Genomic DNA, 72,089 nt, shown 5'->3' with positions numbered 1-72,089 from the left:
ATTGTGGTTGGAGATTGTTTATTTATTTTTGATAAGTTGTATTCATCGTGAATGAGAGCGTGTGAGAAATAAATTGGGCTTAGCCCACATTCCTTCCCGTGGATGTAGGCAGTCATTGCCGAACCACTTAAATCCTCTTTGTGTTTGCGTGTGTGTTTTAACACTTGGTCCATTAATAATGCATGGACATGGTTTTGCATAAGCAAAAGTTCATATTCATGACAGTCTTAGATCCAAGGTGATCCAAAATCCTAAGATCACAAATCCTATGTCTTTTGCATCAAATGCAATGTTTTGAAGAGAGAATAGAGAGCTTAAAGTGGGGAATCATGAATCTCATATTCATATATTTCTAGACCAGCTTCCCATCCTCTCCTTCCTTAGAACAGAAATATGTCCCCTTTTATTATGTTTTCCTATGTTCACAAAATTTAGGGATTGATTATCTGCCTAACTTCTTCTTCTTTTCATTTACACAGAGAAACCACCCCAGGACCAGAGACTGCCAAGTCAGCACTTTTTTTACGGTCGTTGTCCTAGTAGTGTAAAACTATGTGAGCTTACCCTTGTCCCAAGGGAGTCGCCATGCTTCCCCTTGCGCAAGGGGTGACACCCATATCCAAAAAGAGATGAAGAGATTGGGTGTGAGTTTTGTGCTAAATCAATTCCTCAAATCTACGATGGCAAGTATTCAAATGCCCCTAGTCATCATAATATCATGAATTGAGTGTTCTAGGTGTGTATCATTGGCTTTACATTGTGATTGTACACATTGTCTTCATCATAGCTCTTGATCATAGTTACTAGAGTAAGAAACACATGCAAGAACCAAGGCATGAATCAAGAAGCATTTATTTAGAAAAAAAATGCTTGGATACCTGAAGCGTAAAGAGTTTGGTAAGTGTAAGAAGAAGCGAGTAGAAAATAACAACAGAAAATGGTTAGAAAATTATATAAAATCTGTGTTTGTTGAGGGTGTGCACCATCTCAAATTTTCATTTTTATGATAATTATTTTGGAATTTGACCTTATAGATGTGATCTACATGGTTTCCTTAGTAAGTGTTGGAACTTTTGCTCAAAACTACTTTATTTTTCTCAAGTATGTGGGTGTACGGTTTCTACAAAAGTTTAGTCTCATATATTGAAAGTGATAGAAACTTTTTTTATCCTTATATAAGAGGGTACTACCTTAGAGGGCATGGCCCTCATGGGTATTAGATTTTGGGTTTGAATAAACCTTGGATCTTGGATCACAAACAATTTATATTTATATTTAGTTTTGGGTTTGCGGACTACGGACCCGACTTGGTTTAGTTTTTATTTTTAGTACTTGGGTTGGTTTTAATTCACAAGTATGTTTTCAACCTTTGACCAACCATTAAATTAATTTTGACTTTGCATTTAAACAAATTTAACCTTGGATCTTGGATCACAAATAATATATATTTATATTTGGATTTGGGTCTATGGATTAGAGACTCGGCTTGGTTTGGTCTTTCTTTTTAGTACTTGGGTCGGTTTTAATCCTTAAGTATGTTTTTGACTTTTGATCAACCATTAAATCAGTTTTGACTTTGCATTAAAATCAATTTGGATGTTTCTGGATTTGACCCAAAACCGTTTGGACCTTGCCTTAACGTTTTGTATGGGGTTTTAGTAATCTAAACGGTCCATAGCCATTCAACCTTGTTGACCATTGACTTTTGACTTTGTCAAGATCGATTTTGGACTTTTCAAGATCATTTCTATCTAGTTTTGATGTCCTTCTTGGGTTAGCCATTTGGCAAAACATGGCCCATATTGGCTAGACGTTTTAGCCTATTACAAAAACATTTTGGCTTTAATGAGTGGCCTGGGGTTGGGGCCTATATAAACCCAGCCTCTCTTTCTTCTCTCAGTACTATCTCAAACTCTACTCTCTTCTCCCCCTCTTGAGTTGAGAATTTTTTTTTCTCTCTTTCTCTCTCTAATTTTGTTTTTCCTAAGTTATACTCAAATTCAGGTAGAGATTCAAATCTGGTTTAGCCCAGATTCAGTCGAAGTCGAGATCCAAAGCTAGTTGCAATTCAGATCTAGATTTGATTTTAAATTCAATTCTAAGATCCAGATCCATTAGAATTTGTATTTCTATTCAAGATCTGGTTATAGTTTGAATCTTTATTTAGAATCCAGACCCATTATAGTTTGGGTCTCTATCTATGATCCAAACTTAATTGTTGATCAAACCCATATTTAGTTATAGTTTGAATCTTGGCCCAATTACTGTTAGAATCTAGATTCAAACCCAAGATTCATATCCGATTCAACCCTAGTCAAAGAGACCGTTCAAGGTGGTATGTGTTGAGGTTGTTGAGTTCATCTAGTGCAAGGCGTAGTTCGATCATTTGCGATAAGGCAAAAGCTCGATTGTATCTTAAGAACATAGTTGCACGGATACTTATTGCACCGAGGGCTTGATTCTAAGTGGGGCAACTATCGTTTGAAAGACTGGTTCTATCTCAGTTGCCTCACCCACTAAGGTAAAATTTCCAATAGTACGAATTAGCTTTTGAATAATCCAATTACAACATTGAATAATCCAGTTACAGACATGTGAGCAGATTTTTATAAGGATTCGAAAATGAGTGGCTTACAAGTTTGTTAAATTTTAAAGCCCATAAAATCTTTTATTTTTTCATCAAAAAAACCCAGATTCAACTGTCGATTCCTGAAAAATGTGTCATGTGGAACACATGTTTATCAAACATAGTCTGAAACAATGAAAATTAGTGGATCAGTGAAAGATGCATCCTAATGTCTAATTTTTCAAAAAAAAATCACAAACTTGCATCAGGAGATCTTGTCACTGATTGGGGCCCCTGTTTCATGAAAACTCATTCAGGTTCAGGGCCTTTCATGGATGAGATTTGATCAGGTAAAATGTTTTATGTAAAACATCTAACAAAAAAAAAAGGGACACCTGTCCTGTGTTGTGTGACCCGCAACTGCTATGAATGCCATGGACATGTGTTACATCTTGCGTTAACATTATAACCCACAGTTTACCTTATCCGTTGTCAGTTAGGAACCCATCATATGACATATGATGCGAACCATCGTATATACGAATGGAAATGGATCGAGTTCGGATGAGCTAAATACATAGGAAAGGCAGATTCGGATTGGGTTACGAACAGCTAAAAATCATAAAATGTCCATACTGGATCATGTCCGTTTGCATCCCTAATCCTGTGTAGCATTATCTTTGGTTGGATCCATCCTGTCTCACTCAGAATGTGGACTGATCTTAGACATCCACATGCACCAGTTGGATGGCTAGGATCTGCATAAGATCCTGCTTATCACGTGATTAAAAAAAAAAGCAGCTGCTGATAGGCAATGTCCTCACCAATTTTCCTGACGTCAACAAGTTTGGGAACGAATGGGAATGGGATAGATCTCTGGTGTTGGGATCAGGTGTAATCACATTGCACAAATGCAATGTGCCGCTGCATCATGATCACCCTCCATCTTCTGTTGTACGTCAGAGTGGGCCCAACAGCAGATGGATGGTGATCAGTTGCAGCAGCACATTGCATTTGTGCAATGTGATTGCACCTGATGCTGCCTCCAGATCTCTGGACTTTGCCACCAGAACCATGTCAAGTGTAGTCATGTCATGGAATATCTTTAAAACCCTAGTCCATGCGTCGGACGGAAATATATTACCTTGTGGGCATGTTGGAAAATGAGAGACTACTAGGTCCATTTGGATTCATCTTTATTGTTTGTGTTTTTTTTAATTATTTAGTTGAATATTAGTCTTTGAATCATATTTTGGATATTAATTGATATCGGATCTACCTCGAATCCATATTAGGATTAGAGTTTCTAGGGTTTCTTTATGGTTTGCTATATATTCATTGTTGAGAATAACATAAGGGAACTTGAAGAATGATTGTGAGTGATTTTTAGATATTTTTTGATCAATTGCTGTTATTTTTCATTAATTTTTTATTTCGTATATAATTAGGGTTTGATCTAAGGTATAGATTTTGCTGTGTTGAGGAGTGATCCTCCTGGTCATTGCATCATGCTCTAAATCACAAGTAACATTAGTGTCCATCGACAACTATTGGCTAGTTACACTCAGTAGCACCATACTACACTCTAGCAAAACCCACCTTTTTTAGATACTCAAACAACCTGTTTTTATGGGGAAATGTTGGTTATTGGAGTGTACAGTACCCACTAGTAGAAACCACTTGTTCTTTCACAATTTCTTATTTTTTTTGTGAATCAAGACTTATGAAAATGATCTGTATGGTTTGCTTAGTCAAAAACATGTTTTATACCATCTGATCGAATTTAGAATCATATTTTCTAAGGGCCACAAAATAAACGATCTACAATGCCTCAAAATTTCAATGTAAAAAAATCATATTTTTATGTCGAAACAAACTAATTCAAAGTCTGTTCTAGTAAATAGGCTATGTTGAAGGTATTTGTGGGGTCAAATTAGCCAAATCAAGGTGACACCTATGAGTAGGGGTGTCAACAGGTCGGGTTTGGTTCGGACCCATGTGAAACCAGACTTAGACCAGATCCGGGTATGATATCGGGTCTGAACACGAGTTTAATTGGGTCTACTATAAGATAAATCATACCCATATGTACCCGGACCTAGGGATGGCAGACTGGGGGAAAATGGGGCGTGCAGGGATGGAGGCGGGGATGGACTTGCACTTTCCCCCACCCCGCCTCGTCCCCATCCCGATCCCTGCCTTGCCCTGCCCCGCCTTTCCCCACCCCGCCCCATCCCCAATCCTTCTAGGGGATGACAATTGACCGAGGGGAAACGTGGCCTGGCCCGCCCTGCCCTCATTTAGACTGGGGATGGAGGCGGGGGTGGAGGTTAAAATCCATCCCCGTAAGGTGATGGAGATTTTGGTTTTGAGACGCGGTGGAGACCTTGTCCCCCGCCCCAGTCCATTGCCATCACTACCCTGACCATACCTGGTAAAATAATATTTTTTATTATTTTTACATTGAAATTTTGCGGGTCTTAACTGGAATTAGAGTCTGGCCTGGGTCTGGTATAAAATTTTACAAACTATACCTGCATCCATGTATTAATTGGACCTTCAGGTCCAGACCTGGGTCTTAATCGGGTCTTCTTATTTGTCACCACACCCAAACCCTATAGGGTTTGTTCAGGTTTTGTCCGGGTAAACCCGACCCGTTGACACCCCTACTTATGAGATTCAGCTAGTGAGCACCATACTCTCTGGAGTGTATCCAATATTTTCCTGTTTTTAATTATTTAATTAATTGTACTTTTTGTATTGGTGCTTTACATGTATGATATATGTATATAGTATATAGTTTGTTCAATAAAAAAACATGTTTTGGATCAACCAGTACGTCAATTGTTTTGTATACGATAAACAGGTGTTCAAAAGTTCCAATTAAAAAAATCATATTTTTATGCTGATCAGACTGCTCAGTATAATTGATGGAGGATCAGGTAAGAGTGGAAATCAGGCCTCTAGCCAACCCTGATAAAAGTCAGGCCGAGTCCAGCCTGATAAGGTAATTAGGCCTGACCGATGTGAAAAATACGTAGGCCCGGCCAAGCCTGATTATAACTGAGTCGGTCCAGGTTCGGACCTGGATATGAGTCAGACTTGTAAGGGGGGGGGGGGGGGGGTGTTGGTCGAACCTGTTCATTTTTTTGATAGGCAAGCTGGGGTTAGGCAAACCCACCAGTTACATAACAAGACATTGGGTTTTGAACTTGCGATGTCCCAACACGTGGTGATGTGCACTAACAGTGCCTACCAAACAAGGACCCATGTTGGTTAGTGGAAAAGCTGTTCATGCATGTGACATTGCCATCAGGTAGGGACGGCAGTGGACCGGGGTGGGGGACAAGGTCTCTACCCCTGCCCCATCTCAAAATCCTACCCTCCATCCCTGCCTCCATTTTTGTTTCATATTGTTCATCCTCGATCCAAACGGGGCGAGTCTTGGGAAAGCGTAAGTTTATCCCCGCTTCCATCCCACACGGGTTTTGATTTTAACCTCCATCCTCGTCTCATGTCCTCCATCCCTGGTTCAAACGGGCGGGGCGGAGCAGGGCCCCATTTCAACCAGGTACACTGCCCATCCCTACCATCAGGGGTTCGGCCGATGCCCTGTTCATGTGATGAACGGCATGCAACCACTACAATTTTAGCTCTTTTTCTCAGCCGTCCATTCTTTATTCTCTAGATGCCATTCATCTTGACCACGAACGGCTCTGAAAGATTTTGTGGCCCACCCGGGTCTGTGACTTAAGCTGCTCAATTATGGTGGTTAGATCCGTTCATCACATGAATGAACGGCATCCAGTAATAATACCCCCAAGGCTACCTGTGCCTGCGTAATAGACAAGCTGAGCACAGATGAACCAAAAGGACGGTTTGAGTTGCTAAATCTTGGAGCATAAACATCATAAATCTGTGTGCGTGTGAAGAAAGGCAGCTAGGATAGCGATAGGTGTCTGTGCCAGGCTGAACTCTCTCAGATGTGAGATGTCCTTTGTGGCCATTTTTACAGCCATGCAACAGGCACTGGATGGGCGTTGCTTTTGGCTTTATATACAAGTTCCCCTAGTCCCTCTGCCATCATCAATAATGACATACATCAATCATAGAGCTCATGATATAACAGTATCCTTATTAATGATTTTCCTACCTCTCTTCTCTCCACCTCCTCCATTGACAGACCTGCAGCCGCTGCATAGACAGTTAAGCTTCTTACATATCAGGTGCACCTATCAACCATAGATAAGGTGCACATGATCGTCCCTATATATACATATAGAGAGAGAGAGAGAGAGAGAGAAAGAGATGAACCAACCATTCACATGAAATGAATGTTTTACAGCAAATTAACAATGGCAAAATAATTACACTCCTGTATACACAAACAAACTTCTTGTATGACACTTGATAATGCAGGGGGATGTTGCTAAACCTATAAACATGATGACCATGCTTGAAGCTTTGGCAACCGAGCCAGGACTTGGGAGCTAGTTCACCAATTTAGCCTATTTAAGTGGATGGTACTCGAACCTGTTGCCTGGTTCATTGGCAATTAATTTAAATCCGAGTAAATCGAGGCATGTTGGTTTTCAGGTTCCCAATGGGCATAACCTTGAGTCAAACAGATTCATCAGGTACTGCCCCACAGCTCACTTCTCAAAAAATGGCAAGTCCCTTGTAATCACTAGCAATGAAGCCGGCCCTAGCCCAAAAATTCAGTAGGTGGTCTCCGAGTTTTACGCTGCTTGGCAAGACTTTTTAGCACAGTAGGTCTCCCAACCTGATGTCAGTTTTCCCGTGTAATAAACAAAACAAGAACTGATAAGAAACTCACCAAGTTGGCCGAGTGCATTATCAAGTCATACCACCAGTGCTCGAGGCCGCAAAGGTCGAGAATCCTTAGCTGTAGAGCTTGATGATGAAGGTGATGGTCCTGGTACTCCTGATAGATATACTGATTGATGATGGTGGTGGTGGTGATAGTGATGTCGAAGATGATCATTTACCTATTCGAGATTGGGTTCGGACCGCTCGGAACTTCATGATCGCTTGCATTATATTGGCTAGGAGCCGATGATGGTGAGACATAGTGGTGCAGTTGCATGGACTGAGGATCTGAAGAGCCTGGCTTATTCATGGGCATGGAAGCCATGGAGCAACACTTTAGATGGTCTGAAGGATGAGCCAGGAGAAGCAACAAGATGAGCCCAACAAGAGAAATTGCCATGCAGAAGTGAGGCTCTAGGCAATGAATCCACCACCCAAGTGACAAAGAGGGATCAATATCCATGAACTGCAGGAGACCCCTCCCAAGGTTATGAAGGAAAAGCGCAGGAAATCTCCAAAGAGTTCAAGTCTGAGAAAAAGTTGCTTAAGGGGGACAACCAAATTATAACACTCCTACGGTCGACAAAAAAAAGAGGAAAGGAGAAAGCCCCACAGAACTTCCCCTTAAACTCATATAAATTACTAAAATGATATTGTTTAGATTAAAAGAAAAGAAAATACAACCCTTTTTTGGTGTTGTAAGATAAACAGTGAAATGGATTATTAATGAAGGAATTGTGATACGTGAATGAACATAATGCCCAAAACTAAGTATTGAGACCAAGTTTGCTACCGTTAACCCTCCTCTTAATTTTAGCAAGACCCAACTTGTCAATAAACAAACTGTGTGCAAAACTCATCCCCACTGTCGCCATTAAGTACAACTGCAAAAAGGCAAAGGAAAAGGTGAAGCATCAAGACCAAGTTCATGGACTTGGTACAAATCAGAGTTCATGATCTTGGTCACATTTATCGACAACTTAATTGTGCATCCCAGCAACCATAGAAAAGGGTTATGGATACCCTAGTAATTCTCTAAAGAGAGAGAATCTTGAAAGATAAAGGCAGCCGCAGGGTTGGCATTTTCTTTCTTGGGAGGTTTCCAAGAGTGATCTTTGTTGACTTGGAAGAAACCGAGTAGAGAAAACGAAGAGGGGGGGATTTTTTTTTTTTGTTGCTTTTTTTTCTTTTGAAATCACGGAAAGCAAAGCATCCTATTCTTTGGCCCTGACCTTGGCTTGTGAAAGGGCAGGGCTTGTCTCCCTAATGTGGTGCACATTTTTGTCCCCCACCGGTGTCTGTTTTTCACCATCCATCTCATAAGGTCACGTTTGATGGCGCATATTCTGCCGGACGAAAATCATAAAAAAATGTTAATTTTAACAAACGGTGGATGCTGCGGACGTCCGAAACCCCATCCACCGCATCCATAATAACATGAACTTTTCGTTCACTCCCTGTTACGAGGAGAACGGTGATGGAGGAACAAATAAAAAAAAAAAATAGGTGGACAGGGGTTTGATCCTCTCTCTCTCTCCTATGCAGCGGCCAAAAGACGGTGGGTGGCAAGCTCTCTCTCCCTTTTCTTCTTTCTTCCCCCCCTTTTCTTTGTTCCTCTCTCTCCCCCCTTTTTTTTTCTTCTTTTTCTTGATTAAGTATTTTTTTCATTGATTAGATTAGATCTTTTAAATAATTAGGGTTTTTTATTGATTAGAGTTTTTTTCCTTATTTTTGTTGATTAGGTTAGATTTTTTTTTCTTTGGTTGGGAATTTGAATCAATTTTTTTAATTAGGGTTTTTTATACTTAATTTGATTAGGGATTTTCTTGTATTTGATTAGAGTTATTTTTCTTTGATCTTCTTTCAGTAGGATTTTAATTAGGATTTTTTGTATTTAATTTTATGATTTATTTTTCTTGTCATTAAGGGGTTTTTGGTTTATTTATGATTTTTTTTTTGCATTTTAGAGTTTATGATTTATTTATGATTTTTGCATTTGTATATAAAAAAATTATAAATTTTTATTTTTTTCTCAAATTAACCAAAATTTAAACATTTTTTTCATACTTGAATCGAGTTTGATATCTATATTTAGAGCTTCAATCCATAAATTTTTGATAAACTTTCATAATTAGATCTAATATGACACCAATTAAAGCATTTATATATAAAAAAATTATCAATTTTTATTTTTTAAAATTACTCAAATTTTAAACATTTTTTGTTTTAAAATCCAATCCAATATCTATATCCGAAGTTAAAGTCCATAATAAACATGGTGGATCATGTTATATAATCCAAAACTAAATAATCTGACCCATTATCCATGATTGTCCAAGTTGTTTGCACATCGTAATCAAACAACATCTGAGTATGGTCTAAACAAATGTTGGACTTGTTACTGTTGTTATAGGACGAACAAAACCATTATTTTTTTGTTCATTTCGTCCAATCCTTCACAAGCCCTCAAACGTACCCTAAATGTCTTCACAGGCCCCTCTTTGAAGTTCTTGTTTAAAACAAAATTACATTACGGGGTTTTGACCTCTTAAGCCATAAAAAAGATTCACTCGCATAGATCATGTCTTCTCAAGAAAGATTAGGTTTTGTTTATGGAATATGTTATCTATCATACATGTCAAACATATCGAACTATCATATACTAGCAAAGTTTAACAGCCCGTTCATATGGCCAAGCTCTAGATAAGTCGTGTATATTAGATTTTTTGTTAGACAAAAATGAGTGAAGGCACTAAATAAACCAAATCAGATATACATTAATTGCAATAGTAACTCTCCAAACATGACCCGAGAGAGAGAGTGAGTTTAAAATTTACAAATGTGCTATGTAAGTTAATACTTTATATTTTTAAATACACGTGCCCATATAATTTTATACTACGATCATTAAACACTAAAAAAATGTGATTTAGAAAAGTTATAAAATATCAATAAATAATTATGACTTGCAGGTAGGGGTGGCAATCGGGTTGGGTTGGCGGGTCAACATACCTCAACCCGAACCCGATCCGTTTATTAAACGGGTAACCCGACACGACCTGCCAACCCACTTATAAAACTGGTTGGGTCGGGTAAACGGGTTGGCAGGTTGGCGGTCGGGTTGGCGGGTTGACCCGCCCGCCTAACCCGTTTATTAAACGGGTCAGCCGGGTTGGCGGGTTGGCATACCCCTAACATGAACCCGACCCATTTAATAAATGGGTTAGGCGGGTCGACCCGTTTATTAAATGGGTTCATTTTTGCCCAACCCGAACCCGCTTAAGAGGCCGGTTGGCGGGTCGTGTCAGGTTTTGCCACCCCTACTTCCAGGTGCATGTCGCCTGAATAACTGATACGAGTCTCAAGATCAGAGGCTAATCAAGGAACCATTATCTTGTGATATGGAATAGACAGACAGAAGATCAGGTGCAATCACATTGCACACTTTAGTGTGCCCCTACACGTGATCCTCTCTCTATCTTCTGACAGGCTGTATCCCAGAGATGGAGGGTAGTCAGCGCAGAAGCGGCACATTCAAGAGTATGCAATGTGATTGCACCTGATCCACCCTCAAATATATAGAAGTTCAAAGTCATTGTGTTTAAACCATAGTGACAAATATCGCGAGATTTATGAAAAACTCACCATAATATGGTGAGAAATTGCCTAAAAGTTTAAAATGGCAATTTCTCCTAAGACAAAGATTGCAGGTTCGAATCTTGTCCCCGCCTAAGAAAGAAGCAAAGCTACAAATCGAGATCGCTGCTTCAAAATCAGTTAGAATGATGGATTTCTTCATTTCCATGCTTCGAGTAAAGATACAAAGCCACTTGAAGGAAGATGCCAGCAACAAGGCAAAAAGATTTATGAAAATAATATAAATACCATGATTTAAACACGATATTTACATTTCAAACAGTTATTTATCATGAAAAAACCATGTATTTTAAAATTTAAAAAAAAAATTATTAATATTTTCTTATAAAAAGTAATTTATATATGTTTTAATTTATTTTTTTATTGGCAAGATTTTACGGAAAAGATGCAAGATTTATGAAAAAATTTCAATTTCTCAAGAGTTATTTATTTTGAAGAAAAAAAGTTTGTCACTATGGTTTAAACTGAACCTGCATGTATTGATATTCTTCTATCAATGCTAAGGAGCAAAATACAAAAAAAGACTGACGTTTGGTTACATTATTCAACCACCTCCCCTTTTGCATGTATGTTTCAAAGACAGCTCCAAAAATCATTGGGATGACCACTAAACAAAATGATTAGGATGCGATATAGGGGGAATTATTTTATCAATAAAAAATATAAATGTCATTTTATACCCCAACAGGCATTTGAAATTGATTAGGAAACGAAATAACTAAAAACTTGGGTGGCTTTTTATAGATAAGGATTTGAGTTGGGTCGTTTTTGTAATTACTCTTCAAGTATAAGTGACCAATTGATTGGGAACTATACGGTCGAATAGCTTATTATTGGCATTAAAATACAATTTATTGAAAACACTATTTTTTTTAGAGTGAATTTAATGAGAACACTATTTTCGAGCGACGACACCAAACTACCAAAAAGTTCCATCTAATTTAATAGCATATTTAAATGGACTTCCATCTTTTTGGCCTTCCTCCATTAATGTTATTATGTAAGCTCGATATTAATCAACTGAAAATTATACGACCTTGTGAATTTGATACCAAGAAAGAAATTCAAAATAACTATAGTTGGGGAATCTCTATGCGTGTTAATTTACATTGAATGAGTTTGCTGCAACCTGCAACGTGGCAGTCATTCCAACCATGCTTGTATTAATGCATTTTAGAGATAAATGTCAAACAAAAATTTATTACGAGTCAATTTTTTTTTATTACGCAGTAGGTTTCATATTCAATGCCCCGACTCTTTTTTTCTCTTTCTCTCTCTCTCTCTCATGTCTTAATTCAAAGCCCCCGGGTAGTTAGTAGGGATAGCAGTGGATCGGGAAAAGGGGGGCCCATTCCGTCTTGCCATGTTTAGATCGGAGACAGAGAACATGAAACGGGCATCAAAGTTAAAATCAAAACCTGTACAGGGATGAAGAACGTGAAACGGGGATGAGATTAAAATCAAAACCCGTACCACTAAAAAAAAAATCTATTTAGCGATGACAATTTATGATGAATTTTTTTAGTCACAAATTTGCGACGGATTAGTTAAAAAAATTTATTTGTTGCTAACATTTGAATTATTTGTGGAATTAGCGACGGACCAAATTCTGTCTCGCATCTCTCGCATATCCATCGCGACGAATTCGCGATGAAAATATTCCATCTCAAACTTCATCGCAACTTCATAACGAATCATCAGCATAAATTTTTTGTCGCTACTTCGTTGCAAATTTGCAATGAATGCGGGACGAAATTTTGCTGTCGCTAAATTTCTCGTAAATTCCTAATGCGAGCCCATTTTCTTTTCTTGTTTCATTTGTCGCCCGTTGACCTCCTGTCGCCCTCCCGACCACCGCCCGTCGACCTCCCGTCACTCGCCCGACCACATCCCGTCGCCCGCCGGACCACCGCCCGTCGCTCATCACCCGCCTACCTCTTGTCGCCCGCCCGACCACCGCCCATCGACCTCTCATCGCCCATCGCCTACCTGCCTCCAGTCACCCGCCCGCCCATCGACCTCTCGTCACCCGCCTGTTGCCCGTCTACCTCCCGTCCCCTGCCCGCCCGCCACACGTCGCACACCCGACCACCGACTGACGACCTCCTCTATTTATGGCCTCTCGTTCCCTCTCCCGTTGTCGAAGGGCCGATGACCCCAACCCGTCGACAGGTAACCCTCCCCCTTTCCCCTATGCTAGAGCCCCCCCCCCCCCCCCCCCCGCCCCCCCCCCCCCCCCCCCCCCCCGCCCCCCCCCGCCCTCTTCCCCTATGGTTGTCAGAGGGCTAGCAGAGGCCCGACAACCTCTATCGGTCCCTCTCCACCCGTCTGTAGTCGGCGGAGGCTGGCAGAGGCCTTGATCGCCTCTATCAGGCCCTCCCCTTGCTCCGATCTCTGGCAGGACAGGGGGCGTCGCCCCTGTCCTTTCGAATGCCGACAGGGGGGCTATCCTCTTGACTTCTCCTACAGTGGGGCTCCGCCCCACTGTCAGAGAATGATCGGCAGGGGGAGAAGCCCCTTGACCTTTTGTTTTCCTGGCAGGGGGTGGCTTCGCCCCCCTGTTCTCGATAATTTTGACAAGGGGCAAAGCACCAAAGCCCCTTGTCTGTTTTTCAGGCAGGGGGTGGATTCTCCTGTCAAAAAATTTTGCCTCAACAGGGAGCCAGCGCCCCTGCCTGTCTCGCTTTCAGCAAAGGGTTGTGTCTCCTTATCCAGGCCCGTTTTCGACAGGAGGCGTCACCCTCCTTGTCATCCGATAAATAACAATCATTTTAACACAGTGTCTTCTGCAGATTCCGCAACGGATTTCCCTTGTGTCCAACGACCAGTGGCAAGTAAGTGACAAAAGCAATACAAATTTGGTAAATACCCGTGGTGAGTAAGTAATGCATGTACATCACAGGTTATTTAATTTTTTGGATGCAACACTTTTATGTTCACACACTCACTTAGTTGTGGATATCTAGAACTACTTTGATGGAATTCGGAGATCATGCTAAGCATGATTTTAATGTATGAAAATAGAAGTATTCTTATTTTTTAAGTTCGGATTTTATGCCAGTCGTGGTATTAGTTAGCAGGATATTGAAGTGTGCTTGTTGCAGGTATATGTTTGACATTGTTTTGATATGAATGATTTAAATGTATTACAATGTTTGATGTGATTGTATTCATGCTTGCATGAAGTTACTTTTAATTTGATTGTGACTTCTATATGAAATTGTATTATGAAAACATGCTTCAAATGAATGTATCGCGTTATGAATGATTTTGCACATGAAAATGAATGATAAGTTATCAATGCTTCAAACATGCTTCAAATGAATGGTTTTGCACATAAAAATATTAAGTTGTCAATGCATGCATCATTGTTCTTGTGATTGAATAATATCATATATGTATGTATAGATATATATGTGTGTGTGTGTGTGATATATCAAATCATTACATCTACCACGAATGCATGATAAATTTGATATTTTCTTCATCATAGCATTCTGATGATTCTCTTTTAACCGGTTAAGATAATATATGTAACATCATACGACAAAATGACTGCAAATCGTGAATGGATGTATTGTAGGATAGTTGACAATGAGGTATCGCTTAAATATATGGATGGTGTTGACAGTTTTATTGAATTTGCAACGGCAAGTGTCAGTACAGTAGATCCCACAGGTTGGATTAGGTGCCTCTGCACGATATGTAAGAATAATCGATTTGTAAAACCTCATGGCGTTAGGCATCGCCTATACAAGAAGGGTTTTGTGAGTGATTATCAGAATTAGATGTTTCATGGTGAAGACTTTATGAATAATTTTGATACACGGATGGATGTGGTGCACGATAATCCATATATGGATTTGATATTTGATGTCACAGGACTAGAACTGGGTTATGCTATGGGTCTTAATGATGTACCAACTGGAGTAGAGGAAAAAGCATCAAACGATGCAGCTAGTAGATTTTATGATTTACTTAGAGATGCTGATGAGCCACTTTAGAATGGCTGTGAGAGTCATACTATCTTGTCTGCAGTTCTTCAACTACTGAATTTAAAGTCCAAGTATAATTTGAGTCAATCATGTTTTGATCGTCTATGCTCTATTGTGAAGAGTATGTTGTCCAAAGATAAGAAATTGCCACAAAATCTCTACCATGTGAAGGTTATGATCAATGCTCTAGGTATATGGTATCAAAAGATAGATGCTTGTCCAAATCACTGCATGTTGTATTTCAAAGATCAAGAAAACAGCAGATCATGTCTGTTATAATACTTATATAGGGGTATTATCCGAGTTGAGTAGATTTTTTAGAACATTGTGCGCATCGGAAGTCGTAGTATCTGAGATAAAAAATCAAGAAGAATTTGTCGTCACTACTATTTGTCAGCTATAAAAGATATTTCTGCCAGCATTTTTTGATGTTATGAAATATATGATCATATATTTGCCATATGAATCAAGGGTTGGTGGTCCTGTGTAATATCGGTGGATGTACCCATTTGAAAGGTATATATTTTTTTATATTTTTTTCTTCAATGTTATTGAAAATTTTATTATAATCCGAGATGTATATTGTTGACAGATGCATATTTGACCTCAAAAAAAAGGTTCAGAATAAAGCAAGAGTAGAGGGCTTTATTTGTGAGGCATACACTTTAGAAGAAATTTCAAATTTCTCATCTAGGAGGAGGAGGAGGAAGAAGAAAAATATGAAAGTCAAACAAGTGATGAGGAAGAATTCTTGAGCTAGTGAAATACATATTCTAATATATATCTTTATTTGATGTGAATGATTTGAATGTATTGAAATGACTTGAATGATTTGAATGTATTACAATGTTTGAATGTATTGCATGAAGCTATTTTCAATTTGATTATGTATCTTTGATAAGTATAGAGTTATGATTTGAATATATTGAAATGCATTGCAATGACTTGAATGATTTAAATGTATTACAATGTTTGAATATATTGCATGAAGTTATTTTTCATTTGATTATGTATCTTCGATAGGTATAGAGTTATGATTTAAATGTATTGAAATGAATTGAATAATCTGAATGTATTGCAATGTTTGAATGTATTGTATGAAGTTATTTTTTATTTGATTATGTATCTTCGATAGGTATAAAGTTATGATTTGAATGTATTGCAATGATTTGAATGATTTGAATGTATTGCAATATTTGAATATCTTGCATGAGGTTATTTTTTATTTGATTATGTATGCATGAAGATATAGAGTTGTATAACCGATCCAATTGTATTACAAGTTAAGGATAAGTTATCCATGATTAGCAAGTGATGTCATATTTTATGTTTTAATGTATTGCAATATTTGATGTGAATTATTTGAATATATTGAAATGTATTACAATGATTTGAATGATTTGAAGGTATTGCAATTTTTGAATGTATTTCATGACGTTTTTATTTGTTAGAATATGGTTCATGGAGGTTACAGTGGTCGAGCATCCAATGGTAGTCAGTCTCAGCCTTCATCTTCATAGGCTGCTTTGATAGGTATATCATTTAACTGATTGTATACTTGATTAGTTTAAATGCGTATTGTATGAATTTTTAACTCATTTTTCTATAGATGATGTTTCGTCTGCACATTACCCACCTACACCAGTTGTTCATACAAGTCATGAGACAACGCTGGATGCAGGGTCTTCTCAGTCTGATACACGATGACTCATTCAAATAGTGTATATCGATAATCGACCGTAAGTATTTCATTTTCACTTATCCTATACTTATCTTATAAATATTATATATTGGTAGTTAATGTGTACCAATTCATATACAGTGCGAGGTTCGAGCCATGAGAAGTAATACAAGAGATTAGGCATTCACTAGTTCAACATCTACCAGGATCGGTCACTCATTGGAAAGAGTATTCGAATAAGGTGTTTGACAAATTATGGTTCTCATTCATGGTATATAATCGTTTCTCATAGATATTGTGTTTCATATTTAATTTTTTGTTATAATCATGTCTACTAACTTTCTGAAATTATTTATAGGCTTCGAATCGCTTCACGACTACGATAGAGGAGTAGGACGCGAGGAAGGTGTGGCAGAAGGTGGCTGTCAATCGATTTGCAGACATGCTGCACAATATAAAGATTGCAGCAAGAAAAGCATCTGGCGGGATAGATGATCCACTACAGTCGAAGGGTCATGGCCCTCCTACTATCAAGTCAGATGTTTGGGATGCAATGTGCGACAAGTGAGCGGGGCATGAATTTCAAAATCGCTCCGCGAAGGCTACACATAACTGAGCAAAGATGCTTGATGCCCATCTACACACAGGTGGATCTAGAACTTTTGGGAGCCACCTGAAGAAAATGCTAACTCATCAATATATATTGTTAAATTTATAAGTATTGTTGCATACCTGTTAAATAATTTTTTTATCATTTAACTTCGCAGGAAGCAGAAAAAAGAGGCATTGTGTCATATAAGGATATATTTGTTGAAACACATAAACGTAAGACCACGAAAGAGTTTGTATCAGAGAAAGCAAGAACGACAACGGTATGTATTTATTGTATTAATAAATATTATAATATATAAGTTATCATAAACATTGCAATTCTTAATTATTAATCTATATTATAATCATTACTTTGTAGGAGTCATATGAGCAACATATGGTAGAGCGATATGGCGATGACTCTACTTAGCATTCGCTTTTTTATCCAGCAGCATGGGTGATTGCAATAGGTGAACCAAAAAAGGGTCATGTGTTCAGGTTTGGGAGTAATATGAACACCTCACTAGTCGTTGCCTCCTCCAGTCACGGCTCACAGAGTTCTCCCGCCAGCATCAGTTCTAAGCATCCGACTGACCCGCCTAATTCTTGGGATGGTGTCTGCCAGCTTGTTAAGAACACAATGCATGACTATTTATGTAAGATCTACGATTCTAATTTTGATGTATATTGTGTAATTATATGGAATCGATGAATTTTTATGTTTTGACAATTTTCTAATGATTTGCTTAGTTGAGAATCGGGTAAATCGCGTAATTTTATTGCAAATAGCGATTTCGGGGAATCTAAAATGAATCTACCTCCGAAACTTTTAGGGTGAGTTTGGAATAGGGTTGTGGTGATACACCCTGAAAATGAGACCCGAGTAACGAAAAAACCTTGTCAGTGCATGCGAATCACGAGTCTTGACCTAATTTTAGACCCAAAACTTAGAACGCTCAATTTTAGCAAACAAGAGGTGATTTCCTTAGGGGACATTGACCATTCTACGTTAATTGCGGTTATGGAGAGAACAGAATGAATTGTTGGAATTAAATTAGCATTTTAATGTGTTGAATAAGCATTCTTTAAAGAAGTACACTATATGCGATTTTGGATTTGGATCCGGGACTACTAGGAGATCCAAAACCCTGGGACGACCCTACAGTGGACGTCCATGTCCTTGGTTGACCAGCTGGTCAAGGGCTGACCCGCTGGATGGTATTTTTTTGAAATAATCTTGCATGGCTTTAAAGAATAGGCCTTCATTGGCCATGTGTCTTTCCAACACCCTCATGATGAAGCCTAGGCTCCATCATGAGGGGCGCCATTTTCAAAAGAGAGCCATGGGGTGGCGCCCCATGGCAGATTCGTGATTATTTTCAAAGACATTTGAATCCTTTCAATCCATTGGGCACGATGGGTGGCAGCCAGGGGCGCCCTTTTGTAAAATTTCAAACTTTTAAGGGCATTTAATTATGGCATTTTCGAGATTTTTGCAAAGCCTTTTGGAAGGCTTGACATGCATTGGTTGTTGGAGGGCGTGGAGCTCCCCAACCCTTCATCTTGGAGGGATTTAATCCCAGCCGTTCACCTCTAAGCCTACCTCTATAAAACCTTTACAAAAAAAAATGGGTCCCTCTTATTTTGGGGCGATTTTCCTTTTTTTTCTCTCTCTCTTTCTCTCTCTCCTCTCAAGCTTCCTCACTCCAGCCGTGTGCTTCCTCTTGGAGTGAAGAGCTGCAGCACCTTCCTCATTAGCTAAGGTGAAGATTCACCTCACTTGTTATGGTTTCATTATGAAGAGGAAACCGTTGGAAACTTTGCACCTTGGCATGCAAAAATCCAAACGGTGGATTAGGTGATATAGCTATTGTTCCGATCTTAAATCACCATGGATTAGCAGGATTTCTTGCCGCACGTATTTGAAAGCTTTTCCCTTTTTGTTTTCGTTCAATCACTGTTTTATTTGAAATCATTTCCTTGCTTGTTGTTGTTTACCATATTAGTTTAACACTGTCTTAGTTGTTATGTGATTCTTCTATGCTGAAGTTCATGGCTTTCTCCACCTTCTTCTTTCTATTTTCTATTTTTTTTCTTTTTGGTATGGTGGGCCGAGCTTGGCTCGTCCAGCACACACCCAGGCCGGTTAGCTGTCCCTCATATTCGGGAACACTAGGCGGCGTGTTCCAGACATCAGCATTTATATTTTTTTTTATGGCTATTGTTATTCTTGTTCTGTGTTTTTCTCTTGCGGTGCTGGGCTTAGACCAGTCCCAAAATGCTGGGACTGGGGGCTGCAGCCATGTTGTCGAGCGTTGGTCACGGTATGACCAGCTCATTTTGGGCGTAGGAAGGTCAGGCTGTTGTGTTAGCCTCTTGCATGTCTTTTCCTTTTTCTTTGTTCGGTCTTCTTTGGAACTAGGACTGGAGCAGCTGGGCCGGTTTTGGTGTGCCCAGCACACCCTCCTTGTTGCTGTGAACCGAGCCCTTGAGCTTTGGTTCACGCTGACAAGGGTGGCTCGGTCTGGTCCAGCGGACCAGACCCCCATTGTCTATCCTTTTGCTCCAGGAATGGATCTGGCGCCACTTGGGTGGCCCGTGCATGCAAGTAGGGATTTGACCTCTAGCTTCTTCTTCCCTCCGCGTTATCGTTCCGCCTAAACCCTTCGATTCAGGTCTGAACCAAGGTTTAGACCTGATGGTTTGTCAGCCTGGGCGTGGCACAAGGTGCCAGCCGTCCAACCCCTTTCGTGGGAGCCGGATGGAGCCTAGTGGTGCCGAGCACCCAGGCCCTTTTCATTCGGCCATTTTGGGTTACATGTAGGTCCGAACCGAATGGTTCAGACCTGTGCACGTATGGGGAACCAGGCCGGCACCGGGTGCCAGCCATGGTTCTGTTTTAGGACAGGTCGAGTGTCAGTCGCATGGTGCTGGGCACCCGGGTCCCTCGAGCTGATCCCCTTCGGGTCCGGGTCTGAACCAGAGAGAGAAGGGTTCAGACCCACTGCTGGCCAACCACAGCCCAGTCTCATAGACCAGACCGACTGGGCCCAGTTTTTTTTTTTTGGGCTCAACCCGCAGGCTTAGCCACGGTTGTCTTTGCCGGGGCTGGAAACAGCCCAACCAAAACCCTTGACAGGTAGGGTCCGGTTCCTGAGTCGGTCCAGACCTCGATGGTAGGTCCCACAGTCTGGTCCGTAGGACCAGACCACCCTTAGCTAGAGCTTGTTGGCACAAGTGCGGGTGGACTTTCGTTTCGCCACACTCGCGGCCCCGCTACACCATCATTTATGACTGATAGCAGGTTACCCTATCAACACTAGCTCGCACCTACTTCGAGTCGAACCCGATTAGGTTCAAACCAGCCTTTGTATTGCCCTGCACCCTCCTCGCACTTCGGTTAGGTTCGGCATGAGTGCATGCCTTGGGATGCACCGGGTTCGAGTAAGCTTTTCATATATATATATATATATATATATATATATATATATATATATATATATATATATATATATATATATATATATATATATATATATATGTAAATGGGATTGTATATATATATGTATATACGTATACATATAGGTATGTGCCTCGCCGAGTATGTTTGAAAGGATTGATATATATATATATATATATATATATATATATATATATATATATATATATATATATATATATATATATATATATATATATATATATATATATATATATATATGTACACATGAATATATGTAAGGGTATTAAAACTTATGACTCTCGTGTCCCGTTCAAGCATTTTCTCAGATGATTCCATACTCCGAGCTCAGTATGAATTCCATAGCATTGTCCTACGTTCGTTTTGGACAAATAGGATCCGCGGGCGCGGCACCCCGAACCGTGGTAATGCCAATGTTATTCCCATTAGATGGGTTAAGTTCAGAAATCATCTTCGATACGTAAGTGTGTCGTACTGCATAAGGAAAATCCTTATACCTTGATTTATGTGCAACTACTTAGTTAAGTATACAGACAAACACTATTGCAAATCCACATACTTGAAAACTACGTTGGATTACAAGCATTGTTTCATTGTCTTTGTTTCGGGTCCGCAGACGCGGCACCCCACACCGTGGGAATAGCTAATGTTGTTTCCATAAGTCGGGTATATCCCAGATTTCACCATAAACATGTAAGTGTGTCAACCACGTATGAAAGCATAGTTGAATGCAATATTCACACTGAAGTATGCAAGTTAATCATTTCATATTATGCAACTGCCTCTGTTGTTTATGCTTGTGCAAAAGATAGAAACATACACTTCGCACTTGGCACATCCTGACACCGTTACTGAGTAGTGCGTACCTTGAAAAGGTACATTGCTTGAGGCATTAGTAAGTGCACCACGTGCCCTTACTACAAGAAAGAAAAGAATAAAGATAGGGTATGAATAATGAAATGACTTGTTATGGGCTCAGTTGGAGTCCTTGGGCAATGACCCTTGCTTAAAGAGATGGACTCTTGTGTGATATACCCTAAACAGAAATAAATCAATAAGGTATTTCGACTGCTTTCATGAGCAGTGTGCTCCGTTGGCCGCGTGAGACTGAGCACGTGAATGGGCAGGCCAAGTCCTCGTTTTGCGTACCCTGTGGGGACCACGAGGCAAATTCCTCGTGAGAGGTGTGTTGAACATGAGCCTTAAGAAAGATAAACCTGCTTCGCCCCATTCACAAAATGGTTCACCTCGGGAGAGGGTGGATGGTACAACCCTGAGTGACTTGTCGTTACTACGACACGTGTTTGACAAGAGCTGTAGCGTCCTTTGGCCTCCAGTCACTCAGAGTCAGGGAGGTCGAGGTTGCCTTTTTAGGACCTCACTACTGCAGTAGTATGGATTGCAATCCTTGCCTATGTGAGTGTTTTCTCCTAGTTGTGTGCTGCTCGCATAAGGTCGACTCGGTCTGTAGCTTCCCCGGTTACCACACTAAAATTTAAATAACAGACGCCGGGTGCATGTCTCACAGAATGCGAGGTTCCTTCGCGTACCCGAATGAGTAATCAGAAGAACTTAAGAACTAACCAAACAGCTGACTTAAAGTAGTTGTTGCTTTACTTGTGTTGTAGACTTACTTTAGTTGTTACAGTCATTTCAGTTTGTTACCTTAGTTACTTGCTGCTCAGTTCGCTTATACTTCAGTTTGTTGTTTCAGCTACTTGTTTTCCTGTTGACTAGTACTTGTCACTTCACACTTACCAGACACAGGCACTTACACTTGTCAGCTTGTTTCCTGCTTTCTTGTGTACTTAATATATATATACACATTGCTTGTGGTTGTTTCTTCACCACCTTGAAAAAGGATTGACCCCGTTTTATGGGGATGTAGGGGACGAACAGGCTTAGTGCGGATACAATGATACACGATGGAGGCTCTGAGGACCCACACACTTGACCTGCAGATCTTGTACCTGGTGGTTTTGGGGTTTTTGGTTGTTGTTAGGATGTATTCCCTATTTTGTACCTTTTGTACTTATAAGTTGTAAACTCTTTAAAACTGTTGGGGTGTTTCCCCTTTTTACTTCATAGTTACACTTTTGGTTGCACTTATCTGTGGCGGCCGCCCAGACTTGCGGCTTTATTGTTTTTCCACGTTTGCTTCCGCTAGTTTCCTACTTAAACCTTTCAAAAAAAAAGTCATAGAAATCCCAAGTCTTTTCAAGGTCGGGGTTTGGGGCGCCACAATTTACATTAAGCAATTTACGACATTGTCCCTAACAAGTTGTGCAACTTTTTTCGGGACAGGAAAACTTCGTCTGCAGGTGCCTGTCAGGTATGAAAGTTTCATGTGATTTATTTCATGTCGTTAGATTTCAAGCTAGTATATGCATGATTAGAACACATATTTGCATGATTGAATCATTATGAATTTTTTATGCCAGCCTTAGAACACATCTGAATTCTGATAATATCCTTCACTTTATTGCTAGCTGGATTATGTGTAATTCACTCATGTTACTTTGATTGCCTTAACTTAGGTGCATTGCATATAATTTATTTCATTATATTTTGTTTATCAATACTAACCTTTCTTTTCTCTTGTAGGATGCTGGAGATAATCAGCGTAGAGGAGCTGAATGGGCAGATCGAGACAATGAAGAAGATGACGCACACAATCTTGGCGATGATTAGATTCATGTGTTGAATTTATTGTACTTTCTTATTGTTTCAAAAAAAAATCTTTGTAAATGTTCAACTTGTAAATAATTAGAACTTGGTGAGGATTATAGTGGATCGATAAATTATTTTAGTTGTTTTTTATATGTATTTTTTATGTGTACTTTATTTTTTATACACAGAAAATATAAAGTGTATCACGATAATTTTTTCTTGATATGTATATTTTAAATAATTTTTTAAAATTTTTTTTATTGTTTGCGATAGATATTATCTGTCGCTATTTAGTATCGACGTCTAATTTTGTGATGGATTAGGGATGAATATTTATCTATTGCAAAAGTTAATCGGCCAATGATTTGCGATGAATTTTAATCTGCCGCCAAACCAAATCTCTGCAGATTAACGACAACCTTGCGATGAATCATGTCATTCACTAATTCGTCACAAGTTAGCGACAAAACTAGCGACAGATAGTCTTCGTCGCTAATTAGCGACTAGAATTTTATGATGAAAGTTAGCCATCACTAATCTGTCAATAATTCATCACTAAACTCTACAGCGATGGATTAGCGATGGATTGAGGCTGTCGTTAATCCACAGATTTCTTGTAGTGTACAGAGATAGACTTACGTTTTTGCCCGCCCCACCTCACCTCATTTGAACTGGAGATGGAAGACTTGAAACAGGATTGGAGGCCGGGATGAAAGACATGAAACAGGAATGAAGGTTAAAATCAATACCCGTGCTGCCCGGATGGAGGGTAGGATTTTGTCTCCACCCCTGCCCCAGTCCACTGCCATCCCTAGTAGTTAGGTATTTTATTTTTTTTTAGGATAAATGTGTAGTTAGGTATGTTATGGCCTAAAATGGTGTTTATGCAACTGTTCTTGCATTTAAGACAGCATCATATTAATCAACATCCTAAACAAAATTTCAAGAACATTAAATAAGCTTATTAAGCAATATATAATATTATTTCATAAGTCCCACAAACTATGTCTGAACGCCCCTTCTCACAATTTCAAAAGTTGAGAAAGCTAGATAATTTGCTTTTTTTTTCTTGAATCCATTACCCTTTTTCTATTAAACTAAGAACTAAACCAAATTTCTGAAATGCTTTGTTGTCACTTCATTTCATGCTTTTATTATGGCAATTCATTCTTTTTCAGCATCGGAAAGCATGATTCCACCTCTGTAATCAAATCCATTATGAGGAGAAAGCCATGTACTTGGGGTTGTCAGGCTTGGTTACTTTGGAGCTTTTGTAAAGCATATGAATTTGAATCCTTTCCTGAGGACCACTGCTTGGTGCAATGGCAAAATTGTCAACCTCAAATCATAAGAAAACAGGTTGCTAGGATAGCCACTCTCCCATCTCTATATAATTCTTTTTATGTCTCAAAAAAACTAATTAAAGAAAAAAATATGTTTTGTCTAGCGAATATTCTTCTCTTCCTGCTGCATGATGCAAACCCTAAATCAAACCATAATTGCCTATTCTAGCAGAAAAAACAAAACACTGGAAAAGGAGGAAGATTAGCAGCAGGAAGCTTGAGATCCCAGCCAGGGCTCATACTAGAATATTTTGCACTTTTTTTTTCTGATAACCAGGAACTTTTGTTGAGAACCGAGTCACTTAAGATGCGACGTTTGGTTCGATCTTATGAGATTCGAGTTCTCATGAGATTTAGGAAGCAGATATTATTTGCACAGTACCCCAAAAGCAACCAAACATATAAAAAAAAAGTGAGTTGTGCACGGCACCCCAAAAGCAAGCCAGCCTTTGCAAATGAGACTACTTCAAATTTTCATGAGATTTAGAAAGTAAATCTCTTTTGTACAGCACCCCACAAGCAACCTATTGTACCCTTAATGAGTCAGCCTAGGGATGGCAGTGGGGGTGGGGCGCCCCGCCCCGCCTCAAGATTTTATCCTCCACCCCCGCCCAGCCTCCCTGGCCGGGATGGATTTTATCCTCCACCCCCGCCTTCATCCCTGTTTCATGTCCTCCATCCCCGGTTCAAACGGGGATGAGGCGGGGCAGGGCGGGGAAAAGTGGTTTGGGTGGGGATCGGGGCGGGGAAAAGTGCACGTCCATCCCCGCCTCCACCCCGGGACGGGGATGGATTTTAACCTTCGTCCCCGCCTCCATCCCTGTTTCATACCCTTCATCCTCGGTCCAAACGGGGCGGGGCCCCGCTTTCCCCCTGTCCACTGCCATCCCTAAGTCAGCCTCTCTTCCAGGTAAACTCAGGGTGGAGTCATCAGCACCCAAACCATTAAGGAAAACCCTCCAATTAAAGGCAACCTCACTCTCGTTAGGATGAATGGGGGTCAGCACCTTATTGCCGGGAACGCTGCCATTCGGAGGGACACGGGCAGTCTGTTGCAACTTGGTATCATTGGCTTGGTTGACTGTTGCTGGTGATGAAATCATGATCGGACCCAGGATCTGATACATCACCACTGAGCTACCCTATTGGTACGTTAGACCCAATAATAACATGTTGACATATGATGGAACCTAAAGCTCAAGTTTAATCATGTGATGCTGTCAGTTGTACTAAAATCAGGATAACTTTTAAATTTAAAATATAAATAAAATTAAATTATAAAAGGGTGTATAACTTATCAACTATTTACAAACAAAAGCCTAACATTTCAATTATTATATTTAAGGGTGTGTTTTCAAAAACGCCCTTAGTCCTAAATTCAGTCTGTTAACTTTAATGAATAAAGGAAATGACTAAAATACCATGGTCCTTAAACAGAGATGCCTGATAGCCCCATGACTACCACCACCAGCATTTTGCATTTTCTAGGGAAAGAGAGGGCTGCTTCAATACCTGGTCACCACCATCAATGGCCAAGTTTGAGAGAGAGTGAGTGAGTGTTGCCTCATCACCGTCACCATTGCACAAATGAAAGAGATGTGTTTGGGATGATAGTGGATCGGGGGCGAAGTCTCTACCTCCGACCTATCTCAAAATCCTGCCCTCCATCTCTACCTTCATTCTTGCATGGGTTTTGATTTTAACCTCCATTCCTGCTTCAATTTTCGTTTAATATCCTTCATCTTCAATCCAAACAAAGAGATACCTCATCTTCTCTCAATCCATTGTTATCCTTAAAGAAGGATTGAAGATAGAAACAAGGCGGGGCAAGGCAGGGATCAGAACAGAGATTGGGGGTTTTGATTTTGACCTTCATCCTTGTTTCGTGTCCTTCATCCCCGATCCAAGCAGGGGTAGGAGGGGCGGGGTCCCTATCCTTAAAGATATCCGATTGCCCCATTACCAACACTATTTGCTCTCATTTTTTATCATCTCTCTCTAAGAACAAGGGTAATTTAATTATTTTATTTCCTTAATCAAAGTCAACTGACTGAATTCATGACCAAGCGTGTTTTTTGAAATATAAGTTTTTAAAGTCAGGCAGTCAATTGTAATAATTATAAAGTTAGGTGCTCATTTGTAAATAGCTGATAACTTAGATGCCTTTGGTAAATTATCCTGAAAAGATTTTTGAAAACTATCATGACGTAAGAGGTGGCAACAGGGAACGGATGGACGTGTTTTTCAAACTCACTATCAGACCAAGATATTGTTTCCTCATGTTAAATTTGGAAGACTAACTAGGAATGACACATCAAAGAGCAACCTGAAAATCAAGTTCTCACATGACACGCTCATGCTGGTAACTGCACAAAGCAGGGAAGCTGAGCAACTTTTGCGTGGCAGCAATTTACCAACGGGGCTTATTTTCAAAACTCAACCCTGGGTCAGCCATCATTTTCTTCAAGGAATCCAATTTCTACAGTTCATCAGGGAACAGGAGAAAAAGGGATCTATGATTACAAATTCACCATTATCCTGAAGAATAGGGTCAGCATCTCAGATGGGCCGTCAAAGTCATGAAAAATTGATGGCTCTGATCAATCACATTCTTTTGGTAGGTCCGATGCGTGAAGTGTGGGTCCCATCATGGATCACGGTTGTTAGTTCACAAGGTTTGGTAATGCAATATCTGGATTGTCTAGGATTGCAAACGGGTCGGATATGGTTCGTGTCAGGATTGACCCGATACTGCACCTGGCTTTCAATAAGTGGGTCTGGTTTCATATCTGGATCTGACTCGAAAGGCATAGTAGAATTTTAGGTCTAAAATGGTCTGCCCTGCCCCATTACTAGATCTGGGAAAAAAGGTCGAATACATTGATTTTCATGTAAAATAGAAAAGAAGGGTTGGATAAAAGCCGGTTTTGTACTTATATTTATTTATCCAATTCTGACCGGGATCTGATTATACCTGACACTATTTGTTTCAAATTGGACCCTTCATAAAAAAAATAAACACACTTTATATAGGCTGTATCTGCCCAAAATACGTTCGGTCATGTCAGATATCTAGTGCATATGGATCTCCTTTCAAAAAAGAAAAAGATATCTAGTATGGATCCATCCACTTGCACTCCTAATATCTTCTAACACAAGACTCCATGAACAAGAGGCCACCCATCATATCAGCATGTCATGCTCAAATGGTAACTAAGTTGGATGTCAATGGATCGGATTTTGTCCGACACCATTTAGTAGGATTTGGTAAGCCAAAACTAAATCAGATCATAAGCGATGTGGATATGGTTTTAATTTTCTGCTGTTGACTCAGACGGGTATCTGGATTTAGCGGATATTCAAAGCTGCTTACACGTAAAAAAAATGGATTTGGTATGAGATTTTCACCATCCAAATCTGAATCCAAATTCGAACCCTTCTAGCCAACATCCGATTAATCAGATGTGGTATTGTCCATATCCAAACTGAATATGATCCATTTACATCCCTAATCGTAACAAGAAGACCCCAGTGGATCTAGATTTGGTCAAGTTGCTCTTGACATTGCCACGTCTGGTTCGATTGATGGCTGGCTGTGGATTTCAAATTATAAGCTGCATAACGCTACAACCAAGTTGACATTAATCATGTAGGGAATTGAAATATTTTTGGAACTTTGGTTGTCCAAACATGATCTAGTGCAATCAAAATTAGACCTGCTACTGCCATTGTGATCTTAAAAGAGTTTCCTTAACGGTAAATTTGATTGCCTCATCTCATTTCAAAATCGATCTAAGAAGATCCATGTATTACATATTCTACGATCTATATCACATGGATTTTTTTTTTTGCTTGACTTTAACCCGAACTTTCACCAATCAGGCTAAAGATCTATCCGTTTATGAAGTTTTTTTTTTAGATCTTTCGTTTGCCAAACCAAAAATGTGTTGTGGGCACCACAGCAAACCAAATCAAACTCTCGGATCTGAGATCCAAGGCAATCAAACGCCCCTTAAGGACCTGTTTGGGATTGGTAGCTGGGATGGTATTTTATATATGGAGTTTATGCACCTGAAGAAGTGGCAGCTGCCAAATTCATCCTTTAGTTTAAATACTAAGGAGAAAGAGCCTCACTTCCAATATCAAATGCATGAATGCCCATCTTAGCATCCAGATTCCAAACGGGACCACTATAGGCATTTGATCATGATTTTGCCTCAGGAATACCAAATTTATAAATGGCCTTCTTAGCGTTGAGATTTCAAACGGGACCACTATGGGCGTTTGATCAAGATTTTGCCTCGGGAACACCAAATTTATAAACGGTCATCTAGAGACGACGATGAACCCGAGAAAATGGGGCTCCGCCGTCCCATTTAGACCAGGGATGGAGGTTAAAATCAAAACCCATGCAGAGATGGAGGCAGGGATGGACTTACACTTTTTCCTGCCCCGCCATGTCTCCACCTCGATCCCTGTTAGTAAAATAACTAAAAATACCTTTAGGGATGACAATGGACCAGATAGAAACGTGCCCGTTTGGACCGAGGATGAAGGACATAAAACAAGGATTGAGGTTAAAATCAAAACCCGTGCGGGTAAGGAGGGCGAAATTTTGAAATGGGTCAGGGGTGGAGACCTTGTCACCGGACCCCACCCCGGTCCACTGCCATCCCAGCGCTAAGATTCCAAACAGGCCTTAAGTTTCAAACCACGAGCTAATTAATTAGCTTGTGGTTAATATCACACAAATCAAGATGATTAAACAACTTCATTTTTCCTTGTCTCTCTGCCATTTTTTTTTTTTTGATATATGTTAACCTAATGATTAGCCATATCTTTTAACTTTGTTATTTGGGTCTCACTAACTCCTTTGGAGCCACAAAGTCCTCGGAACCAATGTTATCATTATAGGTATCGGACCTGTGTCTTTTGACCAAACGATTCAGGTGAATCAACCAATACCAATACTCAAGTGAATCGTTCTAAATCGACCCAAAAAAAATAAAAAACATTATGTATCAATAAAAAAAGTGACATGTTAAAGCCACTAAAATAATATTAAAAATATTTTTTACATTTAATAAAAAATAACCGATTCAAGGTAAATCATATCGATTTTCTGCGGATATATTGGCATATACATAACGATAAGTACTGATACTGACAACATTGCTCGAAACAAATTATATTTAGGTCAAATATTTAAAGAGCGAATCTTTTGACTGTGGCAAATGGTCTGTGAAACCAAAAGGATGATATTGCTGCCACCATTGATCATAAATGATTCCATTTGTGTAGGATTGTAGGGTACCAAGCATGCTCTCAACATCTGAGTTCACCAAAAAGAGCCCTTGTCTTCCACTAAATACATAGGCCCCACTGGAATTGGCATCATAAAGCCTCACTAGGCTCGCTCTTTGCACCAGATTATGTAGAAATCCCAAAAGTTTTATAATTCAAACCTCTACTTTTTTCGGCAATTAAGTGTAATTTTCTGCCTTTAAGCAAAATAGTGCTTTTTTTTTCTTCTAAATCCCATCCTATCCAAAATATTATAAAAGCATAAGCGACGGGCTGCCGGCACGATGATCGTAGGTATGACAGGTTGAGCCAGCGCGACCAGGTCTTCATGCCGGGGAGCGGTTTCTTGGGTTATAAATTAAAAAGAAACGATAGTAGGTATCAAAAATTGAATCCTTTATACTTTTTTTCTCAATTGACATTGTTGTGACAAGAATTTTTTTTGTCTGTTATTTGAAAGACACCTTGGGCTAGGGGTGGGCAACGGTCAGGCCCATTGAGAAAACCTCATCCCATGGCCCGCCCATTAGGCCTAAACAGGCTGGGTTGGGCCCCGGTTCGGGCCGAGACAGGATCACCAAAATACACCTAAAAGGCTAGATGCTAATACCAGTTTCAATTAATTGACCATGGCGACTCCCTACGGGCAACGGGTAAGGCCACCAAGTTTTACGCTGTCGGGACAGTGATACGGCAGGTAGAGCAAGCTGGGTTAGGTCAGGGGGCAGTTTCTCTCTGTAAATATCAAAAAAGATAATCTCAATTAATTGACACAACACACACAATTATAGGAAAAAATGGAGTACCTAATAGACCTGAACAGCTAGTTGATAATGTCAATATCAGTTTCAATTAATGAGTCTATGCTTATCCAGAAAAATGGGATCAGACAAAATAGACCTAAAAGGCTAGATGCCAATATCAATTTCCAGTAATGTGACACAACACTTATCCGGAAAAATGGGATAAGGTATCACATCGCAATGCGGAGTTCAATGAAGTTACCTTCTTTCCCCTTTGTTAGTTTTTTTTTCCTTCTTTATTTTGAAGATGAGTTGCCCCCAACCAAACAAATCTTGATTCCATGAATACATAACGTTTTGGCTTATTTTAGAACTTTTGGTTAAGAATATAATTGACATTTGATATCTAACAGGGGTGTCAATTCCAACCCAGTGGAACCAGACTTGGACCAGACTTTTTGGTATGGTATCAGGTCCGGACTCAGATATAATCGGGTCTACTATAAGAAAAATCATACCCGGACCTGATAAAAATTACATGAACCATACCCGGTAAAACCATGTTTTTTTTATCATTTTTACATTGAAAAAGTACGGGTCTTAATCCGAACTCGGGTTGGGTACAGGTCTGATATAAAATTTCACAAACTATACCCGGGTCCATGTATTAATCGAACCTTTGGGCCTGGACCCAGGTGATAATCGGGTCTTCTTATTTATCACCTTACCCGGACCCCTGTAGGGTTTGGTTCGGATCGTGTCCAGGTAAACCTGGCCCTTTGACACCCTTAGTATCTAACATCATGTCAAAATAATTCCCCATAAAGAATCTCAGTGAGTGTGTTAGATCGATCTATTGTTTGTAGTGGCCATTAACCCTAGCTTATAGGATTTGCTTTAAAGAACACACTGGATGGAATTGGTGCCCTACTTTTTGTAAAGATGTGTGCTTCGTGAGAGTGAAGGCATTTAGCTAGCCCCTATTTCCCACAAAGAGTTCTTATGGAATTTTGCAATGCATGCAGACAGGCATGTAAAGGTTGTAGGGCACATGAATAAATCATTAGACCCTAAGTTAAGTTTTTCACTTTATGGTATTGCATGTATCATCTTATTTCAAAAAGAAAAAGCATTGTATATATCATCTTTGTGCCATCATGCCCCCCCTTCCACCATCTTCTTTAGAACAATTGAATCCCCAAAGCGCTAAATACATACGTTTCTCCTTTTACTTTCCCTTTTCCACTCTTTCATTTGTCCCTTTTTTTTCATTAAGCAAACTCTTACCAGCTAAGTAATTGTTTCCATGTAGGCTTCCAATATAGAGTTTGCAATTGGTTCTGAACCAGGTGAGAACTGATCCGAATACAATTCCTAGTTCATTGTTTAGTTCAGGATTCGGATGGAGCCGTGACATGTCCATATCTGGCTAACAATGACCGGTTCCACTTAATCATGTCAATCTTTGGACCTTGTCACATGGACACTCCATTTTTTTCTTCGTACCCGTGTCGACACAGGTCAACACTTGGACACACCATTTTACCATCCATACATACAACTTTGTTCCCATACTCACATTTTTTTTAAACCACCATGTTGTACCCTTACTCATGTGACATAGCTTTGGAGTTGTTCTAAAACATTCAGTAGAACAATTGAGTCATGTACGCACCAATGAAGATCCTAGTTTGAATGGGGGCTCTGCGTGGTTAGAACAATTGGGTCATGTACCAATGGGGGGGCTTCGTCGTGGTTGATAGGAGCTGTCGGTGCACGTCTCCTTGTGGTGTGACGTTTCACGTTCAAAACCCAGTGGTAGGTGAAATAATAACTGGTGGGGGTCTGCCTAACCCCAGCTTGCCTTTCAGAAAAAACAGAAGATCCTAGTTGGAAGTGGGTATGAATCCCAGTACCTGAACCAAATCGACAAGGCTACATCATTTGGTCAGTCCGGGTATAGTATTTTGGAGAAGACCCAGTAAAACTTGGTTCATTGACAACCCTACATGCTCAATTTCAGGATCAGAAGCATAAGATCAACTTGAACCTACCTCTTATGCTTTCCCTACAATATTTCAGTATTCAGCACAATGAGAGAAATTAAAGTTTTATCTTTGTGAATTTGATGACAACTCAAGAAGCTGATGGGGCTTCAAAGTTACCAGTGATGAACTTTTGGAGATCATGAACTTAATTAGTTGCATTTCCCATGATGCCAAAAAAATGTACTTACAGTGGAACCCTTGGAGTTCATTACCATGATTGCATTTTACGTGATACCAATCGTGTTCTGCCTCGGTTTTCTTTTAGGTAATGTTGGCCACTGATTTAGCTGTATCGGCTGAGATACCGATACTCAAGTGAATCGTTCAGTATTGGCCCAACAATTATTATGTGTCAACCATAACGTGACACATATTAAAACCATCAAAATAAATTTAAAATAATATTTTCAAAAAATGGTATTTTTTTATTTATTAAAAAATAGCCTATTCAGGCTTGCAGCGTATCGATTGTCCCCCGATACGATACGTACCGATACTGATAACATTGTTTTTAGGACAGACTCAGCATTTCCATTTAACCAATTGTTTGTATGAACACATCTTTTGACAACATGAGATGGCGTAATCTGGGCCTGACCTCAAAGGTTGCTTTGGCTGCACCCACAGATAAATGGGATAAGTTGAGAAATTGCATTATGCTTCATAGTAGAACGTCCCACCTTATCCCATTTATTTGGATAAGATGGTGCATCCAAACACCACCTAAGGGTCTCTCCTCTTGGAATTAGGGACGTCAACAGATGGGGGTTAGTTTGGATGTCCAACTGACTGATTATCATTTAGTTGGATTCAGTATAAAACATTATTACAGTTCCAACTAACTAAGCGGATTGTATTCGGTTCCAAAGATTTGCATCCAAATCCCAGCAGATGCAGAAGTGTACCTGATTAGCTAACGGGATCTGAATTCCTTGATAGGCTTTTTTTGTATGGGAGGAGTCCGACTCTGAATCTGACCAGATTTGAATCGTATGATGGATCCAGTAACGCCTATGTCTGAACCAAATCCAGCCTGTTTACATCTCTCGACAGAATTTTGATTAGAAATTGATCCTAGTGTCCAAAGTTTTTGATTTTTCAGTAGCACACAGATTCTCTAGCTACGGGAACCTGGGCTTTATGGTGTGATTTTGTGTCACCATAAATCAGGAATTATCTGGATTTCCAATTTTCCTGGATTTCCAAATTTCCTACTGCTAGTGGGAATGCAGAAATGCAGGAAACTCTTGCTTGCTACCGCATCTGCATGAGCCATTAGGAATTTTAGGGTAACAAAGTCTTTTCTAGGTATTTTTAAAAATGTGAACAGCTAAGCCAATATATTGAGAATTGAGGACGAGTGGCCCTCATTTAGGCTTTAGATACTTCATTTTCCGATTCACATAGGAGCAAACGGGTCAGGTCATGGGGTGACCCAACACTGGATCCAACTTTCAACGAGTGGGTCTGATTCTGGATTCAGATCAGGCTCAAAAACATACGATAGAATTCCAAATCGTGATCTGAACCCCTCTGATAGTATGTCCACGGAAAACAGGTTAGTATATTGGCTTTAGGGATGTCAATGAATCCGATAGCTGACTGAAATTCAATTCCATTTAGTTGCATTTGGTAAGCCAAAACCATATCCGGTTATAATTGGATGCCGATGTGGGGTTTTTTTTATGACAAAGGAAAACCCTCACCATGAACAGAGTCACTTAATGGGCCCCTCACTACAAGGTAAAACTCTGGGTCGAGGACTCGACCACCAAGCCTTACTTGTCCCAACCATGATAAAGCAATGGCAGCTCCTATGCACAAGCAGGATTCCATCCTGGGCCTTTAACTTGACACAGGACTCCGCTGACCACATGGGTAACCATCGGTGGATATGGTTTTCATCGTTGCGGCTGAATCTGATAAATATCCAAGTATGATGGATATCTGAATCCATTTATATGTAAAAAAAGTGAATCTGCTATGAGTTTTTCACCATCCAAATTTGAATCAGTTTAGGCAACATTGGAATAGTCGAGTATGGTATTGGCTACATCAGATCCTGATCCAAACCGTTTACATCCCTATTTGGTTTTCATGCGCCCATCAAAAGAAACGTTTGTTTTCATGCCAAATAGATAAAACAGGTCCGATCAGATCTAGTTTTGAACCTATTTGTTTATCCGATTCTTACCCGGACTAAACCTGACATTATTTGTTTCGGATCTGACCCATATTTGAATGTGAATTATCTAGATCCAAATCTGGCCCAGGACACACGAGGTCTTTTGCTATCAAGAAAACACATGCGCGGGCGTGCATGCGCACACACACACACACACACCAATAACAACATCAAATAAAAGGTGTCAGAGAAACCAGAAAAGCAGAGTCAAGCATGAATCTGGAAAGGGTCACAAATCCCAATGCATATAGTTAGATTGAAGATTATGGCTTCACGTTCCCCACCAAGATTTTTAAAACACGTCATTCTAGGATGAAAAGTATTCAAATTATTTAAATGAAACAAAAGCTAGGTGAACCCATTGACAATAATAGACTTAGGAGTCACATATATACTCATTAGTGAGCCTTTTTAGTCAAATGGAAAGGCCGTTGGTAAAGCTCCTCATTGAACAGTATAATAACTGTAGGTATTTCATCTTTACATAATAAAAAAGCTAGGACCCTATTAGAGATTTTTTTTTATGGAAGTACCTTATAAGAGATTATCATATATGATATTGGGTCGTTCTTGGCATAGACTTGCATTGGCACCATTCCTTTATTCTACTTGTGATTACCAATGACAAAAAGTTTGAAAAGATGCATTAAATAATTTCATACACAATCATTTAGACTTTTCATTGGATGTAGGGCTGCCAACAGGCCGGATTCCTGATCAGTATAATTTAAAGGGCATCCAAATTTTATATTCTACATAAAAATACACGGACAATATTTAGGTCAGGTTTGGTGGGTTAACGTATCCAACAAAAATCATACCCCAAATCCAACCTGCATCTTGTTTAGGTTTGGGCAGGGTCAGCCAGAATAATATTTGGTCAGGCTTTTTATAATCGAACCCAGAAATTCAGGTTCGGTCGGGCCAGATAACCAGTACAAACCCAATCCGTTGACAGACCTAATTAGATCCACAGTACTTTACATTACGATGTGATGATTTTAAGTTCATAGAGTTAAGTTATGATGGTCCACTGTACATAAAGCTAGAACAAAATAATATTATAGATGTGGTCCATTAGATGTAGGAGCTGCCAATGGGCCCTTATCATTGCATTAAAAGCTGACCCGGATTCACCTGGCTTAGGTCCAATATTGGGTTGGACTATATTCTAAGACCCGTTTGGTTCCAATGCCCATAGATCCATTCCATGCTGAGTCCTACCATCCCAATCGGATTTTCCTGTGCTTGAGAAACAATTCACAAACACTTGCAGCATATCAACTTTTCTTTCTTTTTTTATTTTTGATTCGCGAAAGAATAACAATATTCTTAAGGGCATGTGACAGCGAAGGCTTGATTTCTGGATCATCTGATGGACACCAAACACAACTCTAGTATAGTTAGCCCTTAGCCCTGTGATTCGGACCTTTTTTGAATTTTAAAAGAATGAGCGAAGAGAACAAAATTATATATATTTTTTTCAATTTCCCCAGCATTTACAAAATACTAGTAAACTCATTCTCACGACGTCCCACCAAAATCTTTCACGAGTTTTGTTTCCATATATTTTACCAATAGTTTTCTATTTCAAAATATGAATGAAAAATATGAAAGTAAACTACATACAAAAGGAGAGAATCTAATAAAAATTCAAAATCGAAAAAGAAAATTTGGTCTCTTGTGTGGCTGCGTGATTCAACATATGACTACTCTTTTAGAAAACAGTGTTTGGAGTTTGAACCCTGGAGTGTAAAGCACATTGACTGTGTGAAGGCCGCCAACATCCCTTGGGTTGCAATCTGGGCCATCGATTTCGTTAAAACGATATGTCAGGTCCTCCCAGGACACCAACCACGCAGAGAGACGAAAACTAAGAGGAGATGATGTTCCAATGTGCATTCCTACACCCTCTAAATATACAGATAAGCCACATGGGGCTGAATAAGATGGCTGGACCTAATAGAATGGCTATATCTTAACCGAGCGGTCTCGGGTTTGAATCCCAGGCATTGAATTTCTACTTCATAAGCATGTAAATTAGGTAAAATATTAAGCAATTGCCTATATGAAGCATTAAACCATTCATTTCTGGGGAGCTGTTTGCATGTCCATCAACGTGCATAAGTACATGTGCTAAGGTGCATGCAACAGGACTGATTAATGAGTAGAAGGGGAGAAGAAATTGTATCTTCAATAGAATCGGGTATTGTGTGTCAGTCAGATGAGATGATTCCGTGCTTGCAAACAATTAAGAACACAAAAGGAGGGGAAAATAAAAAATCAAAAAACATGATAAACACGCAAAACTCTCACTTCCAACTCAGGGATTGCCTTATGCCAGTGTAAATGAGACCTAAAGACCTCCCAATCAAGCAAACCAAGAAGAAAGAGATGGCACTGCTGACCTTGTCAAAAACCACTTTCACAAATGGCATTGTGATATCAAAGAACTCCAGATATAAGCTGAAATAATACATCCTGCAAAACCAAAATGCATAGCGTTCAGAAATTGCTATTTAGGGATCACAAAGGCAATTTCTGAACCATCTCCCAATCACTTTATTTCTTCTGATGCTTTATACAGTTGAACAGGTGGGATTGAATCTTGCACCAAGATAGAGTCCACACTTACCAACCCGTCAAGGCTCTCAGCTCTTTGATCCGTTTCACAGGCAATGACAATTTACTGATCGTGATATGATGTGAAGTTGACAATGATGGTGCAGATTTCTTCATGGTGAGCTTCGTCCACCAGACACATTTCTTGGAAGAAGTCTCAAATGTCTTCTCAAATGATTCTTTTCCAAGTGCAAATAAGTCTAAGCGATCCTCGTACATAGATACAACAGCCTCAATATTCTGATGTAACCAACTATTCAAGGCCACCTGCACATAATATTAGTGCAGGTTTACATGAGTGTTCAGTCAATAAGAACCACAACTAAACATTCAGAACAAGCCATACCATGTGAAGGTGAAAGAAATATTGTGAATTATTGTGTGGAAGACCCATGCCACCATCTGTCACGTTGTCATCTAGTTATAGCACCAGGAAGCTTCAGTGGGGGTGTGTGCATGTGCACGCTCGTAAGCATATACATGCATGCTTGGAAAATGCTCCATTCAATCCCTATGGAGGACTGACTTAGCAAGGTCGCACTCACTACAGCATAAAATCATAATTACCAACACTGACAACAGTTTCTCTCTTTTCATTAATGGAATCATATCATAACTGCATTAACAAAAAGGGTGTTACTAACGTTGATGACCTTTAGTGTCTGTTAACAAGTTGAGCACAATTTTTTTGCACCTGAGTTAAGAATTTCGCATGCCAGCAGAGACGGTGAAAACATATAAATGGAAGCCAGGAGGGGAAGGATGTGGAGTTGGAAGGTGAAGAGGAATTTTATCAAAGAGGAGAGTTCCAAGATGGCAAATTTTGAAGAGTTCGGGGATGGTGTTCAAGGAATGATAGGGAAGAGTAACCCCGAGTGGAAACACCTGGGAGAGAAGCAGACTAAATCCATCACTGTGGCCCAGCAAAAAACCTCAGGCCAACTTTGAGAGGACTGGAGGAAGTAGGTTGGAATTCTAGACTGTTATTACTTCTGTTGTAGGAGTTCAGAGGGAGAGAGTGCAAGAAGTAGGCTGGCTTCTTTTTTCCTAAGCATAACTATAAGGAAAGCACTTCTTTGAATGGGCCCAATATGACACTTTGAAGTGGGACCTGCATGTTGGGTTGATGTTGTTATGAGGGACCAAAGAGTCCAAATACCAAATTGTCTTCCACATCCAAAAAGTTGACACAACACAGCATATAATAAAATCCCATAGATTGTAAGGTGGTAAAAAAAGAAAGGGCATAGAATACCTGATTTCTTAATTTTTGAAGTTCTCTAGTTGACAATGAACACAATACTAAACCCACACCATTCATTTCGCTGGAGACAGCACTGTCAACAGATATAAGTTCCAGATAAATATTTGCAATTCTATCAGCTAGGCCCACCAACAGATCTTCCAAGATATCTATACCATGTTGTGCAAGAAATTGACCATCATAATACCCTCCAGTCCTGCCACAATATGAATTAAATAATAAGAATTACGCAGATACAGGGGCAGCATAATTATAATTCCTGGGTCCTTACAAAAGGTTTGACACAAATCGTCTTGAAATTATCAACCAGAATTTCTTCCAGAGATGACAAACTTAATCATGAGAAATATCAAGGAATTACCTAATTGAGCTAAATCGTAGAAAGTACAGCAAATCCGCATATAGATCCTCCTTCCCAGTCTTCCTTAAACTCCATAAAATGGAGCCATCATCTTCGAGTATTTCAAACGCTGTTGCAAGAACAGCCTATAGAGAAATAGAACAAAATGTTCAAATCTCAGACCATGACAAATGAACAGAAGTTACAGAAGCATTTGCAGTACTTTAATCAGAAATTACCTTCTGATGCATTTTCTTCCCTAAAGACATCTCCTCTTTCAGCCACCCTATGCATATGGGTTGAATTGACGCCCTCATAATTCCTGATATAACTACTAACCAGTCCTCCCTGTTGAGAATGCCACTGCTTTCTGAAATATTCTCAACCTGCCAAAACATTTAATTGAAGCCTTAACCAGCAATATAAGAGGAGGCAAAAGATTTGTGAAATTAGTTTCACCAATGACATCACAAAAAACATTATAGAGCTAAGTGCAGTCACTGTCATGATACACAAAGGCAGAGACACATAGCATGTGAGAAGCATAGGAGCCACACATCATCTGTGAAACCATAATTTTGTTTTGACAGATGGCACCTCACATTCCAACAAATTGTTACAGAACATGGATTACAAATTTAAGGAATGGGTTTTCTATCCCATAAACCAAATAGACAAATTATAGTAAAAACTATGTTTACCAAATAAATTCACACACTTAGCACATGAAATCTATATGCATTGTTGAGGTGACAGGAATGTTTTGGAATGCACCAAAAGGGAGATGACACGAAAGAAGGATAGGACATTGCAGAATAACTAGCATTTGATTCCTGATCTGGGATCTTGTGTTTGAGATGTGAAGGAGCAGGGAAGAGTGGCATGCAGGAAAGAGAGGCAAGGCCGTAGGGCACAGGGGGAGATCCAAGCATTTGCAATCGGAGGGAGTACTGGGACACAAAATCCCCAGATCTGACGACTTCAAGGATCTCTGATCTGAGGATTATGTCACCTGGGATTTGTCATGGGCCATGCCAAAAGAAATCCTTGGATCAGATATCTGAGGGATTCAAATTCCTCCAATAAGTTTTCAGGTACTGTACCTTCTTATCCCATTTACCACCTGTAATCATTAAAACTTGTGAGTGTTCTCAAAACAAAAGGATGATTGTGGACACTACAATTATCATAACTTCTATAAAGATTAAATGGGGTCATTCGGGGGGTGGGGGGAGGAAGTTAGAGTAGGTTTTGAAGTCAACTAACATGTGCAATAAAAGAAAAAGGTATATAGCTATTTGCCAAAAAAAGGAATGCTTATGGTTTTTCTTGAACCAAAATCTTGATTTGTGATTAATCAAAGTTTCTCGCATTCAGAGGCTCTAAACTGCAACCAATTACAAATTCAAGAATAAATAAGGATAAACAACAAGATTTCATGAGATATGGAGACTGCTTGCCTCTTTCTGGATATGCAACAGTGTAGTCCAGATCAATCGAAGCCTGGGACCAACGGCAATAGCATGTAAACTTAAGGGATGCTTTATGCTGTTATTTTCAAATTTGGCTTCTATATTATCCAAATTACCATCATCTAAGACTGCATCTAAAGCATCGACAAGTTTTTTCTGCACTTCATCCCAGGCAGGTGTCAAATTGCTTTCATTCAAACCCTTTGTTGCACTGTCAATATGAAATTTGTAAGTTGTAACAGATCAGTAAAATGAGACAATGTTTTACTCTTCATATGAATACCTAACACGACATTCTCTACTTACAAGCTACAAAACAACTGCTTACCTACCAGAAGTTGTAGCAGGCTGTGTAACGGCATTCATGTCTATGGAGTTCCTCTTCGTGGTGACTGATGATTTTTTTGAGGGGATGACGCCAGCCATATATGCAAAGGCTGCACTAGTCACTAGGAGCACTTGATCTACAGCAGGCACCCACTCTAACGCTGACATGTTTTCAGGGTTTATTACATTTCCAAAACATTGGCATCGCATGGCTCTTTGCACGAGGTGCCTCTCTCCTGCAATTGCTGTGGCAGATTGAGTGCTGGCCCTGTGGACTGCCTGTGTTTGAAACTGAAGTAAAATCCTCCATTCCCTTGGCAAAGAGTTCCTGCAACAAAAGCGTCAACACAAGAAGTGATTTCTGCAATGAAATTAAATGCCTTGAGTTATAGCCATCATTAGAACATTCAATTTCTGTATCAACAAAAACAGAATAAAGAAAAGGTGACCGAACAAATACCCTTTCATTATACTGAAATACACCTTTCCACGCATGTAAACACCAGCTTTAAGGGGGTTGGTTTGCAACTGTAAATTTGTACACGATAGTGTGGCAGGCCATTCTGCCATTTAATAGAGAGTGAGATTGCCACCAACTCAGCTGCCACACCAGAGCACAAAAGGGAAAAAAAAGGATAAATATCTCTGACAATGATATGTAATCAACAGACATCCCCATCATCAAGAGGTACCACTTCGCCAATGGATGATATAAACTCCAAAAACAAAATCGGCCCAACACTGTACAAAGGCAAAATATGCCTCAATGGAGAAAAAGATTCCATTGCTTTGTACATCTCAATCATGTTTATCTTCATATCAGAAACTTGATGCTCTATCAACATATTTATTGACAAATAACAGCCGCACATGCAACAGGTCAGGGTGAAGTCATTAAATGAGATGATTTGGATTAGAAATACAAGTTACTAGCACACAATGTAGAAGTAATTAAGGGGATTTTTTGACAGATCATAAATTCCTCAAAGTGTATTGTACTTCAACACAGTTGTGCATACCTCTGCTGGTTCTTAGAATTCTATTATGACGTTTTAAAAATAGTGACGGGTAACAACAGACCACATTGTTATAAAGAAATTTAAAGTTTTATGGAAAATAGACTCAGAAATAAAGTGCTGCTACAGATGCCTATGAGGATTGTCCTACATGGAATCCCACTTGGTAATAGACAAATCTCAAATATAAAACTTTTATAATGACTCAAACTTTCTAAAATATCAAAATTGTCCAAACTAATTATGAACCAACTATGGACAAAATTAGACGTGATTAAAGTCCTGATCAACACAAAACTTCAACACTCCCCCTAGTATTGACTCTAAGCTCGCAACACTGAGTTCACAACACAATCTCTCAAACTAAGTTACCCCCAATGGCTTTGCCAAATTATGAACAACCTGATTAGCTGAAGAAACTATAACCAAATCAACACTAAATTTCAACAACCCCACCCCCCATCGCAGATCATCATATATTGTGGGCTTGTAGACAACACTAGAAATTGTTTGAGTTCTTAGCAATTTGAATCATACATAACACGAAACGATAGAGAAGAAGGAGAAAAGAATGCCAGAACCAGAAATGCAATAGAAAGATATCATAGAAATCTGTCGTTGCAATATTGTATAACACTCACGCTTATAGGTAACCTAACTCGTTGCAGATCATCGTATTATCATACTAATGCTTGGTACTGGTCAAATTCTTAGATGATTGAATCGCACAGAAAAACGAAAGGAAAAGGCAAAAGGAATAACACAACAAGGCCACAACCAGAAACCTAAAATCCGTCAGAATGTGTGACAATGCCGCACTCAACCATAAAAAAATACAGTCACACACCTGCACAGAAACATAACGAAAACAGAATGGAAAGAATACGAATCCAGAACACCGATCACGATTGCATTCAAAGAAACAATCGGGGAAAAAACTGTGGAGACTAATAAAGCAACAGTAAAACCACGAATTTCGAAGAGTTTACATTAGGAACACCGTTCGTTAGCACAAAGATCATCAGTATACTACATTCGTACCTCGAAAGCGGACGGCACTGGAGAAAACCCACAGAGAAAATGGAAGAGAAGTAGGTAAAGAAACCCTAGTTTTTCTTCCCCGTTTCTCTCAGAAATCCAAGGAGGAAGTAGCGATCGGTTTCGGAATTGGGGAGAAGGAAATTACTGGAAATGTGAAGTTCGATAACTTGAGATCGGCGAGTTCGGGATATTAGGGTTTCTTGAGGAAGTGAGAGAGAAGATCGGAGGAGGCAAAGAGAATCCAAACAAGAACAAAGGAAACGATGAAAAAGAAGAGGGCGTTTTTTCTGAGGATTTGGAGGACGGGATTTTGTGCGCGCCTCAATTTGAGGTTCGTGTTGCGCGGTTTATCTGGATTGGATCCGGAAGGACCGAAACGGATCCGAATATGATTCTCACTATCGGCTCTTGGATTAGGGATGGCAGTGGACCGAAGGAAATGGGGGCTCCGCCCCGCCTCGCCCTGTTTGGACCCGGGATGCAGGTTAAAATCAAAAACCGTTTCGGGATGGACTTACGCTTTCCCCCGCCCTGCCCCGTCCCTATCCCTGCCTTGCCCCACCCTCCCCCGTTAGGGATGGCAGTGGACCGGGGGAAAGCGGGGCCTCGCCCCCTACTCGCCCCGTTTGGACTGGGGATGAAGGGTATGAAACGGGGATGGAGGCGGGGACGAAGGTTAAAATCCATCCCCGTTTGGGATGGAAGACATGAAAGAGGCTCATCCCCGCCACGACCCGTCCCCGTCACTTTTCCCCGCAATATCCCCACCCTGCCCCGCCCCGCCTCATCCCCGTTTGAACCGGGGATGGAGGACATGAAACGGGGATGAAGGCGGGGGTTGAGGTTAAAATCCATCCCTGTCGAGGATGGAGGTTCTAATCTTGAGGCAGGGCGGGGGTGGAGACCTTGTCCCCTACCCCGCTGCCATCCCTATCCCCCGTCCCCAAGCCTTCTTTAAGGATGGAAATGGACCGAAGGAAAATGGGGCCCCGTCCCGCCTTGCCCCATTTAGATCAGGGATGGAAGACATGAGGCGGGGATGGAAGTTAAAATCCAAACCCGTGCGGAGATGGAGGTCCGGATTTTGAGACAGGGGGTGGAGACCTTGTCCCCCATCCCCGCCCCAGTCCACTGCCATCTCTATCTTGAATAGTGTCACGGATCTTGGTATCTCTTTTAGGTGGAGGAAAATCAACTGGAACCATTTTTTTAATGTAAAATATTGAAATAACATTGTTTTTATTCGACATTATTTGTTTAAATTAATATAATGAATATTTTGAAATAGAAATTACTTTAAAATATAGTGATTTTTTCAGGATTATATTGACATCTGAAAAAACAACGACTACAATTGTTTGCATACTGCATAGGTCCGAGATTGGGCTGGATAAAAGGTTGTCAATGGATTGGATCTGGGTCAGATATTCAAAATTTCAAACACAACCCCCACCCCCCAAAAAAAAAATCTGAATAGTTGAATTCAAATAAATAGCTAAAAGCATATTCGGTTCAGAGTTGGGGCTATCTGAATATTATATTTGCATTTGGTTTGAATTTTGTCAGAATATCTTACATAAGCAAACCCTACTCTTTTTAAGTAAAACACATACTTTAAATACTGTTTTAAATAGTCCTAAGAGGTTTGGTGTAGGGGATGGGGCCTTCCTTGGCCACTAAACGGGTGTTCGAGGTTCTATTTCCATGAGCATCAACCCCTTGCATATGAGAAGGGGCAAGGGCATTACTTCTCTTGCTTGTGCCGAAGGCGATGTAAGATTGAACTATGTATGGGACCAAATTTGCAGCGGGATGAAGACTTTGCAGTTATGCTTGAAATCACCAGGGAGTTTGAACTTTCAACTCATTCACAAATCCAATTTTTTTCACTGTAACAGTGAATATTTGCATGACTTCTTGTATTTTCTCATACATTGTTAATCACATCCTTTCAATGTATTCTATACTTAGTGAAGAGTTTTAGTTTTGAGACATAACCCCTGAGAGAAATCCCTTCATCACTCAAGAGACACTTCTCTTGAATTTCATTATTGTGACTATTGAAAAATCTTCAACAGTCACTTATGGCCACATGACCATACATCTCTCACTTGGCCATAAGGGACTTCCAGTGTTTATATGCTTTTTCTCAATCGAAAACTTGCATACACACTTCCTGGGTAATCTTTACTCTCGTTGTGTTTATATGTTTGTTCTCAACCGGTACCTTGCATACACACTTTTTGAGTAATCTTTACTCTCATTGTGTTTATATGCTTGTTCTCAACCGAAACCTTGCATACATACTTCCTAAATAATCTTTACTCATTTACCACTTAGATATATATATGAATCCTATCTGACTTATATGTCTAGTGAAAACATCCTTAGTGACTGCCTTGGTTAGCAAGTCTGCTACCATATCACTTGAAGGAATATAGTTCACTTTATTTCAATTTTCATAAGCATATCATTCATATATTGATATTTAACTTCAATATGCTTATTTTTAGAGCTATCAGCTCATGTTTGTATTAATTTTATAGCAACTTTATTGTCATATATAGTTGAGTTAAATCTTTTGGAGTGTCCAATTTTGACTCATTTAAGAAATGATTTATCCACACATCAAATGTGGTTATCATGTTATAGGCAATATACTCAGTTTTGTGGGTATGTTGTACCACACACCCTTGTTTCTTGCATAACCATGCAATTTTCCCACTTCCTAACATAAATACATAACCAGTGGTGGACTTTGCTTCATCTCTATCACCAACAAAGTCAGCATCTGAGTAGCCTATAAGCTTTAAACTATCTGACTGATAGCATAGTTTAAGTTCCTTAGTTTCTTTTAGATATCGAAAAATTCTCTTTATTGCTTCCTAGCGAGAAAGCCCAACATTACTTTGATATCTACTTACTAGACTTACAACAAAGATTAAGTCACATATAGTACAAAGTATTGCATACATCAGGCTTCCAATTGCCTGAGCATAAGGAACGTTCAAGTTTTCTTGTCTATCTTTTGGACAATCATTCTTACTTAGCTTTTGGCCTTTAACTACAAGAGTACCCTTTGCCTTGGTACTTTTCATTCCAAATTTCTTTAGAAGGTGGTCAAGATATTTTTCTTGACTTAGACATAGCAATCTAGATTTTTTATCTCTGTGGATTTTAATTCCAAGGATATATGAAGCTTCTCCCCTATCATTCATTTCAAATCGAGAACTTAATCATGATTTAGTCATCTTTATCATCTTTATGTCATTTCTTACAATTAATATATCATCAACATAGAGGGATAAAACAGTAAACTTATACCAACTATTATTGGTATATACACAGTGGTATAGACTATTTTTTCATAACTCAATTTGGTTATAGCATTATGAAAAGTTAGATACCACTGTCTTGGTAACTGCTTAAATTCATACAAGGATTTATTTAACATGTATACTTTATCCTCTTGACCTTTTATTTCAAAACCTTTTGGTTGCTGCATAAAATTAATTTTATTTAATTCATTCTTTAAGAAGGTCATTTTCAAATTCATTTGATGTAGGTCAAGATCAAAATAAGTTACCAATGCCAAAATAATACAAATAGATGTCAGTTTGGCTATAGGAGAGTAAGTTTCTTCATAATCAATCTCTTCTTGTTGAGAATAGCCTTCGGCTACTAATCTTGCCTTAATCTATCAATGGATCTATCTGCCTTGATTTTTTTTTTTGAGAACCCACTTGCTACCAATTGCCTTATATCTATTAGGCAAAGTCGCTAGTTCTCAAACTCCATTCTTTTCTATCGAATCAAACTCATCTTTCATTACTTCCATCCAGAGTTTAAACTCATTAAAAGCAATTGTATCTTCAAAACTCAGGTTGTCAAGAATTGTCAAAGGATGCATAGTATATATGTTTTTATTCAATTTATTTATAGAATTAGTATGCATTATGTGAATGATTATGCAGGTCAGATTTTATGCAATCTTATATGATTATGGCATGAATTGTAAATGGAAGGTTACGCATTAAAGATTTAGGATCAAAAGGTCCAATGAATACAAGTTTATTTTTAAATTCTAAAAATGTGTTGACTACATGTATGTTCATGATATCGTGATGATATGATTGTTTCATTGATATGGATGTTCATATATATTCTCTTTGTTGCATTGGCCATGTACATGCATATGCCTTATGATGTGTGAAAATGAATAAGATATTTATGCTACGCATGTGTTCAAGTGTCTGTTACAAGTTTAATTAAGTGATTTTGTCCAATGCTTTATAAGAATGCATCCATGACCATAAAGTGGTTTAAGTTTAATGTTGCGTAAAAAGTATGACTGTAACCAAGTAATCATGTGACATTAAAACCCAAGATATTTGCTGGGAGAGTAGCAAATGATACAAAACTTCGTGTGGCAAGTCTGTTATGGGGACGAAAGGTTGCTCCTCCCCTCCCACGATTTTAGAGGGAAAACCTCTGCATTAGACTGCAGCGTAGAGGTTATTGTACTCATGAGGAAAAACTGATGCATCAGGTTGAAATGTGTTGGAAATCTCTCTCATATTAACGTCCCTCACCCCGTCTTAGTGAATGGACCTGACCAGGCTAAAGCCACCCCTGTATGTAAAACACGTCCTGTGTCATGGTCCTGATCTGAGAATGTCTGCCTGTGCCAAATTAATGCACACACCGTCTTAGTGAATTTCTTATCTTCAAAACTAAAGTGATAACTTAAATGGTGTGTGCATTAATTTGGCATCGCATGCATCATCTAATTAAGAAAATGTAACTAAAGATAAGAAAATATGCATGCATTGAAAGAGCTTCTGCATATGGTAAGTCATTCATATTATCTGTTCATGCATGGTGTATTTTAAATGTATGGATTTATGTTTTTCTGTTATATATGAAAATTCTAAACATGCATGAGTTGTTGTATGATTGTTTAAGTTAAATTAAATGTTAAACCATGAAATTTCTATTCAAATCTTTGTCTTGTTATTCTGTCTTACAAGTTTAGCATATTTACTCTACTGAGACATGTTGTCTGACCCTATATGGTTTAATATTTTTCAGGTAATGAGTAGGTACTTACGTGCGAAGGCGGAAGGTTGCGACGGGAACTAAGCCTACCTTTCCTCTCCTTCATGAATTCTGAACTCTGATTTTTACTTTAATTCAATTCAAGGACAAATGTGATTAATTTGGATATTTGTGAAACCTAAATATTATTTCATGCATAGTTAATTAGTTGTTAAAGTTTAAATTCTGTAATTGTATGGTTGCAAGCATTCATCTGAAGTAGCACGCCAAGTTTTATGCCCAATGTGTTTTTCCGCTGTTATTTGCTAAAAGATTTAAATGTATTAAAAAAAAAATCCACCAATTTCGGGTTATAAAAATTGGGGTGTTACAAACATGGTATCAGAGCATAAGGAAAGTATGGCTCAAAGCTCGTCCAACCGACCACCATCGCTGTAAGTATGCTTCCATTTTATTTGTTTTGATGACTTATGAAAATTGTATGTCTGTAATTATTTTTGTTGATATATGCGGCAAGAATCAGAACGTAGATTTAATAGGGTCACATGAATGAGAATTTTTGGATTTATGTCCAACTTATAAGTAATTTGAATCCATGTGTGTGTTTGTAGATGGCCGGAAAACAGCCCCCAAGTTGGACTGCTCAGAGGGACTTCATTTTTTAAGCCCTCGCGAATCTGACGGCCTATTGTCAGAACCAGGCCGGCAACGGGGGGAATGGCAATGGTGCAGGCCATCAGCATGATGGTCACATAGCGGCACCAATTGTCGCAACCAATGGAGCATCATACAAGCGTTTCATGGAGTTGAGCCCTCCTGCTTTCACTGGTAAGGAAGATCCGGATGCAGCAGAGGATTGGGTTCGCGCCATAAGCGAGATTTTCGAGATTCTCGAGGTTTCCGCTGAGAGGCAGGTTTCTTTTGCCACTTATCGGCTCCAAGGGGATGCCAAGAGCTGGTGGGAGACGACACGTGAAGTACGCTATACGCCTGATGAGCGATGCGCCCTCACATGGGAGGAGTTTACAGCGGTATTCATGAACACCTACTTTCCCCAGTACGCGTGCGATCGTAAGAAACAAGAGTTTTTAGATCTTCGACAGGGGTCCATGAAGGTGGCAGAGTACACTACACGTTTTCGACATTTAGAGAAGTACTGCCCGCATACTTATACCACTGACGAGGCGCGAGCTAAGAAGTATGTGCAGGGTTTACGTGATGGCCTGAGGACGAGAGTGCTGACCAACCGTCCTCAAAACCTCAATCAGGCCATCGAGATGGCCACAGTACTTCAGGTGGGGAAAACTAGAACAAACTTTTTGGTTTTTTTCCAAAAACAATCTCGATAGATCGTAACGATGTCTTTGTGACGCAGGATGACTGGGAGTCTTCTAAGAAGACTCAGCCTAGCCGTTTCGACAAGTCGAAGGGCAATGCAAATAAGGCCCCTCGACCAACAGCGGAGAGTAGTAAGGCGCCACCTGCAAAGAAGGCCAAAGGACAACAGGGCGGCACTCAAGCACCGCAGTCTTATGCAGTATGTAAACACTGCAATAAGAGGCACCCTGGAGTCTGCTACAGAGTCTTAGGTGCATGTCTGAGATGTGGAAAACAGGGTCACTTCATCAAAGACTGTCCTATGAGGCCAGCTTAGGAGGGAACTGCCCCTGTTCCTAGAGGACCACAGCAGCAGCGACCCCAGCAGTCCCAATCGCAAGGTCAGAAGAAAGCTACTGGACGCGTGTATGCGACTTCTGCAGAGGAGTTGCAAGAAGATGCCAACGTCATTGAAGGTATAATCCCTATTGCAAAGTTCGATGCTAAAGTTCTTTTTGACACTGGTGCTACGCATTCCTTCGTATCCGTACGTTTTGCGAAATTGATTGGTGTCACGCCGACTTCGTTGGGATATATTCTGGAAGTTATCACACTTTCGAGGGGTAGCTCTATCGCTCGTACCTATCTATCTAGAGTAGAGGTTATGATTGAAGGGCATGACCTCCTTGCCAATCTTATCCTGTTGGATATGGTCGGTTATGATGTAATTCTTGGCATATATTGGATGTATGAGCATTACGCTTGTATGCTTTATCGTGAGCGACGCATTCAATTTGCTCGCCCTGATCAGCCTGTACTCGAGTACAAGGCATGTAAAAAGGAGAGCAAAGGATGACTTATCTCGGCATTAAAGGCATATCGTTGTGTAGAAAAGGGGTGTGAGGCCTTTTTGGCCAATGTTTCTTTGATAGACCCCAATACTACACCACTGGAAGACTTGGACGTAGTTCAAGATTTTTCAGACGTTTTTCCAGATGACCTGCCAGGCATACCGCCTACCAGAGAGGTGGATTTTGCGATAGAGTTGGTGCTTGGAACGGCCCCGATATCTAAAGCACCCTATCGTATGGCCCCAGCAGAGTTAGAGGAGCTAAAGAAGCAGTTGCAAGAATTGATGGATAAAGGCTTTATTCAGTCTAGTGTTTCACCTTGGGAAGCTCCAGTATTGTTCGTCAAAAAGAAGGATGGGTCAATGCGTATGTGCATTGACTATAGAATGCTGAATTAGGTAACAATCAAAAACAAATATCCTTTTCCCAGGATCGATGATTTGTTTGATCAACTCCGAGAGGCCAAGGTCTACTCCAAGATTGATCTTCGATCAGGGTACCATCAACTGAAGATCAAAGAATCCGACGTGCAGAAGACAACATTCAGGACGCGATACGGCCATTACGAGTTTTTGGTGATGCCCTTCGGGTTAACAAATGCCCCTGCGGCCTTTATGGACCTGATGAATCGGATCTTTCGACCTTACCTAGACCTTTTCATGATCGTATTTATAAACGATATCCTAATTTACTCCGAGAGCGAGGAAGATCATAAGAAGCATCTAAGGATTGTCCTTGATGCACTTCGACAACATCAGCTATATGCTAAGTTCTCGAAGTGCGAGTTTTGGCTGAATCAAGTTATGTTCTTGGGTCACATGATCTCTAAAGATGGGGTGTCAGTCGACCCTGTCAAGGTGGAAGCAGTCATAGATTGGAGACAGCCTAAGAGCGTATCAGATATACGCAGTTTTCTCGAGCTTGCAGGCTATTATCGTTGTTTCATTCAGGATTTTTCGAAGATCGCTTCACCTATGACGAAGCTACTTCGTAAAAGAATTAAGTTTGTCTGGACTCAGCAATGCGAAGAAAGCTTTCAAGAGCTGAAGAAGAGGCTTACTACAACCCCTATACTCACATTGCCTTCTGGGCAATGAGGCTTTGTGATTTATAGTGATGCATCAGGTACTGGTTTGAGATGCGTTTTGATGCAGCATGGCAAGGTAATCGCTTACGCATCACGTCAACTGAAGGTGCATGAGCGAAACTACCCCACTCACGACTTGGAGCTTGCTGCAGTAGTTTTTGCACTAAAGGTATGACAACATTATTTGTACGGTGAGCAGTTTGAGGTCTTCTCGGATCATAAAAGCCTCAAATATATCTTCTCACAAAAGGAGTTGAACATGAGGCAGAGACGATGGTTAGAATTTCTGAAGGATTATGATTTCTCCATTTCTTATCATCCAGGCAAAGCCAATATAGTGGTTGATGCTTTGAGTAGAAAGGCTGGAAGCCTTGCAAGTTTTATCAGCAGTGAGTGGAGATTACTCGAAGACTTGATAGACTGGAAGCCTTTTGAAGGAGAATCGGGTCAGATTCAGATTGCCAGCACGGCAGTGCGGACAAAACTCATGGACCGGATCATCGCCCAACAGAAGGATAACCCTGAATTCAATAAAATGATTGCAGCATGCAAGCAAGACCAGTCAGCATTGCACTTAGAGGAGGATGGAAGCATCTGGTATGGCCAGAGGCTCTGGGTGCCCTCAGAGCTCCAGTTGAGAAAAAAGTTATTGGATGAGGCGCATCGTACCGGATTCACTATACATCCCGGGAGCACCAAGATGTATAAGGATCTTCAGAGGAATTACTGGTGGCCTGACATGAAGAGAGACGTCGTTGAGTACGTGTCGAGATGCTTAATCTGCCAGCAAGTCAAGATAGAGCACCAGAGACCAAGTGGTATGATGCAGTCGATTGAGATTCCGCAGTGGAAGTGGGAAGACATTACCATGGACTTTGTGGTAGGTCTACCCAAGACACGCTAACAATATGACACCATTTGGGTGATTGTGGATCGCCTTACAAAGTCGGCACACTTCTTACCGACCAAGGCGAATCAAACCTTGGAGAGTTTGGCAGATTTATATGTCGACGAGATTGTCAGATTACATGGGATACCTGTTTCGATTATCTCAGACAGGGATCCTAGATTCACGTCAAAGTTTTGGGAACAACTTCAGAAAGCTTTTGGGACAAAGCTTAAGTTTAGCACAACTTTTCACCCCCAGACGGATGGTCAGTTAGAGAGGACTATTCAGACACTCGAGGATATGTTGTGAGCGTGTGCATTGGAGTGGAAAGGTGACTGGAGTAAGCACCTAAAGTTAGCTGAGTTTGCCTACAATAACAGTTATCATTCGAGTATCGACATGGCTCCATATGAGGCATTGTACGGGCGACCCTATAGGTCCCCTGTTTGTTGGAACGAGGTAGGTGATCGAACTGTCGAATCGCCTATAGTTTTGCAGCATTATACGGATCAAGTACAGTTGATTCGTAAGAGGCTTTTAACAGCGCAGAGCCGTCAGAAGAGTTATGCAGATCCAAAGAGGCGAGAGGTTTCTTTTGAGGTTGGTAATCATGTGTTTGTCAAAGTATCGTCAACCAAGAGCGTATTTCGGTTCGGCAAGAAAGGAAAATTGAGTCCAAGGTATGTAGGACCGTTCCTCATCCTTGAGAGGATAGGAGGCACCGCATATAGATTGACACTTCCCCTTCAGTTTTCCAGCATCCATGATGATTTTCATGTGTCAATGTTGAGGAAATATGTACCAGATCCTACTCATGTTATTCAGTATGACGAGGTCGAGGTTTAGAAAGATCTCATGTTTGAGGAACGACCGGTAGAGATAGTAGATCGACGAGAACAAGTGCTGCGACATAAGTCAATTCCACTTGTTAAAGTACGATGGCAGCACCATGGGCTTGAGGAGTGTTCTTGGGAGCCCGAGGCCAATATAAGAGCTAAATATCCACACTTGTTCGGTACGTAATGTTAACCAAATTTCGAAGACGATTTTTTTTTAAGGGGGATTGAATGTAATATCCGAAAATTTCTAAGTTCTTTTCTATAGCATTGTGAAATGTCTTGAATTTCGTGCCAATATAGAACCCTAATTTCTTCAAAAATTAATGTTCGAGTATATTTGTAAGGCTTAGGGGGTTTAATAAGGTTGAATTATAGTAAATATAAACCCTACACGGTTTGAACAATTGAGAAAACCCTAAGTGATGCCTAATTGAAAATGTCTCTCTTAAAAAGAAAATGTTGAATTTTCTTTAAGTAAAGTTAATTAAATAATGTGAATTAACAAAAGTAGGTTGTGAACATATACATATTAATATGCTTAATAAGTTGTAATTAGTGGATAATTAATGTCTTTACATTTTATATGATTTGTGGTTGTATAAAACAAAAACAATTTTTGTTGGAATTCTATGGTTATTTAATTATAGTTTAATAAAATAGATTTTTTGTTATAAATTAAACCCATTTTATTAGTTTAGTAGGAGCCAATAGGTGGGCCGTCCCATCCTATGTGGCATCTTACTTTAAATTTATTTTGAAATTTAAAAGTCTAGTGAATTTTAAGTTTATTTAAAACTTGAAAATCAAAGTGGAGATCAAGGGCTCCAAATTGAGTTTCATTAAAGTGATCAAGGGCTGGAATTAATTCCAGACCATAACCTAACTTAGAAAGGGTTATAAAACCCTCCCATAGCCCACGCCCCCCTTATTTTGGGTTGGAAAAACTTTGAGAGCTTCTCTCTCCTCTCTTTCCCTTCCCTATTCTCTTTTTTTTAGGGTTTCTTTTGGTTCTTGAGTGCAATATCCAGACCTCAAGGGGTGTGGAGAGGGATCTAAGGTCCTCATCTTGCTGGAAGGAGGAGTTGATCGGTGGATCGAGCCAAAAAGAGCCGTTCATCCATCAAGAAATACATTTTTTTCAACAAAAGGTAGGGTTTCTATGCTTTTTTTGCAAGAACGGAGTTCTTGGCATAGATTTTGATGCTTTTTCATGAGTTTAGATCATGATCAAACCCTTCTAACAGTGGGTTTGACTCAGATCTAATGATCCATGGCAAAAGCACGTTTTCCTCTAAAGAAAACCATTTTTGAAATTGGGTTTATCATAAAAATCGGTTTCTTAGAAATAGATTTGTAAAATATATTTGTATTTGATTTATTCCATGACTTTTATGCAAATATTAGTTTGGATTGATAGATTATGAATTGTTCCATCTACTGTGAATATTTTAGAATTTTCAGAATTTTATTTCATGCGTATTTCTTATTTCTTTTAATTTTTTTTGGGATTTGGGTGACTCGGTTTGATTCACCCAAATGCAAATCTCGAAATTCCAGGTTTTTCACTTGACCTCCGTTCAGTAAAATGGTTGTTTCTCCCTCGTCCGGAAAAGTTTTGACGAACGGATTATTGCGTTGGAAAGCTAACTCCATTGTGCATCTACTGTAGAAATTTGGGCTCTGTTCATGGACCGAGCACATCTCTGTGACAGTCGAAACAAAAATTGATAGGTCTGTAGTAAAACATGCATAACTCCCTCATACGGAGAAGTTTTTACGAACGGCTTGCGGCTATGGATAGCTGACAACAATTTCTATATACTGTAAAAATTTTAGCTCTGTTCATGGAGCCAAAAATTTTCCGTGAGCTCTGTACCAGTCGGACAGAGTTAAGAAATTGGAAAAAAATTAGGGCAAATTCATAAATCAAGGCTCAAAGGATGCATAGTATATATGTTTTTATTCAATTTATTTATAGAATTAGTATGCATTATGTGAATGATTATGCAGGTCAGATTTTATGCAATCTTATATGATTATGGCATGAATTGTAAATGGAAGGTTACACATTAAAGATTTAGGATCAAAAGGTCCAATGAATACAAGTTTATGTTTTAAATTCTAAAAATGTGTTGACTACATGTATGTTCATGATATCGTGATGATATGATTGTTTCATTGATATGGATGTTCATATATATTCTCTTTGTTGCATTGGCCATGTACATGCATATGTCTTATGATGTGTGAAAATGAATAAGATATTTATGCTACGCATGTGTTCAAGTGTCTGTTACAAGTTTAATTAAGTGATTTTGTCCAATGCTTTATAAGAATGCATCCATGACCATAAAGTGGTTTAAGTTTAATGTTGTGTAAAAAGTATGACTGTAACCAAGTAATCATGTGACATTAAAACCCAAGATATTTGCTGGGAGAGTAGCAAATGATACAAAACTTCGTGGGGCAAGTCTGTTATGGGCACGAAAGGTTGCTCCTCCCCTCCCACGATTTTAGGGGGAAAACCTATGCATTAGACTGCAACGTAGAGATTATTGTACTCATGAGAAAAAACTGATGCATTGGGTTAAAAGGTGTTGAGAATCTCTCTCGAATTAACGTCCCTCACCCCATCTTAGTGAATGGACCTGACCAGGCTAAAACCACCCCTGTATGTAAAACACGTCCTGTGTCATGGTCCTGATATGAGAATGTCTGTCTGTGCCGTATCAGTAGGGCTAAGAACTGATAACTTAAATGATGTGTGCATTAATTTGGCATCGCATGCATCATCTAATTAAGAAAATATAACTAAAGATAAGAAAATATGCATGCATTGAAAGAGCTTCTGCATATGGTAAGTCATTCATATTATCTGTTCATGCATGGTGTATTTTAAATGTATGAATTTATGTTTTTCTGTTATATATGAAAATTCTAAACATGCATGAGTTGTTGTATGATTGTTTAAGTTAAATTAAATGTTAAACCATAAAATTTCTATTGAAATCTTTGTCTTGTTATTTTGTCTTACAAGTTTAGCATATTTACTCTACTGAGACATGTTGTCTGACCCTATATGGTTTAATATTTTTCAGGTAATGAGTAGGTACTTACGTGCGAAGGCGGAAGGTTGCGACGGGGACTGAGCCTACCTTTCCTCTGCTTCATGAATTCTGAGCTTTGATTTTTACTTTAATTCAATTCAAGGACAAATGTGATTAATTTGGATATTTGTGAAACCTAAATATTATTTCATGCATAGTTAATTAGTTGTTAAAGTTTAAATTTTATAATTGTATGGTTGCAAGCATTCATCTGAAGTAGCACGCCAAGTTTTATGCCCAATGTGGTTTTCCGCTGTTAACTGCTAAAAGATTTAAATGTATTTAAAAAAAAAAAAATTCCACCAATTTCGGGTTATAAAAATTGGAGTGTTACACTTAATCAATTTAGTCAAATTCGATCAAAAAAGGTACATCCAATTAACAATCAGATTAAGATCCAGTGTTCAGTTTTACATTTGATTTTCATTTGGAGTCTGAACCGAATCCAAATTGGGTTATGTGTAAAAGTATAGCCATTAGCTATTCGAAGCTATTTGGATTTGATTTAGTAGTACCCTTTTTTATCTGAATTCGAATCCAATTAGGTAGTATCTAATTAGTTTGGGCACAGTAAAGCCGCCAGTTCACATCCATTTATGATTCTAACCAATGTCTTTCATGTACTTTTAAATTAATTTATTAATATTGCTTAGTTATCATGATGTTGGTAAGCAAGTTTTAGCAAACTCATAATATTTTCCTTGAATATTGCTATATTTATAATATATGAAGAGAGAGAGAGAGAAGAGTGGCGCTGCTTTTTTTTGGGGGGGGGGGTCTGAGTCCTATTTTCCAAATCTAACAGATGTGTTCGGCATGGTCGAATTGCTAGGAAACAACACTTGGATTATATTTTTCGATAAAAAAATATGAATTGTAAGCCTTGAATATTTATAAAAAATTTACACCATTAATTTTCAAACCTTATAAAAACTTATCTGTGAATCATAACTAATGCAAGAGTCCATTCTTGTAAAATCAAACACTTAAAACACATCTGTACTGTCAGATTAGAGAAAAATGTGAAAAAGAACCCTTCTATAACTAGGGGTGGCAATAGGGTCGGGTTGGCAGGTCGGGTCAGCAGGTTGGCAGGTCAGCATACTTCAACACGAACCGGACCCGTTTATTAAACAGGTCCGTTGTGGCAAACACAAACCCGACCCATATATTAAACGAGTAACTCGACACGACATGGTTAACCCGTTTAATAAACGGGGTCGAGTCAGATCGGGTAAACGGGTTGACCCACCCGCCTAACCCGTTTATTAAAGCGGTCAGCCGGGTTGGCGGTTTGGCATGCCCCTAACATGAACCTGACCCGTTTAATAAATGAGTTAGGTTGGTCGACCCATTTACGATGCAAACCCTTTAAGCCAAACCCAAACCCGCTTAAGAAGCGGGTTGGCGGGTCGTGTCAGATTTTGCCACCCCTATCTATAACTCTGTGTGCATGGTGCAGTAAGCACATATTAGACAGCTACTTTATACTCTCTCTCTCTCTCTCTCTCTCTATATATATATATATATATATATATATATATATATATATATATATATATATAATGTCTGTGTGGACGATTTCCATTTGACATGAACCTAAGAAAGTTTTGTTTTCCATTTATGTTTCTCTTCCTGCAACCTTGATACTACTTCACTTATAAATTCATTTAAATTTATTAAATCATAAACTATTCATTTAATCATTGTGCCAATAAAAAATATTATCATGCAACAAAAACTCATAAAAGTTGTCCAAAAACTTGAATCCGTTCTTTTCACTTCCAAACGTGCCAGAGCCTCAAGGGAGGGTGGCTGAGTGGGGGTGGGGTCTCGGCTACTAGACGGGAAGTCAAGGTTGGATTCCCATGAATATCATCCCTATGCGCATAGCACAGGCCCCAAGAACGGGGATCCTAACCTCAGAGTTTTAAGCATGAATTTCAAATTCGGATTAGAAACCTCTTCCGATCCGTTTGGTACATGAGGACTAGGGGTGGCAAAATCTGACACGACCCGCCAACCCGCTTCTTAGCCGGGTTTGGGTTTGGCTTAAACGACTTTGGGTCGTAAACGGGTTGACCCGCCTAACTCGTTTATTAAACGGGTCAGCCAGGTCGGCATACCCCTAACATGAACCCGACCTGTTTAATAAACGGGTTAGGCGGGTGGGTCAACCCATTTACCCAAACCCGACCCGCCAACCCATTTACCTGAACCCGACCCGCTAACCCACCAACCCGTTTACCTGACCCGACCCGTTTATTAAACGGGTTAACCGTTTAATAAATGGGTCGGGTTCGTGTTTGCCACAGCCGACCCGTTTAATAAACGGGTCGGGTTCGTGTTGAGGTATGTTGACCCGCCAACCCGACGACACGACCCACCAACCCGACCCGACATATTTGTTATATTTTGCAAAATTGAGGGTTGTTTGGAAAGTATATTCCTTTTAAACGGCAAGCGCTCGTTTCTTATCTTCAAGATGGCTTCCGCATCTCTCCGTCTCCACTTTCTTCCCGCCCCCGCCATCCTTCCCTCCTCCTATCCCGATTTTCAAAATCCCGCTAAAACCCTGACCCTAAAGTTCCCCAAACGATTCGCAGTCCTATCGTCCCAGGGTTCCTCGTGGGAGTCAGAGGAGTCCCGTTGGCTCAGAGAAGAGCAGAGATGGCTCCGCGAGGAGCAGCGGTGGCTCCGAGAGGAATCGCGATGGAATTCCGAGCGCCGCGTTCTCAATCGGGAGATCGAAGCCCTAAGATTCGAGTTGGAAGCTCTAAAGAGGGAGCGTTTGTCACAGGAAGCATCGGTCATGGACCTGATCTCCAATCTCACGTCTCTCTTGCAGACTCTGAAGGGCGCAGATTTGAAGTCCTTCGCGGCATCGTCTCGGAGTCAGATTCCCGATCAGATCGAACAAAAAACGGTGGTAGTCGAAGAAGTTAGAGTTTCTGCGGCTGCGCGAGAGAAAAAGCAGGAGAATAAAAAGAGGTCGCTGAGGAAGGGTTCGGAAGGGGAAGACGTTCGGGCGATGCAGGTCTGCCATGGAAGATGTTGATTTTTCTTGCATTTTTGTGAAGGCGAGTTTAATTTATTTCCTTAATTGCTCATTTTTATTGTCTAAATCTTGGAGATCTGAGGTTTAGAGTGGTAGAGTCGGAGAGATGGTCACGATTCTCCATCTTCTCTAACGAACTAATAAATTATGTCGTAATTAAGGTAAACATCATCGGGACTAGTGAGAATTACATCAATTAATAGCGTGAACTGGGATGCCAGTCGTAATAACTAGAATATCATCTAATCCTAATAGTTTTTCAAAACTTTAGTTAGTTTTATATAGCAGTCCTCTGGTTGGTCTAAGTTCGTTTTTGTTGGTGATTTTTTGTTGTTTTTGGTAGATTTTAATAGTTATTTGCTACTTCTTTCTTAGTTGTAGAGGATGCGTTCATTTTACTTGGCATCCTTTTCGTTCTTCTATTTTAATTTGTGTTTGTGTATTTCACTCCGGCAGGAAGCTTTGCAGAGATTAGGGTTTTACTCGGGCGAGGAAGATATGGAATTCTCAACCTTCTCAAGCGGAACAGAGCGCGCTGTAAAAACATGGCAAGTGAGTGAAAGCTGTTTTTCATTTTTCTTGTTCGCAGCCATAACTTACTTGGTTAGACTAGCTGATGATCTCTCTCTCTCTCCAACACCTTAAACCATGAACTCACCTACCTAAGAAAAAAAATCATGAATTCACCTAAGGACTTGGTTTCCCCTATACAATATGTGGCTGTGGTCTCAAGTGGTTTATAACTTCTATATTACCTTTGACGCTTTGCTAGGTCAAGTAGATCAATTCGTTTCCATTGTAGTTATTGGGCCTCTACTCTAATTCCAGTATTATATGTTTTATCCTATGTTACAAATACTAGTCTTTTACCCATGAAGGTGAATTTCATAGTCCTAGGTCTTCTTTGGTTTATTGTTTTTTTTTCGTAAATATTTTTATATGGTTCTTACACATGATTTCATCAGTTTCATTACACTTGTCAGTATTTAAAGCTATCAATTTCATTTTCATCTTCTTTTTCCTTTTTTGATAAGCCGGGGGAAAACCCCGTGAGATTCGAACTAACCAACTATCTCATTTGACCCCTTCCATTTCCATGCTCTTTTCCACAACCAAAAGTATGTAAGAAAGAGTAATTAACAAGCTTTCCTTATACCTTATCCCTCGTGTAATTTTGCATCCTGATGTAGTCATGGGGAGTTGGTTCACTAGGAGGCATGTCTTGTTGATAGCGTGTGCCTAAAAGCATTGCTTAAGCCCAGTCATGTTCAACAAACTTTTAGCTCGATCATAACTATATTATTCACGTGGTTTGTTGTTCAATTTTGCTTTTATGTACTGGGACAATGAAGTGCTTATTGATTTTTAACGAAAACAGAACTCCATGGATTCTTCAAGAGCACATTTTCTCCATTGTCAGATCTTAGGCACTTAGTACATTTTGAATGAACATAAAATTTTATTTCTAACAGGAGATGAAGTAAACTGAATTTTATATTGCTTTTAAAGAACACAAGCTTAACACGGATTTAATTTAGAAGCTTTTAAACAAGGAAGCAAGCTTCTACTGATAAGTATTTGTACATCATGCCACTCACATAATCAAAGTCTATGCAAATCAGTCTTGCCTTTGTGTTTTTGCTTCTTTCTGGATTTGTCTTAGATCTTGGAGTGTTGATTGTATGTGTGCTATGTGATATCCTCAACATGACCACCCAAATTTTTATAGTCAGCAAATATGGTTTATTTATCCTTCAAGTGTTCTCTTTTGCTCGACCCTGATGTTCAACATGGTGTAAAGTTTTTTGTGGATAATTTTGAGTCTCTTGACCTACATACCATGATTTATCAGTTTAGGATTTTGATTCACAAAAGGAAGCTTTCAAGAGTTTGAACCACTGTGCAGCGTTCCAATCACATAGTTCAAGACTTTGTTAGTTAAGGATGTGCATTATTGATGCAGAGCAGGATGGACCCGGGTCCATACAGCGTGACCCAAGCAGGGGACCGGATTTACACTCTGGGGATTGGATCCAAGCAGCGGATCCAATCCAGATATTGGTTCAAGACATGGGGAAGAGGTCCCGTTGCGTGCCAATTCCAGGCGAGCACAGAGAGTATGAGACAGACAACTCCAGATCCAGCAGCACACCGGAGTGGCATCGGGTCCGGGGCCGGACCCGAGACCCGGATCCAGCCAAAGCCTTTAAAACCCCTATAGGGTTTTGTGCGCAGGACAGAGAACATTGAAACCCTTGCAGCAGCTTTGTTTTTTTTTTCCTGTCAGACGTTTCCTTGATTTCCTGTTTTCTTTTTATGAATCTTTATTCATTTGTCTAGTCCCATTAGATTGATTTTATGCATTGTCTCATTGGTTCCTATTGAAATAAAAAGAGTAAAGAGTATTTCACTGTTTCGGGTGCCCTCCTGTGATTCTTTTCATTGGTTCATTGCATGACGTGAGGGTCATGCCTTCGATTCAACCCACAGCACACGAGAAGCCGATACTCCACTGCATCAAAATGGTATCAGAGCACCGGGCATTCTCCGTCACCGGCAGCATGCCGCCAAACATGAGGAACGATCCAGCGAAGGGAAAGGAGCGGGAGGACACCGACAACGACGGTTAAATGTCGCGTATGATGGAGATGATGGCCCAAATGGACGAAAATCTGTTGCGTGTCAGTCGGGACGTGGCCAGCATGTCGAAGCGATGGATGGGGTCGATGCACGGTTGGGAGCGCTGGAGTCCAAGGTGGACGCGCACACGGTGCAACTGAATCTGTTAGGCGCGCACGCGATCCATCCCGTTGATGCTACTGCCAGCGACCCAACCTCGGTGACGCTCCAGCAAGCATCGCGACATGAAGCCGTTGAGGAAACTCTACACAGGGATGCAGGTTGCGACAACCCTCCCCATCGGGTACACCCCCTCCAACTTGAATCTGCAGCGACAGTGGGTCACCCGTGTCTGGGTACCCTCCAAATGACCCGTCAAGGCGCGCAACGGGTCCTTGCGAGTGCGTCGTAGCCTGGGCCTGAGTTGCAAGACCACATCGTTGCTCTGGGTCCTGTCCCAGGCCTGGGCTCATGTTCACACACCCTGGGTACCGTACCCCAGGCTGGGTCTGACCTGCAGGGTCTCGGCTCGCGGTCAAGCACCCTGGGTATCGCATCCCACACTGGGCCGGACCTGCAGGGTCCTGGCGTCCCGCCGAGGCATGCTGGGGACCCAGGTTCCTCTGTCCGACCCGGGAAGGCGGCGATGTTCCCCCTTGAGCCCGCGCGTGGGAACCATAATACCGTAAACCCATGTGCGGGAGTAGTGGGACCTGTGTGGACAGAGAGGGTCCAGACCCGAGTTCGCGAGAATAGGGCCGGGCTCGGATCTCGAGGACCATCCTTTGGGTCCCCGGGAGCAGGTTCGAGTCCTGAACCTACCCACCCGACCTACCCAGTTGGGTTTGGTTCGCGGTTCCTCCTGAACCAAATCCAACCCTTTAGTTTTGACCCACATCATGGATCCAGTGCCGACCCAAACCCATATCGAACCCGGACGGAGCCCCAGTTTGCATTTGAGCCGGGTCAAACCCAGACCCATAATCATATGGATCGTGGATCGAGTTCAAACCGACCCTCTTATCCCCATAACTCGACCCCCGATCCAACCTATCCAAATCTGGGTCTGACGAATAGTTTAGGAATTGACCCGATCCAGATCCAATCAGGTGATTTATCCCAGTACTACACTACCCAAAACCAGTACCCTTACCAGACCCAAGCCTTTAACCCAACCCTGATCTAGAATCCCGTACCAAACCCAATCCACTTCTCCCATCCTAATCCAACCCATAACCCAGACCTATACTATCCCGATCCTACCCACCTAGAGCCCGAGACCCGACAGTCCCATCCCCCTTACCTTGGACCTCCTGTCATACTGGTGCCACAACGCCGACCACAGATGGCTCCCGCCCACGGATCTGCCAGAGCGAGGCAGATTCAGCAGGGACCGACGCGACTAGAGCACCGACAACAAGTCGTCGAAATTCGTTAACCCCAGCAGCCAGGCGAAAAGGACCACGAAGATGAAGCGGTATGGGATGATGACACCTTCTGGAACGAGCATCCTGCAGGAATGGTGGAGGCCTAACAACAGAGAGCACCAGAGCGCCCCTCCACGTACGGGGTGAAGCTGGCGCTTCCAGAGTTCGTCGGTCGCAGTGTTGTGAAAAGCGTTGAGGCGTAGCAAGGCGCTCCACCAAAATCTGAGGCGAGGCATAAGCCTCGAGGCGCAAAGCGTAAGCCTAAAAAATTTCTTTTATTAAAACTTAAAAAAGACTATAAAAATTATCTAAAATTATAAATAAATAAGAAATGCTTTATTGATGAAGCAACAACCAACAAAAAAAAAATCTCAAATAAATACGGAAAAAATATGAACTGCAACATAGAATATCAGTAAGCATCCTTGTGGACAAAAAACAAACGAATTATTCTTTTCTAAAAAGAATCAAAACTGCTCTGGAACTTAACACATAGATCACTTTCTGTCAATGTGCTTAATACAGAAATTCAAAACTGTCATTAGGCTTAATACATCTATATCCTGTTATGGAACTTAACATAAATAAATTTCTGTCAATATCCTTAATACAAAAATTCATCAAAACCAAAAACATGCAAAGTAGGGATTTCTACGTAATTATTCTTTTTATCAAACACACGTATCAGATTATTAAGTCTATAAAAATTTTTTTAATGCTGGAAAGGCATATCAGATAGACTTGCAGATTATCATCAGAAGCAAAACACGCAGATGTAGGGATTTCAACTTATTATACATTTTTTTTCTCAATGTCAAATCCGCATATCAAAAATTTTCCCTAGGCTGGTAATGCATATCAGGTGTATTTGCAGATTTTCATTAACAACAAAAACACGTAGATACCGCAATTTCAACATATTATATCTTTTTCACTGTCAAAATTTTCCCCAATGCTGGAAACGCATATCAGGTGTATTTGCAGATTTTCATTAAAAACAAAAACACGTAGATACCACGATTTCAACATATTATATCTTTTTCACTGTCAAACACGCGTATCAAAATTTTCCCCAATGCTGGAAATGCATATCAGGTGTATTTGCAGATTTCCAGCAAAAGCAAAAACACGCAGCTGCAGTGATCGTATCGATTAACATACAAAAAAATTAACCATCTAATGAAACATAAAACACAGACATTTTTTAATGTAACACCAGGTTTCTGTACATAAAAGAAAATGCAGGACCCCTAGCAGAAACACGACAGAATGTATTTGGCACAGAATCATCCGGACAAAAATAAATAAAATCACGCCTCATAGCAAAGTGCGCAGGTTTCTAATCTTTTGTTTTTCTTTTATTTTCAGATGCATATTGAGAATGCCGAGCACATTCAGAGGTGTATTGAAAAAGCAGAACACCTTTGGATGTGTATTGAAAACGCAAAACATACTCGGAAGCATCTTGAAAACGCAGAGCACATTCAGAGGTGTATTGAAAACAAAAAGAATAAATTAGAATAGTTGAATGCATTTCTATGCATGAACTACGGCAAAAAGAGAGACAAAATCTGTGCATTTTTTTGTATCACGTGAGAGACGAGAGAAGAGATAAGAAGAAGAGGAGGAGAACGAGAGAGCAAAAAAAATCCATACCTGTTTCGGGGCTCCACCACTCGAGAGAGAATGTTGTGAGCCTGTGAGAGCCGTGAGGGAGAGAAGGCTGCCGTGAGGAAAAGAAGGCTGTGAGAAAAAAAAATCAAAACACATAAAAGGAGTAGGTAGGGCTTTGTTTAAGCCTTATTTTTTTGGTCGAATGAGGGTTTTGACCCTCATTTGACCAAATAAATCGAGGCGGGTACGCCTCAGTCTGAGGCGCGCCTCGCCTCAAGGCGTGCGCCTCAAGGCCTATGAGGCGCACGCCTCAAGGGTATTGCGTTTCAAGCCTGCGCCTCAAAGCACAAAGGCCCTCGCCTTGAGGCGAGGCGCGCTTTTTGCGCCTTGAGGCGCATTTTTAACAACACTGGTCGGTCGGTTCGATGCGGAGCAGTTCTTCGAATGGTCATATGCCGTCCAGTTCTTCTTTGACTACCACGATGTCGCCGAGCACCGTCGTGTCTCCCTAGCCTCTACTCGGTTGAGAGGCCTAGCACAAACATGGTGGGTTGAGCTGCAGAGGTCAAGGGAGCGACAAAGATTAGAGCGCGTACAGACTTAGGAAGAGATGCAACGGTTGATGCAGTCTAAGTTCGTGTCGTCAGATCACGCTGAGAGAGCCTACAAGGATTACCTGACCCTGCGTCAAGGCACCAATACTGTGGCAGATTACACTGCTGAGTTCCATCATCTTTCCCTACGAGTGCAGATCGAGGAGACCGCCCGCCAGCAGGTCATGAAGTATATTTCTGGTCTCCGTCCTGCTATTTCTGACGACTTCAGTTGTATCACAGTCGAGTCATTGGATCAGGCCAGTAGTTATGCCATGAATGTGGAGGAGAAACTGAAAAGGAGGCAGGAACATAGGACATCCCGTAGTGACCAGTCCAGTCAACCCAAGTCGAGTTTCTCAACTAGGGGAGCAAGCTCCCCTAGGAAAGAAGACTCAAAGTCCACCCCAGGAGTCGACCCTAGCAAACCCGATCAGTCTGGACCTGCATACCACACCAGATCCAAAGGTAAGCCCAGTGAGTCCACCGTTTGATGTTTTAGGTGTCAAGAGTTAGGTCATATTGCGTCAAAGTGTCCCACCATGAGTGAGAACACCCATCTAGTAAAGGGCATTGTTGAGTCCGCGTCCGATAGTGATAACGAGGGTGAGTCGCCTGTTGAGGAAAATGACGAGATGAAAGTCGTAGAGTTCGATAGCAGTCTTGAAAACTTGTTAACCATCCGTCATGTTTTGACTATATCCCGAGAGTCGACCCCGACAAAATAGTTGCGGAATAATATTTTTAGAACTCGGTGCAACTGTGAGGGGTGCGCGTGTGATGTTATCATTGATACCGGAGCGTGTGAGAATATGGTGTCTGAGAGTATCGTGTCTGCCTTGAACCTAAAAACAGAAAATTTGACCCAACCCTATAAAATGACATGGTTCAAGAAAGGGAATGAGGTACCCATCACCCTGCGTTGCCTAGTTCGATTCTCCATAGGGGAGCATTACCACGATGAAGTGTGGTGTGATGTGGCTCCTATGAGTGCGTGCCACATCCTTTTGGGGCGTCCCTGGCAGTTTGACCGTAAGACCATTCATGATGGCCGTAGGAACACATACTTATTTGTCTTTCAGGGCCATAAGATAGTTCTTCTTCCCACCAAGGAGACCAGGTTTCCTCAGCTCACGAGTCTATTAAACCGATCTTACCTCCTTGAGCTGCCCGAAAATTGGCACTTTTCTCCTACATTTAATGTGTGATCTAAATGCTTACTGTGAGAACAAGTCGTCAGAGCCGACTTCTTCTCAACCAGGAGAGAATGATGCAGAGCAGGATGGACCCGGGTCCATACAGCGTGACCCAAGCAGGGGACCGGATTTACACTTTGGGGATCGGATCCAATCCAGATATTGGTTCCAAGACATGGGGAAGAGGTCCCGTTGCGTGCCAATTCCAGGCGAGCACAGAGAGTAAAGGACGGACAACTCTAGATCCAGCAGCACATCGGAGCGGCATCGGGTCCGGGGCCGGACCCAAGACCCGGATCCAGCCAAAGCCTTTAAAACCACTCTAGGGTTTTGTGCTCAGGATAGAGAACATGAAACCCTTGCAGCAGCTTTGTTTTTTTTGTTTTTTTTCCTGTCAGACGTTTCCTTGATTTCCTGTTTTCTTTTTATGAATCTTGATTCATTTGTCTAGTCCCATTAGATTGATTTTATGCATTGTCTCATTGGTTCCTATTGAAATAAAAAGAGTAAAGAGTATTTCACCGTTTCGGGTGCCCTCCTGTGATTCTTTTCATTGGTTCATCTCACGACGTGGGGGTCGTGCCTTCGATTCAACCCACAGCACACGAGAAGCCGGTACTCCACTGCATCAATTATCCAAGTCTTCCAGCTTGTACTATACCTTTCGATGTGTTTTCTTCATCTTCACACATCACATTGACAAAATAAAAAATAAAGATTAAGTAAAAAGAAGCAAGCAAATTTATGCTGCCCGTTGATGAGAGTGTATAACTGGAGGCAACCTTGTACTGCAGTTATTTGTGGTGTTCTGTTTTCCTCTGTCATCTCTGCCAAGGGTTTTGCTGCTCCAATGGTGGTGTATATTGTCTATTTGCATTGCATATCTCTGTCAACCTCTTGGGTAGATCATCTAAGCTTAAAATTTGAAGTTAATTACCTAATTACATATGCATCATGTATGCTTTTATGACTGTACTGTATTTCACTTTCATAGATGCTGAACTACAAATGCTTATGTTGGAAATCCTAAAAATTGCTCTTTTGGTACACTTGCTGCAGTCTTGAGGCTCCTTAAAAAAATTATTACATATTTCAGTATCCCTTACATTTATCCTGGTTCATATCCTTGTTATAGCATATATTACTTAAGCTATTGGTTTAGTTATGTATAGAGCTTCTCAAATTGCAAGAATATATCATGCTGTAAACCTAGTACCTAAGTTTGTTTTTATGGAATTTGACTTTGATTTGGAAATCTTATCCTCATAGGCATCGTTTGATTTGCTTCAAGATGGAATTATGACTTTGGAACTATTGGAAAGGCTATATGCAGAGCTACGATTGAAAGAAAATGCTGATGAGGAAGGAAGCACTAAATTAATTGCTGGGAAGGTATGTCGATTGCATCACAGTACAGCTGCTGGGAGGTTGATTGTTGTTCTCTGTTTTATTCCACCTTTGCACTAGTTTCATTCAGTATGTAACCTTTAGCTTGTGTCATATTTGGGCTTTTTATGGTTGAGTGAACCAGTTGGATTTATAAAGTTGCATAGTCTTCATCGAGGGATCTTTGGGTTCATGTTACACTGGTGGGTGTTCCCTAGTTTGAAAAAGTGGATGTTAACAAGTTTCAACAAATTGTAAAGTGTCATTACTCTAGATGTTTTCCTAGTGTCTTTGATTCATTGCTATGTGTCTGAAATGCATATTCTCCTATTTGAAGCTGTTACTTGGTGGGTTTTTTTTGGTTCTTGACTATTGAGATACATTGAATGGTGTCTCCTATTCTTGGTTTATCTATGTTGGTAGGATGGAATTAATGGATCTGCCCAAGCATCCATCCCTTCTGTCACTGAAGTTGCAGAGATTAAGCAAATGCTTATAAAGGATAATGATGTCATGGAAGCTGAGATTTCAGAGCATAGAGTCTTTCTTCTGGGAGAAAATAGGTGGGAGGAACCATCAAGGCTTGCTGATAGGGACAAACAGGTTGGTAGAAGTGAGGTCAAGTCGGGAATGAAATGCCTTGTCTGTCGTGGTGAAGGCCGTTTAATGTGCACAGGTAGAGTTTTTTTTTCATTTAAAGCTTAGTGATCACACTTGCGGTTGTGTTTCTGTTCAACTGCTTGAAGATTTGCTCTAAGCCCTTAAGCATTGACATGCGATGAATGTTTAGAGGTCGGTGGGGGTAATTCTCCAAGTTTGAGCCAGCTTGAGGCTTAATTCAATTTTTCTTGGAAATTCAACGTGACATGTGAGTCCTTGGTTTGCATGACAAAGTTGGGCTCCAGGTTGTGACATTTCCAGGGTAGTCTCAACTATGCCGATGCTTTTGATCACGTTGATTAGAACAGTAATTGCTTGACTAAAGGATTCGTATGTTTTCTTTGCAGAATGTGATGGTACAGGTGAGCCCAATATCGAAGAGCAGGTTAGATTGGGCTTGGTCAAGCTTTCAGTTGTCTCTGAGCTTACTCCTTTTTCTTTTCTTTCCCTCTATATGCTATTGGTTCTCATTTGCGATCTCTAATTGCTGCAGTTCCTTGACTGGGTGGAAGAAGGAGCCAAGTGTCCCTACTGTGAGGGCCTTGGTTATACCATCTGTGACATATGCGAGGGAAAAGCTATAATAAGCCCATGACTTTGCCTATCCATGTATGTTTATAACTTCATATACACTACGAGTCAACTACGTATTTTACAGAGATATGTTTGTATGTATGAATGTATGGTGCCTTTTCACCATTAAATGTATAGATGAAGCGTAACATGTAATCAAATGAGTTGTATAATGTATGTCTATTCATCGAGAACAAAGGTTTTGGACTGTTCTCCTTGGCTGGGAGTCTTGCATATTTTATTTTTGGGCTGAGGTCGTCAGTGGATTCCATTCCATGGAATGGGAATTACTCTTCCACGAAAGGCTTAGGTTTCACAGCTACAAAAAGAATACGGTTTCCTTGCATCATATATATATATATATATATATATATATGAGGAATGCGTTCGGCCAACCCAAAACAAGGGGTTGGTCGAACCACTCTCATGTGAACAGTCTATCTACATGATTGACAGTTCACGCCAACAGTGTTCAAACATTTGAACGCTGTTGGTTTTGGGTTAAAAAAAATATATATACAAAGAGTTTCCCGCCCTTGGGGCCTCCTCCCTTTGGGCTCCCCAGTACGAACCACTCTCTCTCTCTCTCTATCGTTCTTCCCTCTTTCCCCCTGTCCAAGCTCGCCAGAGGCCTCTCTCTCCCTATTTTCCCTCACTGGACCCCCTCTCTTCCCTATTGTTTTAAAAACTTGAGCATATACATTATACTTTGATTTTATGATCTCTCTCTCTCTCCCTCTAATGCTCTCTCTCTCTCTCTCTCTCCTCTCTCCTCTCTCTCTCTCTCGCAGGCACAACACCCTCTCACCGTGCCTGAAGGATTCCGTTCAATCCATCAAAGCCCCTTTGAGCTGAGACCTAACCCCTTTCTCTCTCAAACTCTCACAACATCACTCTCTCCGTGCCTGAAGGATTCCGCCGTGGTGCTGTTGTCCGGTCAATCCATCGATCAAAAATGGCATCCACATCCTCTTTGTCAAGCCCCATTAAGATGATGGGGATACTTTTTCACGGGAGCGCCCGATGAAGGGTTTTCGAGCAAGTCCAGAGATCATCTGAACCCATCGCTTCCATTTTCTGCTGATATCGCCTCCCTTATCTCCTGTTCTGCGGTCCATCCCCCACCATCCTCCACACTCAGCTATCGCTTTCCGGCATCAATGACATGCTCGAAGCCTGAAGGAGTATTTTCTTCTTCTCGTTAGGGCACCACCCTCCGCCCCCTATTAGACGATCATTCTCCCTCCTCCCCTCTGGTTCAGCCGGCGACCGGTCTCTCTTGTCGTTCGGCATCTCTCTCCCTGAGCAGCAGCCTCCAGCCGACAACCCCAACTCCGCTCCATTTTCTGTTTGCTGCTGACACCAACTCGGCGTCGCCCGACATCCACCATGCCTGAGCTGCCTCCCTCGGCTCACGATGTCTTGTTCTTCCCCTGATTTTTTTTTCCACTGACGATGCACCACCACTGCCTCCATTTCGGCGACCCCACTGTTTTCCTTTTCTTCTCAATCCCAAGTCGATCCTCTCGGTGGGAGTTCGTGTTTGCTTGAGCCGTGTAGCCGCACATCCAGCCGCTTCAGCCTTCCTCCAGTTTTGGGTTTGGCGAGCAGCGCGGTGCCTATTGCTGCATAACCTGTGGGAGCCACGGTTTCGTTTTTCTCTCTTCTCTCCGGTGCTGAAGGGAAGGTCGATGCTGCCATTCTGAGCCCAGGAACCGCCGACGTTTGCCTCCGGTGGTTTTTCAGTTTCGTCGAACGCTGCAGGCTCGAACGGAGGTTGCCCTTTCTTGTGCTGCGTTGGTTGGTCGTGCCGATCACCACCGGAGCCCCCGACCCTCGCAGGTGTGCCTCTATCTTGTTTATTTCTTTTTTCAGAGTTTCGTAGGCTCCTTCATTGGTGCCTTTCATCTTTCGGTTATGCGCCCCTCGTCTAGCCGTTTTTGGGGACTTGCTCCCGATCTCCCATTGAGGGTCAACCAGCGAGCCCTACATTTCATCAAGGAAGCAGTGAACGACTGGGGTGCAGCTTTTGTGCTTCGCTGATGGGGATTGGATGTCGTCTTGCCTTTCAGACTCAATCGTTGGTTCTTCTCTAAGCTTTCGGAGTCCCTCCGATCATGCCTAGATGTGGGCTCTCTTCGTATTTCAGACATTAGGTTTTTCCTGCGAGCTATTAGACGGGAGCCTCTCGAAGCGTGCTCTGTTAAGGCTTTGCTTGTTTCTCCTTTCTTCATTCGTGAGCTTCCAGAATGGGTTGCTGATCGAGGATGGAAGCAGGTCTCATCTACTTGGCAAAGCTCCTTTCATGCTATTCGTTATAGATCTCAGTTGAGTCGTGCCAGGCCGGGGGATTGGTGGTGTGCTAATTGTTTTTCTTTGAATTTTCATAAACGTTGTGATTGTCATAAGTGCGGCTTATCTTTTCTCTCTCGTCGGCACCCAGTCTGGAAGCGAAGACGATCTAACCCCTCTCATTCTCATTCATCGGGGATGAATCTAGTCTCTAAAGATTTTTCTGGGGTGGTGCGTCATCCGGCAAATCGGAATCCTGAACGGCCTTCCCAAAAATTATGCTTCTCGCCATGGGTGCAGATTGGCAATCTCCACAACCCGGCGATTTCATTCAATGCTGTCAAGAT

The 72,089-nt window shown here is 40.6% G+C and overlaps 2 protein-coding genes across 2 annotated transcripts; one reads left to right on the top strand and one right to left on the bottom strand.

The window, feature by feature from the left end:
* Nucleotides 1-37,163: 37,163 nt before the first annotated feature.
* On the bottom strand, nt 37,164-43,303 carry LOC149821611 (uncharacterized). The gene is made up of 9 exons (XM_089980598.1): nt 43,177-43,303; nt 41,580-41,720; nt 41,121-41,447; nt 40,781-41,003; nt 39,560-39,706; nt 39,342-39,466; nt 38,972-39,176; nt 37,730-37,983; nt 37,164-37,575 (listed from the first exon to the last, which is right to left on the bottom strand). Exons 2-9 carry the CDS (start codon nt 41,687-41,689, stop codon nt 37,407-37,409), a joined length of 1,560 nt encoding a protein of 519 aa, XP_089836724.1. The 5' UTR covers nt 41,690-41,720; nt 43,177-43,303; the 3' UTR covers nt 37,164-37,406.
* A 15,506-nt stretch (nt 43,304-58,809) lies between these two features.
* Nucleotides 58,810-69,661, top strand: LOC149821610 (protein disulfide isomerase pTAC5, chloroplastic-like). Its single transcript, XM_089981371.1, has 6 exons — nt 58,810-59,361; nt 59,839-59,934; nt 68,101-68,223; nt 68,641-68,893; nt 69,225-69,262; nt 69,371-69,661. Exons 1-6 carry the CDS (start codon nt 58,810-58,812, stop codon nt 69,470-69,472), a joined length of 1,164 nt encoding a protein of 387 aa, XP_089837497.1. The 3' UTR covers nt 69,473-69,661.
* The last annotated feature ends 2,428 nt before the right edge of the window (nt 69,662-72,089 follow it).

The sequence above is a fragment of the Nuphar pumila genome, chromosome 11, assembly GCF_984573655.1.
Source record: "Nuphar pumila chromosome 11, dmNupPumi1.hap1.1, whole genome shotgun sequence".
NCBI classification, from domain to species: Eukaryota; Viridiplantae; Streptophyta; class Magnoliopsida; order Nymphaeales; family Nymphaeaceae; genus Nuphar; species Nuphar pumila.
This window is presented reverse-complemented; position numbering and strand designations above follow the sequence as displayed.

Coding starts and splice junctions, on each gene's coding strand:
- LOC149821611 (XM_089980598.1), bottom strand. CDS start 41,689: ATGGCAGAATGGCCTGCCACACTATCGTGTACAAATTTACAGTTGCAA. Junction 41,004..41,120: donor CCTGCTACAACTTCTGGTAG/GTAAGCAGTTGT, acceptor TCATATTGACAG/TGCAACAAAGGGTTTGAATG. Junction 39,467..39,559: donor GGAAGAAAATGCATCAGAAG/GTAATTTCTGAT, acceptor ATTTCTCTATAG/GCTGTTCTTGCAACAGCGTT.
- LOC149821610 (XM_089981371.1), top strand. CDS start 58,810: ATGGCTTCCGCATCTCTCCGTCTCCACTTTCTTCCCGCCCCCGCCATC. Junction 59,362..59,838: donor AAGACGTTCGGGCGATGCAG/GTCTGCCATGGA, acceptor TCACTCCGGCAG/GAAGCTTTGCAGAGATTAGG. Junction 59,935..68,100: donor GCGCTGTAAAAACATGGCAA/GTGAGTGAAAGC, acceptor TTATCCTCATAG/GCATCGTTTGATTTGCTTCA.